Raw genomic sequence first — 65,368 nt, 5'->3', positions numbered from 1 at the left:
CAACGTATCAAGAACTTTTTTCGTAAATCAGCTGGATCAAAAATAAGCTCACTTTTAGAAGCCACTAGGACTATGACACTCCTACGTAGGCCCTCAATTCATTTGAACAAGTCCTTGACTGGATTGAAAGTCGCTTTTTATGAAAACGCACAAGAATAACTTTTGAGCTCGAAATTTGACAACGTATTTAGTACTTTTTTCTCAAACCACCTAGACCAACAATTAGCCCTCCAGTAGAACCTACTAGGACTAAGACACTCCTACATAGACCCTCAACTCATTTGAACAAGTCCTCGGCTATATTGAAAATCACTTTTTATGAAAACGCACAAGAATAAATTTTGAGCTCGAAATTTGACAACGTATTAAGTACTTTTTCCTCAGACCACCTAGATCAACAATTAGCCCTCCAGTAGAACCCACTAGGACTATGACACTCCTACGTAGGCCCTCAATTCATTTGAACAAGTCCTTGCTTAGATTGAAAGTCGCTTTTTATGAAACTGCACAAATCAATTTTTTGAGCCCGAAATTTGACAACGTATCAAGAACTTTTTTCGTAAATCAGCTGGATCAAAAATAAGCTCACTTTTAGAAGCCACTAGGACTATGACACTCCTACGTAGGCCCTCAATTCATTTGAACAAGTCCTTGACTGGATTGAAAGTCGCTTTTTATGAAAACGCACAAGAATAACTTTTGAGCTCGAAATTTGACAACGTATTAAGTACTTTTTTTTCAAACCACCTAGACCAACAATTAGCCCTCCAGTAGAACCTACTAGGACTAAGACACTCCTACATAGACCCTCAACTCACTTGAACAAGTCCTCGGCTATATTGAAAATCACTTTTTATGAAAACGCACAAGAATAAATTTTGAGCTCGAAATTTGACAACGTATTAAGTACTTTTTCCTCAGACAACCAAGATCAACAATTAGCCCTCCAGTAGAACCCACTAGGACTATGACACTCCTACGTAGGCCCTCAATTCATTTGAACAAGTCCTTGCTTAGATTGAAAGTCGCTTTTTATGAAACTGCACAAATCAATTTTTTGAGCCCGAAATTTGACAACGTATCAAGAACTTTTTTCGTAAATCAGCTGGATCAAAAATAAGCTCACTTTTAGAAGCCACTAGGACTATGACACTCCTACGTAGGCCCTCAATTCATTTGAACAAGTCCTTGACTGGATTGAAAGTCGCTTTTTATGAAAACGCACAAGAATAACTTTTGAGCTCGAAATTTGACAACGTATTAAGTACTTTTTTTTCAAACCACCTAGACCAACAATTAGCCCTCCAGTAGAACCTACTAGGACTAAGACACTCCTACATAGACCCTCAACTCACTTGAACAAGTCCTCGGCTATATTGAAAATCACTTTTTATGAAAACGCACAAGAATAAATTTTGAGCTCGAAATTTGACAACGTATTAAGTACTTTTTCCTCAGACAACCTAGATCAACAATTAGCCCTCCAGTAGAACCCACTAGGACTATGACACTCCTACGTAGGCCCTCAATTCATTTGAACAAGTCCTTGCTTAGATTGAAAGTCGCTTTTTATGAAACTGCACAAATCAATTTTTTGAGCCCGAAATTTGACAACGTATCAAGAACTTTTTTCGTAAATCAGCTGGATCAAAAATAAGCTCACTTTTAGAAGCCACTAGGACTATGACACTCCTACGTAGGCCCTCAATTCATTTGAACAAGTCCTTGACTGGATTGAAAGTCGCTTTTTATGAAAACGCACAAGAATAACTTTTGAGCTCGAAATTTGACAACGTATTAAGTACTTTTTTTTCAAACCACCTAGACCAACAATTAGCCCGGGTGCACGGCAACCATTGTTTACTACGGTAATCTATATTTGAAACCGTTATAAAGCATTGTTAACACATCTGTGATGAATTTAGCTATTCAATTGACTTTTTGTGAAAAGCTGCAGTTTTTTTGCTTTTTTAGAGGATAACAAATGATACAAAGCAAAAAGATCGACTCGATAAAAGATTCATGACAACAAATTACCAAAAGACAAGTTAATTGACGCTTAGAAAGTTCAATCAGTTGGTAAAACTTGATTGTCAGTAGTATTGAACAGATCAAAAAAATGCTTTGTACAAAATATTTCTTTTGATCGACACAGTTCCGCAGTATGTGTGCATCATTGTGTACATTGACGCCCCACAAATTGGCATGGAATTTTTTTTTTCAGAAATTTAGTTTGCGATGAGTTGAAATTCTTACATCAACTAACATTTTTGACGGCACCAGATGGAATTGATCCACATTACCCCAAAAAGCAAAAATCTGCAGCTTTTTTGTGCGGATTGTGATGATGTCACATCTGTTTGTCTGGTAAGCATATTAAGAAAAATAGTCTCTACGGTGAGCAACAATGTTGGTTTTTGTGTTTACAGGCTGTCTAGCTGGCAAAATAAAAATTCTTTGTATGGTTGGTTGAAATACAACTGGAAATCCTATTTGTACTACCACAACAAAAAGTCGGTATATTTCTTTTATTTTGAAGTCACCCATTTGTGTCTAGGGTAGAAAACACAGACTTTTTTGGATGCTTTAACCAAAAAAGATGAAACGCTTATCTGGTAAGGGTCTTGTAAGTGTCTTACAAGATAACCGTTGCAATCTTGCCTCTTAGCAGATAACCGTTATTTGCAAGACTCTTACAAGATCTTACCAGATAACCGTTTTTCGCAAGAATCTTGCAAGATCTTAGCAGATAACCGTCCCAGTTCGTCTAGGGTGTGTTATAGATGCAAACTCATGTTTGCGAGACACGGGATCTCCGGTGTACCAATTTGAGTGCAGTGAAGACTCCAGAATTGAGTTCAGACGGCCTGCGTGCCTGTACGGGATAGTAAAGCCAAAAGCAACCAAAGTGCCGAACATGGGCAACGGTGAATTTGAAGGATGCCGAGGGGAGGAAGTTTTTCTCAACATTACCGATTTGAAGCCTCAAATTAACCATTTTATCGGAAAGCCTTGATCTTGAAGGGAGCTCTATATCTAACGGCCATAATCAATGTAGAGATACATTATAACTACCATTCTATTAATAATTAATTTACAGATGTGCTTGACTTTAATATCCGTGGATTTTGCCGTTAAACATATGTTGTGTGGTGCTAGGAAAATTGGCCGACAAGGAAAAAATGGGAAATTTAGCCGACAGTTTTATCATAATTGGTCGTAAAAGTCTCATTGGTCCATAAATCAGTAGTTCGGTTGTGATAGATTCATATCAAGTCCCACGGGCCGCTGAGGCATGGCCATGGCCCGCGAGGCATGGCCAGATGCGGTTAAATGGCCACGGCATGGCCACGGATAAACCTTCGTTACACTTGTTGATGAAAAAACTGCGGTATATTTGTCCGCTTACGAAATAGTGTTTTAAATTGGCCAATCACAGCTCCAGAATAAGTTTTATTGCTCATTTCACTTAAATTGTCGGTTAAATTTCTCATTTTTTGATTGTCGGCTAAACGCCCTGTCGGCCAATATGGCGGCCACCATGTGTGTTTGTTATTGGACAGTTGAGTTATTGGGTACTTTTTTCGTGCACATCTGGAAATTGAGTTCTCTTGACTAGTGCTTTTTGACGTTCGTTTTTAATGCTTTCCCTCTGTAGCCTTCGGCTTCGTTGCAACCCCTTATTAACTCGATGCGTCAAAAGGCAGTTGTTCTAAACTTATTAACCCGGAAATTTGTGGGCTATTTAACCTCATGTTTGTACGTATGATTATAACGAGAGCATTGGTGCAGAATGCCTGTATTTCAATTTCGAGCTGAAATTTCATGGTAAAATGAAGTAATCAGCAAGTAGTGAGTTAATTGATATGTCTGTGTAGTGATGATACAGCGTAGTTCCTCAATAATTTGTGTTTCTTGTACTATTCCCTAGACGAACTGGGACGGTTATCTGCTAAGATCTTGCAAGATTCTTGCGAAAAACGGTTATCTGGTAAGATCTTGTAAGAGTCTTGCAAATAACGGTTATCTGCTAAGAGGCAAGATTGCAACGGTTATCTTGTAAGAGGCTTACAAGACCCTTACCAGATAAGCGTTTCATCTTTTTTGGTTAAAGCATCCAAAAAAGTCTGTGTTTTCCACCCTAGACACAAATGGACGACTTCAAAATAAAAGAAATATACCGACTTTTTGTTTTGGTAGTACAAATAGGATTTCCAGTTGTATTTCAACCAACCATACAAAGAATTTTTATTTTGCCAGCTAGACAGCCTGTAAACACAAAAACCAACATTGTTGCTCACCGTAGAGACTATTTTTCTTTATGAAAATGTACAAATCAATTTTTTGAGCCCGAAATTTGACAACGTATTAAGTACTTTTTTCGTAAATCAGCTGGATCAAAAAAAAGCTCGCTTTCAGAACCCACTAGGACTATGACACTCCTACGCAGGCCCTCAATTCATTTGAACAAGTCCTTGACTAGATTGAAAGTCGCTTTTTATGAAAACGCACAAGAATAACTTTTGAGCTCGAAATTTGACAACGTATTTAGTACTTTTTTCTCAAACCACCTAGACCAACAATTAGCCCTCCAGTAGAACCTACTAGGACTAAGACACTCCTACATAGACCCTCAACTCATTTGAACAAGTCCTCGGCTATATTGAAAATCACTTTTTATGAAAACGCACAAGAATAAATTTTGAGCTCGAAATTTGACAACGTATTAAGTACTTTTTCCTCAGACCACCTAGATCAACAATTAGCCCTCCAGTAGAACCCACTAGAACTATGACACTCCTACGTAGGCCCTCAATTCATTTGAACAAGTCCTTGCTTAGATTGAAAGTCGCTTTTTATGAAACTGCACAAATCAATTTTTTGAGCCCGAAATTTGACAACGTATCAAGAACTTTTTTCGTAAATCAGCTGGATCAAAAATAAGCTCACTTTTAGAAGCCACTAGGACTATGACACTCCTACGTAGGCCCTCAATTCATTTGAACAAGTCCTTGACTGGATTGAAAGTCGCTTTTTATGAAAACGCACAAGAATAACTTTTGAGCTCGAAATTTGACAACGTATTAAGTACTTTTTTTTCAAACCACCTAGACCAACAATTAGCCCTCCAGTAGAACCTACTAGGACTAAGACACTCCTACATAGACCCTCAACTCACTTGAACAAGTCCTCGGCTATATTGAAAATCACTTTTTATGAAAACGCACAAGAATAAATTTTGAGCTCGAAATTTGACAACGTATTAAGTACTTTTTCCTCAGACAACCTAGATCAACAATTAGCCCTCCAGTAGAACCCACTAGGACTATGACACTCCTACGTAGGCCCTCAATTCATTTGAACAAGTCCTTGCTTAGATTGAAAGTCGCTTTTTATGAAACTGCACAAATCAATTTTTTGAGCCCGAAATTTGACAACGTATCAAGAACTTTTTTCGTAAATCAGCTGGATCAAAAATAAGCTCACTTTTAGAAGCCACTAGGACTATGACACTCCTACGTAGGCCCTCAATTCATTTGAACAAGTCCTTGACTGGATTGAAAGTCGCTTTTTATGAAAACGCACAAGAATAACTTTTGAGCTCGAAATTTGACAACGTATTTAGTACTTTTTTCTCAAACCACCTAGACCAACAATTAGCCCTCCAGTAGAACCTACTAGGACTAAGACACTCCTACATAGACCCTCAACTCATTTGAACAAGTCCTCGGCTATATTGAAAATCACTTTTTATGAAAACGCACAAGAATAAATTTTGAGCTCGAAATTTGACAACGTATTAAGTACTTTTTCCTCAGACCACCTAGATCAACAATTAGCCCTCCAGTAGAACCCACTAGGACTATGACACTCCTACGTAGGCCCTCAATTCATTTGAACAAGTCCTTGCTTAGATTGAAAGTCGCTTTTTATGAAACTGCACAAATCAATTTTTTGAGCCCGAAATTTGACAACGTATCAAGAACTTTTTTCGTAAATCAGCTGGATCAAAAATAAGCTCACTTTTAGAAGCCACTAGGACTATGACACTCCTACGTAGGCCCTCAATTCATTTGAACAAGTCCTTGACTGGATTGAAAGTCGCTTTTTATGAAAACGCACAAGAATAACTTTTGAGCTCGAAATTTGACAACGTATTAAGTACTTTTTTTTCAAACCACCTAGACCAACAATTAGCCCTCCAGTAGAACCTACTAGGACTAAGACACTCCTACATAGACCCTCAACTCACTTGAACAAGTCCTCGGCTATATTGAAAATCACTTTTTATGAAAACGCACAAGAATAAATTTTGAGCTCGAAATTTGACAACGTATTAAGTACTTTTTCCTCAGACAACCTAGATCAACAATTAGCCCTCCAGTAGAACCCACTAGGACTATGACACTCCTACGTAGGCCCTCAATTCATTTGAACAAGTCCTTGCTTAGATTGAAAGTCGCTTTTTATGAAACTGCACAAATCAATTTTTTGAGCCCGAAATTTGACAACGTATCAAGAACTTTTTTCGTAAATCAGCTGGATCAAAAATAAGCTCACTTTTAGAAGCCACTAGGACTATGACACTCCTACGTAGGCCCTCAATTCATTTGAACAAGTCCTTGACTGGATTGAAAGTCGCTTTTTATGAAAACGCACAAGAATAACTTTTGAGCTCGAAATTTGACAACGTATTTAGTACTTTTTTCTCAAACCACCTAGACCAACAATTAGCCCTCCAGTAGAACCTACTAGGACTAAGACACTCCTACATAGACCCTCAACTCATTTGAACAAGTCCTCGGCTATATTGAAAATCACTTTTTATGAAAACGCACAAGAATAAATTTTGAGCTCGAAATTTGACAACGTATTAAGTACTTTTTCCTCAGACCACCTAGATCAACAATTAGCCCTCCAGTAGAACCCACTAGGACTATGACACTCCTACGTAGGCCCTCAATTCATTTGAACAAGTCCTTGCTTAGATTGAAAGTCGCTTTTTATGAAACTGCACAAATCAATTTTTTGAGCCCGAAATTTGACAACGTATCAAGAACTTTTTTCGTAAATCAGCTGGATCAAAAATAAGCTCACTTTTAGAAGCCACTAGGACTATGACACTCCTACGTAGGCCCTCAATTCATTTGAACAAGTCCTTGACTGGATTGAAAGTCGCTTTTTATGAAAACGCACAAGAATAACTTTTGAGCTCGAAATTTGACAACGTATTAAGTACTTTTTTTTCAAACCACCTAGACCAACAATTAGCCCTCCAGTAGAACCTACTAGGACTAAGACACTCCTACATAGACCCTCAACTCACTTGAACAAGTCCTCGGCTATATTGAAAATCACTTTTTATGAAAACGCACAAGAGTAAATTTTGAGCTCGAAATTTGACAACGTATTAAGTACTTTTTCCTCAGACAACCTAGATCAACAATTAGCCCTCCAGTAGAACCCACTAGGACTATGACACTCCTACGTAGGCCCTCAATTCATTTGAACAAGTCCTTGCTTAGATTGAAAGTCGCTTTTTATGAAACTGCACAAATCAATTTTTTGAGCCCGAAATTTGACAACGTATCAAGAACTTTTTTCGTAAATCAGCTGGATCAAAAATAAGCTCACTTTTAGAAGCCACTAGGACTATGACACTCCTACGTAGGCCCTCAATTCATTTGAACAAGTCCTTGACTGGATTGAAAGTCGCTTTTTATGAAAACGCACAAGAATAACTTTTGAGCTCGAAATTTGACAACGTATTAAGTACTTTTTTTTCAAACCACCTAGACCAACAATTAGCCCTCCAGTAGAACCTACTAGGACTAAGACACTCCTACATAGGCCCTCAACTCACTTGAACAAGTCCTCGGCTATATTGAAAATCACTTTTTATGAAAACGCACAAGAATAAATTTTGAGCTCGAAATTTGACAACGTATTAAGTACTTTTTCCTCAGACAACCTAGATCAACAATTAGCCCTCCAGTAGAACCCACTAGGACTATGACACTCCTACGTAGGCCCTCAATTCATTTGAACAAGTCCTTGCTTAGATTGAAAGTCGCTTTTTATGAAACTGCACAAATCAATTTTTTGAGCCCGAAATTTGACAACGTATCAAGAACTTTTTTCGTAAATCAGCTGGATCAAAAATAAGCTCACTTTTAGAAGCCACTAGGACTATGACACTCCTACGTAGGCCCTCAATTCATTTGAACAAGTCCTTGACTGGATTGAAAGTCGCTTTTTATGAAAACGCACAAGAATAACTTTTGAGCTCGAAATTTGACAACGTATTAAGTACTTTTTTTTCAAACCACCTAGACCAACAATTAGCCCGGGTGCACGGCAACCATTGTTTACTACGGTAATCTATATTTGAAACCGTTATAAAGCATTGTTAACACATCTGTGATGAATTTAGCTATTCAATTGACTTTTTGTGAAAAGCTGCAGTTTTTTTGCTTTTTTAGAGGATAACAAATGATACAAAGCAAAAAGATCGACTCGATAAAAGATTCATGACAACAAATTACCAAAGGACAAGTTAATTGACGCTTAGAAAGTTCAATCAGTTGGTAAAACTTGATTGTCAGTAGTATTGAACAGATCAAAAAAATGCTTTGTACAAAATATTTCTTTTGATCGACACAGTTCCGCAGTATGTGTGCATCATTGTGTACATTGACGCCCCACAAATTGGCATGGAATTTTTTTTTCAGAAATTTAGTTTGTGATGAGTTGAAATTCTTACATCAACTAACATTTTTGACGGCACCAGATGGAATTGATCCACATTACCCCAAAAAGCAAAAATCTGCAGCTTTTTTGTGCGGATTGTGATGATGTCACATCTGTTTGTCTGGTAAGCATATTAAGAAAAATAGTCTCTACGGTGAGCAACAATGTTGGTTTTTGTGTTTACAGGCTGTCTAGCTGGCAAAATAAAAATTCTTTGTATGGTTGGTTGAAATACAACTGGAAATCCTATTTGTACTACCACAACAAAAAGTCGGTATATTTCTTTTATTTTGAAGTCACCCATTTGTGTCTAGGGTGGAAAACACAGACTTTTTTGGATGCTTTAACCAAAAAAGATGAAACGCTTATCTGGTAAGGGTCTTGTAAGTGTCTTACAAGATAACCGTTGCAATCTTGCCTCTTAGCAGATAACCGTTATTTGCAAGACTCTTACAAGATCTTACCAGATAACCGTTTTTCGCAAGAATCTTGCAAGATCTTAGCAGATAACCGTCCCAGTTCGTCTAGGGTGTGTTATAGATGCAAACTCATGTTTGCGAGACACGGGATCTCCGGTGTACCAATTTGAGTGCAGTGAAGACTCCAGAATTGAGTTCAGACGGCCTGCGTGCCTGTACGGGATAGTAAAGCCAAAAGCAACCAAAGTGCCGAACATGGGCAACGGTGAATTTGAAGGATGCCGAGGGGAGGAAGTTTTTCTCAACATTACCGATTTGAAGCCTCAAATTAACCATTTTATCGGAAAGCCTTGATCTTGAAGGGAGCTCTATATCTAACGGCCATAATCAATGTAGAGATACATTATAACTACCATTCTATTAATAATTAATTTACAGATGTGCTTGACTTTAATATCCGTGGATTTTGCCGTTAAACATATGTTGTGTGGTGCTAGGAAAATTGGCCGACAAGGAAAAAATGGGAAATTTAGCCGACAGTTTTATCATAATTGGTCGTAAAAGTCTCATTGGTCCATAAATCAGTAGTTCGGTTGTGATAGATTCATATCAAGTCCCACGGGCCGCTGAGGCATGGCCATGGCCCGCGAGGCATGGCCAGATGCGGTTAAATGGCCACGGCATGGCCACGGATAAACCTTCGTTACACTTGTTGATGAAAAAACTGCGGTATATTTGTCCGCTTACGAAATAGTGTTTTAAATTGGCCAATCACAGCTCCAGAATAAGTTTTATTGCTCATTTCACTTAAATTGTCGGTTAAATTTCTCATTTTTTGGTTGTCGGCTAAACGCCCTGTCGGCCAATATGGCGGCCACCATGTGTGTTTGTTATTGGACAGTTGAGTTATTGGGTACTTTTTTCGTGCACATCTGGAAATTGAGTTCTCTTGACTAGTGCTTTTTGACGTTCGTTTTTAATGCTTTCCCTCTGTAGCCTTCGGCTTCGTTGCAACCCCTTATTAACTCGATGCGTCAAAAGGCAGTTGTTCTAAACTTATTAACCCGGAAATATGTGGGCTATTTAACCTCATGTTTGTACGTATGATTATAACGAGAGCATTGGTGCAGAATGCCTGTATTTCAATTTCGAGCTGAAATTTCATGGTAAAATGAAGTAATCAGCAAGTAGTGAGTTAATTGATTTAATCAGCAAGTGAGTTAATCAGCAAGTAGTCAGCAAGTGGTAAGCAACTAAAAATTTTTAGTTGCTTGAATCAATTAATTCATTTTGACCCTATTTTCAGAGCCCACAATACATTCTAGATAGTACTGAATTTCGTTCATCTTCGGTCTGGACACACTTGCTTCCGTCTGGGACCTCAACCTGGGAAGCCAAGTTCCAATTCGCATTCTGGTGAGCAAATTTAAAATCTTGGGTTGAAACAAAGAGATCGTTACTGTGGTTCCAGTACAAAGAACTGACGTCCCATAAAAACCAGCGCTATGATGCGCTGAAAACTGTCTGTCTGACTGGATTCAAAAGAGCCGAAAGCAGAAAATTGCCTTTAATTATTCTAAATTGTTAGTTAATTTCCATGAAGAGTACATGCTTTTAAATTGGCAAGTAAATTCAATTATCCATAAACGGAACAAATCAACGTTCAATAAGTCAACGTGTTCGTAAATTAACATTGAGCAACGTCTTAGTATCATAAAGTAACATAAAATCATTGGTACGATCATGACAATAAAAGAGATTTAGACGGTAAAGTTTTTGACGCTCTTTTACCAGGTTTTTGTCTGATTTCATTGACATCAAAATCGGTTCATAATCAATCGACAATCTTCTACAAATACTAAAACTATTAAGCCGACAGCCACTTCCTACCTAATCGGTACCTATTGTGGCTACGTTTACTTTACATTAGGTTAAACGATTTTTTACTGACATTTCTACGTATATTAGACGCAATTGTATACGCATTTTAAATCCTTGAATCTGATTGGTTTATATTCTTGCTTGCTTTTTTACTTAGTAACATCTTCCGGCGCATATAAAAATGTTCGGAGAATGGGTACCATTTTTGCTAGCGGTCCGAACCTGTCCGAACCGTTACGGAATAGAGTGATTCCAGCAGTAGAGTAGTAACCCCTCTAGTTAGTCTGTACAATTAAAGAAAACCAAATCGCCGGTCAGGCAGTTTACGTGTTGCTCGGCAGGCGTGTGCCACTCCGAACGTCGATTCAGTGCTAGGACGTACTCGTTGATCCCATGTAACGAAAAAGCGTTAGCGTAAGACTCTGCGCGGTCGTACCGCCAAAGGTGACCGAACTCATCAAAGCAAATGACGGAGGGGATACTACTTGCTTTACTTGCAAGGAGAAGGTTACTAGGTGAAAGGCGCCCAGGTACGACGTGTCGGCGCCTACGGGCATCTACGGATGTGAATTAAGTGCGTGTTCTTCTAGACAAAAAGTAGTACTTAAACTGCATCTGTGAGGCGACGTGTTCAATTGATGCTGTAAGTTACACGCTTGAAATTACTTACTGGTTTCTCTCAGATACCACCTTGGTGTGGCGCAGTGGAAGGGTTGAATCTCCTTTTAAGACCTTTTTGGTCGAGTTCAGCAGCATTTTTGTTAGCTTTCCACGTTTCCATATTCTCTCAGATCCTTTTCCGAACTAATGAAATCAGTTTAACATGTTCGTAAATCAACATTAAGCAACGTTTTAGTATCATAAACTAACGTGTAATCATTGGTACGATCATGGCAACAAGAGAGATTTAGACAGCAAATTTTTTTAATACTCTTTTACCGGTTCGTTGTCTGATTTTATTGACATCAGAATCGGTTCATAATCGATCGACAATCTTCTCGAAAACCTGAAACTATTAAGCCGAAAGCCACTTTAATCGGTACCTATTGTGGCTATATTTACTTGAAATTAGGTTAAACAAACTTTTTTTGACATATCTACCTATATTAGACTCGATTTTATACTCATTTTAAATAATTAAATCCGACTGGTTAATATTCTTGATTGCTTTTTTGCACTAAATAACACCTGGGAAACACATATAGCAGTTTGAAAAAATCGAATTGCTTTCGGAATTTTATCTTCATTTATGCATTTGATATTTGCTTAATGAAAAAGTTTATAATGTCACCAAAATTTGTTACGAATTTTTTCAAAGACTATGCATTGTTTTGCAATCCTATCAGAATCATGCAAGATAACTTTTTGGTTTTCCACAAGGGCTGTTAATTAATTTTTGTTTAGCTGTTTTAGATTGACCTTTATCTATTATGCTCCTGTTATTTACTGATCAATTGCCATAGCTTACTAGTTGTAACGAACTGTCTTTGTAACTGACCCTTCATTAATAAGCGCTCATGTTTAACTTGAATAAATATCACACACACCTTGATATAAATCACACACTAAGATCAAAAAGATCAAGGATTCGTAACCTACAGGTGATCAAAATCTCAATTGCTAGCAGAGCTCATTAATTTCGTTTTGAACAATAGTAATGCCCGCACAAAATATGATAAAGATCCTTTTATGGAAAGCTTTAATTGATTTCTCTTGCCTCAGTTCCGTTTCTGTGCTAATTGAAAATTCACCGAAAATTGTTAGTAGTTTTTCCAGCAAAAGATTGACAAATATTATTAATGGTCGTCCGGCTTTGGATCGTAAGTTTTTGGTGAGGACACGTCATATTGGAGCAACAGCTGCACATTGTGGTGGGGTCATTTTGGATCAATACTGGGTTCTCACTGCTGCCAAATGCGTCAAAGGGTCTCGTATCACCATAACACTCGCGACTCAAACGAAGAATATGAGAAATTAATTCCTCTCTGTTTTTGATTCATATGAGGACATAGTACGTATGTTACTTTCCTCAGCTAGAAGTCACTGAGAAGTTCTGGCATTTCTCGAGTACAGCGTAGCCAGACTTTTTAGGTGACTTATGCAGAGTCATATTTAACTATGCTAAAACCACGCAAATATGTTTGAACAGAACATCGTCTGCAATTTAACACAAGCACTATAACAAAATGTATGTTTACTATCACTAAGCTTTGGAAAACGGAACAGATCAGGGAAAACTTTAAAATCCCTTGTCGAACTCGAACTACCAACGACAATTATTGCTCATTTTTTTGCAACAAGAGCGCTGAATAATGCTGAAAAGCGGCGAAGGTAGCAAAAGCTATTAATGATTTAGAATCACATCAAAATCATTACTTTTCCTGCAATTTTTCAGAAATAATTCAGCTGTTTTCAACCGCAATTCTTAAGCGAACTTTCAATTGTCCTCACAATCTTTCAACACAAAGAATATCTCAAAAATTTTTCAACGCTGATTTTGCACTTCAACTACTTTTTAACGTTAAATCAGCTTTTTACCAGCAAGTTATTTATTGCAAATTCAGCACTTTCCCTATGAACACTGTTCACAATTTCTCACAATTTTTCAAAGCTAATTACTTCATCACTTGCAACTGCGTTTACGGCGGTAGTGTTTGAGAAAGGGCTCAATTATCTCTGAAAACTCAAGAGAAGCGAAAAATAACACTAAAAAAGTGCAATTCCGAATTAGCACTCACGCGGTTGGGACAATCGCTGAAATAGCATTTTCGGCAAAGCTTCAACAAGATTTTGACAAGTTCCGAATCCTAACTTTGGAATTTCTCAGAACCCTTCTTTCGTTCCTTCTTTTCTCTTTCGGTTCACACATGCATCAAGAGCGCTGAAAAGTGGTCTAAAGCGCTGATAGTAGCAGAAGGTACTAAGTCATTAATATCACCTCAAAATCGTCGCTTTTCCTGCGATCTTTCTGGCAGTCAAACTTTTTCCGCCAGTTTTTATTTGAATATTCAACGGTTCTATCACAATCTTTCAACGCTTAATAATTACATGAAAATTTTAACGTTAGTTCAGCACTTCAACAACTAAAACGTTAAATCAGCATTTTTACCAGAAAGTTATAAATTGCAATTTCAGTATTTTCCCTTTGAACACTTAAATACTTCGCAAAACTTTTCAAAGCTCACTAATATATCACTTGCAACTACGTTTGCAGCACTAGGGTTTGAAAAAGTGCTCAATTATCTCAGAAAACATACGAGAAGTAACAATTGACACTAAAAGATAACGCGAAATAGCAGTGACACAACTTCAAGACAAGCGCTGAAATAGCGTTTTTTGGAAAACTGAATTAGCACAGACTAATTGTTGGGTTCCGAATGCAATTGTGCATCTTGAGCATAGAAACCTAAGGGCAAAAAATGTGTTTGGGGTTCAGCAATAGCGCATCATTTTGTATAAGGACCAATACTGACAATTTCAACAAGCGTTTTGTAGACCTAGTGAGTAAACCATTACACCACCTGGTCTTAAGTTTTCTAATTTTGGGATTTCCTCTAAGTTTTCACTCATTCTGTCTTTCTCCTCGCGGTTTCACTTCTGTAGCGAACTTTGTGGAAAAAATGTAAAGTTTAATGACAAATTGACGCGAGATTATCGTCTCTCTCAATCTCCTAACAAATAACCGACGAAACAAAAGAAGTGGAATTTCGAATTGAAGGCAAGCAATAAATATTGTGGCAAAGAACTAGCTACGTCAGCGTTAAAAATATAATTTAGCTTTGCTGAACTGATGCTAAAATTTTTGTGAAAAATGTCAACGAGAGTTGAAAAAAAATAAAAATTGATCAAAATATATTTATTTTTTTTTTTTGCTGTAGTACCGCCTAATCTATTTTTGTTTCGTTTGTTTTTGTGTAATTGTTTGTCAATTGGTTTTGTGTTGCTTTAAAGTCTAGTTTCTTGAAATCAAGAAAAAATTCCCACAAAGTAATCAGCAATATTTGTTGACGGAATTATTTGCAATTACTTTTTTTAAAGAAAGATTTGATTCAGATTCGAGTTTAATTGACAAAAAGATCTGAATTTTAAAGATAATTTTTTGATGGCTATTATTTAAATGCAAGAAAAGCTTTGCTTTCAGTTCACGGAAGTGGATTGAATTTGTATTCAATGTTTAAATAAATTTTTGGAGTTTGTGCCAAGAGCTGGTTCGACTTTTTCTCTGTCATTATTGAGCTAAAATTGAGTTAAAAATATTCAAAATTAATGTCCAGTTAATTTCAAAAGTAATTAATATAAATTTTGAGAAAAGTTATCCAATACCCTCAATATCACTGCACTTCTCTTTTTAGTTATTGATCTTCAATTTCAAAAAACTGATGCACTTGAGGGGATTGGCAAAACTTAAACAATACACAAAGGAATTGGTTTTTGCATCGTATATATGACGTATAATGAAATTCAAATTTGTCTATTATTTTCCCCTCATTCATCGTGCATAAAAATTTTAACATAGGACAGCATATCACAAATTTATATTTTCTTTGAATGACCCGTAAGCGAGAAATAACTATGCTTAATGGCATCTATGATGTTTAAATACAAAAGAACCGAAAAATCTGACCTCTTCCCTACAAAAGTTTACACAAAACATCTTTGAGAAAAGAATTTTGGTCAGCATAATTTTCAATTTACTTTCTAAACAGTTTTATAATGAACTCCATTTATATAATCCTGGCATTTTTATCAAGCTAATGTTTGATTTCAGACAATATTTCATCGAAAGAACAATTGGTTCAGAAAAAAAAATATTTCTGCACAAAAAAAATTAGATGTTTTTGCTAATGTAACATAATAAGAACTTTTTACAGAACGAACGAGAAATAGGGGAACAGTTTATATACATTTGCTTTCGTGGCATAGATTTGTAAAGAAGCAAACATGAGTTAAGATAAATATTTTTATCGTTTTTACGGCAGTTGTTTTTGTGTCTACTTCAATTTTAAACTTTTTTTATAATTTTTTTCTTGAAAGGTTCTTGGAAGATTAAGTTTATTGAGGAGCGCTCGTAATGCTAGGTTAACAGTAGTTTTAAAATTGCCAATAGTTGCAACCTGTAGTACAATGAAAGAAAACAACGAACTTTGCATAAAGTGCTCAAAAATAGACAGGACTGATTTATCTTACGCTGCAGAAAAACAAACAAAAATTGCTCAAAGAAGACCTCAAACACAGCTGTAAGTGTTCTATCTTATGTCTCATGCAATACTCTTGCAGAAATTTTGTCGGTCAAAAATTGGATGTCAAAAAACAAAAAGAAAAAACAAAAACTTGTTTTTTCCACACATTTAATACACAATTTCCGCAATTTTCAGGTATATATCCCAAATTTGCAACCTCTGTCGTGCACTGTTTCCACGCATTCCTAACATAAATTTTTTACGAACTCCATATTTAACTTATGGAATTTACAAACTTGCATCGCTCCGCTTATATAGTTTCCTTACTTTTGCGACAACAATACAGGTTTTTGACCGAGTTTGGGTTTCGTAGTTGTCTCTTGATGTAGATAATATGTCAACAGCTGGTGAAGTTCTGTATATTTATACACAAATTGCTTAATTCTTTAGTTTTCTATGGTTTGAAAAGTTGAGCTTACGTAAGAATTGCGCTGAAACGGTGACCATATTTTATAAGATTTGTGCGGAATATATGTAAAAAATAAGCAGAAACCTATATTATCGAAATATGGAAGACATGTAAGGAACGTGTTGGAAATGTTTTTAACACTTACACAGAAACTATTTAAGAAAATACCTTTTGCGCTGCCCTGGTCGAGGCGTCATCGCCCTTCAACGCAAAATTATGAAAGTTGAGCGGTGAATGCGGAGAAGTTTGTAAGATAAGCGATGAATGCGGTGACTTTATATAATGAGGCAGTGAATGCGGCGAAAAAATTGCCTGGTAGCGGCGAAGTTACATAATTTAGCCGTTGAATTTAGTGGTGAAATTACAAAAATTCACCGCTTAAAACGCTTAAAATTTTGTTAGATAAGCAGTGAAGATAAGGAGAAACATGCAATTTTAAGCCGAAAACTTTTTGAATTTGTGAAGAACAGCGCATTAAAGGCGATGAAATCATGTAAGAAAAGCAGTGAATTTTTGTTAGATCAAAGCTGGGAAGTGGTGATTTTTTGTCCTATCAACGCATAAAATTGTAAAAATATGTAATATAAACGGTGAAAAATTTGTTTACCGCAAATTTCGCATACAATTTTGCGGTAAAATGCGGTGAATGCGCTGAAATTTTGTAAATTCGCAAGAAGATTAGGCGGTGAAATTACAAAAATTTACAACATTTCACCGGCAAATTATATAATTTTAACGCTAGGGTAAGCGGTGATCTAACAAAAACTCAAAAAATTTCAACGCAAAATTATGTATAAAATTTTCAGTGAATGAAACAAATTTTCACCGTTTATCTTGAATATTTTCTGATTATCCATCCAACCGGGTGATTCTCGAGTGTTGAAACTATGTAAAGATTGTGTTGAGACGGTGCTCAGATTTTGAAGCTTTTTATGAAATTTGTATAATTTATGAAAAAAATTGTAAGTACACGGAACTGAATGCACAGAACACAATCAGCGCTTCTCATAAAAATGTATTATTATGCGCCAACCAAATATTTTACTTGAATTCTTCCAAAAATCTGTTATCCATATTTAGACAAAAATTTGATTTAATTGGTCTCTGAGTCGCGAGTCCAAAAGGGCTTCCTGTTAGTAATGAATTTTTTTTATAAAACTGATTTACAAAAAAAAATTGTTCCAATGACCCCTCTATTATCTACCCCATCATCGTACTATCAAAAAGTATCGGTGTATTGCCCAATGAGAGTCGTTCTATTTATTGACAGTGAAAACTTTTGAGCACTCTGGCGAGATACAAATTCAAGCCATTCTGATTTTCTTATTGTTCACGTTACGGTCTGCCAACAATACGAGGCCAATGACCAAAAATTGAGAAATATATAACCCACATCCCATATTACACCCATAGCAATGTTCACAAGAGCAACTAAGTCATGAAATTTGGTCTCGAGTAATTGCTAAAAAGTTACATGTTCGAAATGATTTCGTTACCACAAAACGCGAAATTTTTTGGAGTTCCCCATTGCAGAACATTGGCCATTTGTTTTTTTTTACTAATTCATCTGCATTTGTCAGTGGAAGAATATTTTGCCTAGAACGTTTAATGAAAATTTTTCAGGTCTATCATGATGAAAGCATAATTTTTTTCTTGATAAACGTTAAAATTAAATGTCTGTCTTTCAAGATCTTACTTACACGATAAAAAATTCTGCCTCAGAAAAAGGTTTTTTTTATCCTTTTGAGGATTGAGGAGGTTGAAGTTAACAGCAAATTTGTTACTTCAAATTGAAGTTGTTGCTAATATATGCTATCATTTAAAACAGCTAAAAGACTAAAAGAATTTGGTCGAAATGAAGCTTTCAATTGCAAAATGGTCTTAATAAGTCAAACGTTTCAGATCTTAGGACTCCAATAGGTTGCTCAAGTTGGTTTGCACTGGCAATGCAATTCAGTAAATTCACCATGCTACTGTTAAGAAGTATACTTTTCAAACATAGTTTATAGAACATTTTCTCTAGATTTTTTTTCTGGATTAAGAAGAAAATTAGCAGTTCTCCAATTAGCCATACCATTATTCACGAGAACAATTAAGTCTTTGAATTGGGTCTCAAATAAATGCAAACAAGTTCCAGCGATAAACACTTACAAAAGTAACCTTTTTTTAAAAACAATATAGAAGCAATCTATTTCCACATTTAGCGTAAAAATATTGTGTCGTAAAAGTGGTTACCAAAAACAAAAAATGTTGACGAAATGTCATTGTTCCAAAAAAGCAAAATCTGTTCAAATCTGACCTTTCAAAATAGGCTGTCATCAACACATCATGAACCTTTCATTAGAGAACCTGCACTATTATGGATATTCGCCCGAAACAGGCCTTCAATGGTTAGGAAAAGAATTGACAAATCAAAAGAAATTAAAGACAAGCAGTCAAAATTCAACACACAATACAAGAAAAAAACTATGAACTGATTTATTCATTTTACACGCTTGTAATATCCATTAATAAATCAAATAAGCAAAATGATTTTCTAAGTAAACTTAAGGCGGTCAATGCGACATTCTGACGCCCAACGAAAAAGACAAGGGATCTAAAATTTTCTTCGCAAAGATTTTTTTTCTTGTAGAAAAGGGTAGAGGAGGAAAAATTAGAATAAACCCACCCCATCGAACAATTGGGAGTACACCCATTCCATCACGAGACGAGCTTCATATATTTCACTGGGACTTAAATTTTTCATCTTTGCGATTTACTTTTCCCTGGTTTTTCGCCAGTTTCATTACTCAATCCTTTCTCGTGACCTGAGAATTTTTCACTGTATGACTAAAATTTATTGACAAATTTTCGCTGATTCAATGATATTTCCTTCTTGCGTTTTCGTGTCACTCTAACCATGCGCTTTCATCCCCTCTCCCGAGTTTACAAAACGAGCCTAGCGTCACGTTTTTTAATCAGCATTTTCTTTGCTTGTTGTCCGGAAAAACAATGACCTTATTCTGACCTATATGTTTTTTCCATTTGATATATAGACTGAGTCGGTTTCTCTGATCTTATCATGTAGGTTATTGATTAGAGGTATCAGGAAGATTGCAGGTAGGTTCCAGGTGGGTGTATGGTAGGTTTTTAGGTATTCAGCTAGGTTTTCAGGTAGGTTTCCCTGACGGTAACAGGTAGTTTTCAGTGGCCTCCGGTATGTGATTGAATAGGTATCAAGTAGGTTGCGGGTAGGTCCAGGTAGGTATTTGGTTGGTTTTAGGTCTCAGCTAGGTTTTTTCAGGTAGCTTGTCAATTTGGTCTCTGGTTAGGCTTCAGGTAGGCAACTAGTAGGTCTTAGGCAATCAGCTAGGTTTACCAGGTAGGTATTGCAGTTTCTAACAGACTAGCCAACATAGTTGCATAAGGCTTCGAGGAATGAAGCTGTCTTTGTTAGACTGGCGAAATTCAATAGTTTTTAATAGAACTGGAAAGTCCACAGTAAGTAACAAACAAACAACGATCTCCTCAAATACGCAGACACAGTACTACTTAAATTTGGTGTACGAAAGCGAAGTCGAGTCATGAATTAAATTTATTACATCCGACATTGGCTGCGGCGAGGACTCGGAAACAGCCAAGGAAAATCTCGTGGAAATCAAGGAAATTCAAGAGAGTTACGACATTAAAATTCAAGATTTTTTACGGAAAGCACCATTGACATTTGCAGAAAATGTATGCACTCATTTGAGCAAACTCAAATTCAAGATACTGAAGACTACTTCCGCGTATCGACAATACTAAATAAAAATGCCTAAAAAAAACCGCAAAGCAGCCAAACAAATGACATCCCAATGGTAACTTTACTTTTGACAACAGCAGAAATCAAACTAATACTGAACAATTTTAATAGATCAACATTTTCGTAGCACCCACTTAACACGGCTCTTACTGTGAATCACTCCCTAAAAATGCTGCACCCAGTAGCTTAACGAAAGATTCCAACCAATTTTGCCGCCAGCAAATTCGTCTGAACAATTCACCGTCACATCTGCTGACGTATCAAGTGCCAGCACCATTAGCAACACCTTGTCTGGAGTTGCCTTGTTGGTTTCAACAGTACTTCAGTGACATTTCATGGCGCACTTTTTTCACTCCATGCTACTCATCAGGTGGCCCAAACTTCTTCTTTGAATCCGCCACTCAAAAATTCGCAATCGTCCTTTACACAGCCAACAGTTGGTATGGTGCCACAGGCTCCGACTTCAATGTCTACTTGTTTTCAAAAATCGCTTCCCAAGCAACAGGCAACAAAATTTGTTAGAGATCCATTAAATTGGTTAAAGTGGTTCAGTGTACATCAAGCGAAGCAACAATTGACCGTTCTCCATTGTCCTTACTAGAAAAATTGATTCATTTGCAATGGCTTCTGATTGGAGAAGCAAAAGCCTTGGTTGACGGCAACGGCTGCAATGGCAGTTGATACGCACCTGTTTTAGCACGTCTGGAAGAACAATTCGATATTGGAAACAGACAGTTATACGCAGTTCTCTGCTTTCTTTTTGTCCCTTTAGACACATTCCAGCAATTTGGATTCAACCATGACATACATTTCACGACAAATGTCAATCAAATCTTTTATAAGCTCTCAACAACAGTCCGCTTGGATTGGAATAAGCACGTCTTGGAAGGAAGTTTACCTCAGCCATCTCTCAAATAGCTTTTGGAGTAGTTTTAAGTTACGCAAAGGCTTGCAGAGATCTACCCACTTCTTCTGCATCAACTCAACCTCAAAGCTCTCTTTCAAATACTTCTAGCAACCTTTGGAAGCAATTGAATAAGCAAAGCCAATTCAATCGTCCGTCCATCAGATCACATCAGGATCAACGCAAAAAACTTGTCAAATAGCTTTCAACCAACTCTGCGAAAAGTGTCATTTGTCCAAACAACGGTAGCTGTCAGTATTTATTTCAATGTTTTCATTTCCAAGACCTGTCTCCACTCGATAGACAAGAATACTTGAGAAAATTGAAGCTGTGTTTCAACTGTTTTGGTAGCCACCATGTACAACAATGCACTTCAACAAAAGTTCTTCGCTCTGCAGAATGCGGCAAAAAGCATCGCACAATGCTCCATGAAAGCTTCACTGCAGTAAACCAAGCAATAACACCTTTTTCAACAGTTAAATCGGTTCAATTGCATGACACTGGTCAAAATGCTTTCCCACCAGTTCAACTGTCTAACGGAGAGAAAACGTTCGAGACATATGCTTATCTCGACAACGAAAGTTGTGAAAGCCTCCTCCTTCAATCCGCAGCTGTGAATCTGGGTATTGATATGAAAACTTTTGGCAAGTTTCCTATTGGTGGCTACCTCACAGCAGAAGAAGTAGACTGTTTTCCAGTGTCTTTGATAATTAAACTTTATCAGTCTAATAAATCACCATTCCTTATAAAGGAAGTCTTAGCAGTTCTCGATTTGAATTTGAAATCTGTTAACAGTAGTGGGCTGAACAACCTTGGCGAAAAAATTGAACATCTCAATCACATTTCGTTCCTTAATGTTGATGGTAATAAAGTTACAATAATCATCGGCATCGACAATCTGGAACTGATGCATTGCAGTAAGGTAATTAAAGGACCGAAAAACACGCCCTGGGTTGTAGAAACTCCTGTAGGATAGTCATGTAAAGGTAAAACTAGCGTCACAGCAGAGAAACAGAATCCAATGTTCAAAACAAAAATCAGCTCTGAACCCCATCTAGCCAAATGACTCTTTAAGAAAGTAAAATAGTGAATCAAAAATGAGAACTACGGATTAGCTTCATCAAAAAGGGCTCTGTCTAAAAATGATGAAAAGGCTCTACAAATCCTTGAGTGGACAACAAGATTTTTGGATGGTCTCTACAAAATCAGCCATCTATGAAAGGAAAACGCCAAGTTACCTAACAACCGATGGCTAGCAGAAAAACAGTTCAATCAATTAAACAAAAAAGCTCTGATTAAAACCAGACTTACAAAGTAAGTTCGAAGAGACGCTCCATGCTACTCATCAGGTGGCCCAAACTTCTTCTTTGAATCCGCCACTCAAAAATTCGCAATCGTCCTTTACACAGCCAACAGTTGGTATGGTGCCACAGGCTCCGACTTCAATGTCTACTTGTTTTCAAAAATCGCTTCCCAAGAAACAGGCAACAAAATTTGTTAGAGATCCATTAAATTGGTTAAAGTGGTTCAGTGTATATCAAGCGAAGCAACAATTGACCGTTCTCCATTGTCCTTACTAGAAAAATTGATTCATTTGCAATGGCTTCTGATTGGAGAAGCAAAAGCCTTGGTTGACGGCAACGGCTGCAATGGCAGTTGATACGCACCTGTTTTAGCACGTCTGGAAGAACAATTCGATATTGGAAACAGACAGTTATACGCAGTTCTCTGCTTTCTTTTTGTCCCTTTAGACACATTCCAGCAATTTGGATTCAACCATGACATACATTTCACGACAAATGTCAATCAAATCTTTTATAAGCTCTCAACAACAGTCCGCTTGGATTGGAATAAGCACGTCTTGGAAGGAAGTTTACCTCAGCCAGCTCTCAAATAGCTTTTGGAGTAGTTTTAAGTTACCCAAAGGCTTGCAGTGATCTACCCACTTCTTCTGCATCAACTCAACCTCAAAGCTCTCTTTCAAATACTTCTAGCAACCTTTGGAAGCAATTGAATAAGCAAAGCCAATTCAATCGTCCGTCCATCAGATCACATCAGGATCAACGCAAAAAACTTGTCAAATAGCTTTCAACCAACTCTGCGAAAAGTGTCATTTGTCCAAACAACGGTAGCTGTCAGTATTTATTTCAATGTTTTCATTTCCAAGACCTGTCTCCACTCGATAGACAAGAATACTTGAGAAAATTGAAGCTGTGTTTCAACTGTTTTGGTAGCCACCATGTACAACAATGCACTTCAACAAAAGTTCTTCGCTCTGCAGAATGCGGCAAAAAGCATCGCACAATGCTCCATGAAAGCTTCACTGCAGTAAACCAAGCAATAACACCTTTTTCAACAGTTAAATCGGTTCAATTGCATGACACTGGTCAAAATGCTTTCCCACCAGTTCAACTGTCTAACGGAGAGAAAACGTTCGAGACATATGCTTATCTCGACAACGAAAGTTGTGAAAGCCTCCTCCTTCAATCCGCAGCTGTGAATCTGGGTATTGATATGAAAACTTTTGGCAAGTTTCCTATTGGTGGCTACCTCACAGCAGAAGAAGTAGACTGTTTTCCAGTGTCTTTGATAATTAAACTTTATCAGTCTAATAAATCACCATTCCTTATAAAGGAAGTCTTAGCAGTTCTCGATTTGAATTTGAAATCTGTTAACAGTAGTGGGCTGAACAACCTTGGCGAAAAAATTGAACATCTCAATCACATTTCGTTCCTTAATGTTGATGGTAATAAAGTTACAATAATCATCGGCATCGACAATCTGGAACTGATGCATTGCAGTAAGGTAATTAAAGGACCGAAAAACACGCCCTGGGTTGTAGAAACTCCTGTAGGATAGTCATGTAAAGGTAAAACTAGCGTCACAGCAGAGAAACAGAATCCAATGTTCAAAACAAAAATCAGCTCTGAACCCCATCTAGCCAAATGACTCTTTAAGAAAGTAAAATAGTGAATCAAAAATGAGAACTACGGATTAGCTTCATCAAAAAGGGCTCTGTCTAAAAATGATGAAAAGGCTCTACAAATCCTTGAGTGGACAACAAGATTTTTGGATGGTCACTACAAAATCAGCCATCTATGAAAGGAAAACGCCAAGTTACCTAACAACCGATGGCTAGCAGAAAAACAGTTCAATCAATTAAACAAAAAAGCTCTGATTAAAACCAGACTTACAAAGTAAGTTCGAAGAGACGCTCCAGAAATATAGTCAAATTGTTATGTTGTTAAAAATGATCCAGCTAGAGACAAAGAAACAGCGTGTATTTATCTTCCTCATTATCCCCTTTCAAATGGAAACAAAGTCAGAACAATCAGTCCAATGCAAGAGTCACCAATGCATCCATTGATTTTCAAGATTAGTCCTTGAATCCAAACTTCTTGAAGGGACCCGATTTGTTGAGTGGTCTTGTGGGAGTCATTTTAAGATTTCGACAGCAACAAGTGGCAATTTCAGCAGATATTGAGCAAATGTTTTTGCAAAATAAAATTGCTCCCTCAGATCGTGCGTTTCTCTTGTTTCTCTGGAATCACAATGAAAAAATCACAGAATAAGAACACACAAGTCATATCTTTGGCGGAACTCCTTCCCCATGCATAGCGTCTTTCGCTTTTTATCTTTCAGCGCGTGACGATTAGGACAAAATTCCTCAAATGTTACACTTCACTGAGCGTACTGTCTACATGAACAACATATGTATCTCAACAGCAAACGTTGAAAGTGCTGTAAACATTATTAACAGTACCAAAGAGTGTCTTTCACTCGGTGGCTTTAACCTCACAAAATGGAACTCCAATTCCGACGAGTTCTTGAAAAAACGTCGCAAGCGGAAATGATTTGAAACCCGATCTTCCATCATCTCAACCTCAAAAAAATTTGGGTTTACCATGGAACGCGAGAACTGACGAGTAAAAAACTGAAAAAAAAAATTTTCAAAAGGTTCACCGATGATCAATTCACAACACAGAGGAAACTTCTGAAGTTGGTCACTTCAGTTTTTGATCCCCTACGCGTAATAGCTCCTTTAACAGTCACGGTGAGGAAAATTTTGCAAATGGCTTGGAATCAACGTCTGCAATGGGACGCACCTCTAGACGTTCAGCGGTTCCCAATCTTTTGTTCAATTCAAAAACAAATTTCTATCTCACCAGAATATTAACATTCCACGTGCTCTCTTCAGTAGAAACACGAAAACTCAGCCAACAGCTCTTCACACGATCAGAGACGCTTCGGAGTGTGCTCGATCAGCAGTGTCTTATTTAAGAAGTGAGCACGTTGACAAAACTGCTGATGTAGTGTTCTTCAATGGCAAAACCTGAGTAGCTCCAATCAAGAGGATGATTATTCCAAACCTGGAGTTGTATGCGGCAGTGTTTGGCGCGCAATTAGCTTAGTTTATCAAAGAATATCAAGACCTGGAAATCGGAAATGACTTTTTTTTGCTCAGATAGTACAATAGTACTCGGTTGGTTGAGAACTCCCAAAAATCGGCGTTGCACTTTCTTTGCCAATAGACTAGCAAAGACTCTCAACGTCTCTTCATCTCTCAATTGGCAGTAGATCGCTTCATCTGATAATACCGCCTATGACGGCCCAAGAGGCTATGATTTTCGAAAGATGAAAGCAACTTCTAGTTGTTCGAGTGGATAATCATTTTTTTGCTCCGAGGAGAAGGAATGGCCTTGTCAAGATCTCTTGAATCATCATCCAATTGCATTCCCAATACAGCCACTGGAAGCCCATAAATGGTCAACTGAAAAGTTTGTAATAGATATTATACGTTTTAGCAGCTAGAATCGGTAGCTAAAAGTTACTGAGTACTGCTTCTTTTCCGAGACTTTTTCAAGAAGCGAAGCAAACATTTGGATCTCTCTCATCATATTTTTGCGTACAAGAGTCTTATCCGGGTATCCCAGATTAAAAACTTTGCAGAAGAAATATCTGTCCAAAACAAAGGAAGGGAAATATAAGCATCAAGTCGCTTGAAAAACCTTTGTCGGTACGTTGACAACAATGAACAGCTCCGCGCCAAAAGTGTTGTCCAGGCAATGGTATTAGAAACTGCCCGACATCTAATCATTCTGGGTGGTCTAAACCCAATAGTTAATCTGCTCATCAAGACTTTTCACATTAAAAAACTCATTCAGGAGTTTAACAAACACGCCGCCTCCTTATGCAATCCTAACTGATTTTAAAATGCCGAGCTGACGTTAGGCAGACAGTTCGCCAATGCATTCCTAGTCGGCGAATTTTAAAGGATATCCGTCAACATCAAATATCTGATTTACCATGCGAGCGGTTACCAAGTGCGGACCACTTTGTCTTTGCGACGACAGGACTCGACTTCATAGGTCCCCTCCCGGTATCTCCATTAGGCAGACACGCTACAGGGTAAGTACTTCTGTTCATCTGCTTGGTGGTAAGAGCAGTCCATTTGGAGATAGCAGAAAATCAATCTACAGAAGCAACAACGAATTGCATCCGCAGATTTGTTATTCACCGCGGAAACCCAAGAAAATTTCTTTTCGACATCGGGAAGTCTTTTTTCAGCTCTTGAAGACCCAGAACATCAAAAGAACTTGCCTCAAAACTCCATATTTTTGATATTGAAATTGAATGGAGGTTTAATCCTCCTCTTGCACAACAATTTGGTAGTAGTTGGGAAAGGTTAATTCAAGTGTTCAAATTGTCAATTTACAAGGTCATTGCATCAAGAACACTAACATTGTCTTCTACCTTCAATTGCGAAACAGAATCTAACATGAACTCTCCTCCCCTCACAGTTACCCTGAGTGACATTAGTGATCCTAATTACCCCTAACACCCAATCAGTTGTTTGGGCAGACCCACTGTTAATTTTCCACCTGGTGTTTTTTTTCCCAGAGAAAGAATACAATCTAGGCCAAACGTTTTTGGAACAGTTTTCTTAGAGAATATCTCCCAAACTAGCTGAATCTTTGCAAATGGACTAAAAGTTATCCCAATTTAAAAGTAGACGATCTTTGGTGGGTTTTAGAGGATTTCACTTCTCGATGTCTTTGGCCTCCGGCCAAAGTCAAAGAACTATATCCTGGTTCGGACCAATTTGTCAGATCCGTTAAATTAAAAACAGCATTCGGTGAAAAAGTTCGCACTGTTGTTAAGTTGAGCAGAGTTCTAGCTGACTAATTTTTATCATTGTTTTGAACACTAATTCACAAGGTTCGCCTCTTTGTAAGTTCTGGTATCAGGAAAAGAACAATTTTACAATGACAATTTTTTACTCAAAATCTGTTTTTCTGCGCGTGTAGAAAAATTGCTACACTCCCCTCAGAACGTTCGGATAGCTATATTTTGACCTCTTCCGCGGACAGGCTGTTTTTGCAAAATTGTTACCATATTCTTTTGCGTTTATGGGTTTATTGCCCTTTAATAACCGCTTTTTATCACGCACTCCTTTCCATCTTCACGAAAACGTTCATTGAAATCCGTAAACTTCTCTAGGTTGATTTTTTCTTGAGTCAGTTATTCGTTTATTTCGAATTTTATTTCTTTGTTACCAAGTTTGTATTTTCAACCAAGTATCGTCTTCACTTTTATGGACTTACTTTACTATTCTTTGCAATCCTGCAAAGGGGGCCGGCTATGTCATTAAAACATCATTGATGCTCATTTCATTAAAGAACGTCCATGCACTATTATGGATCTTCGCCCGAAAGAACAAGACTTTTAATGGTTAAGAGAAGAAGTGACAAATCAAAAGGAATCGAAGAAAAGCAGTCGAAATTCAACACACAAAACTAGAAAAAAATGAGAACTGATTTATTTATCTGGAACGCTTGTATCATCCATTATTAATTCAAATGAGCAAAATGGTTTTCTGAGTAGGCTTAAGGTGGTCAATGTGAAATAGGCCTCGTATTGTTGACAACATCGTATTGTTTTTAAATCTTAAATTAATTGTAGGGTGAGAGTTTTTGCTAATATTGCAAACGATTTCCTTTGATTTCATGGAAAAAGTAAACTGATGTTCCAATCTTGAAATACATCAGTTTTTTTTATGCAATGAGTGGTCTGATCAGCTCCTATGATCTTACTAATTTCGGATAAGTATTTCACAAGATTTTATACGGTAGTAAATCGGAGAGAGTGAATTGAAACAATGAAACTTCTGGAATTGTTGGGGCAACATGTGGTTAGATCTGCTTCTGTCTTATGAGAGGTCACTTATTAGGTCTGGGATGGCCAGATAAATAACGCCGCACGAAAACTGACCAAATTATTGCAGTATTTATTTTGACTTAATTGTTTGCGTCTTTCCTATCATAGCCCGCACATTAGGGGTCAACTTGGAGCCCAGCCCCTCAATTACCATAAAATATGACAAAATGGGCAGGAATTTTATGGTGGCTATGATTGGAAAGACCCTAACATTTTTTGAATGATGTTAAATTCAAACTGATAATGCAGGGGACAAACAAACTGATGAAAAAGGTTCATAACTAGTCTTGTTTATTTTTGTGTATATTTACGAGTAGTAAAATAGTGCGTTTCAGTGAGTCTTCTGTACGTGGAGGTAATGAGTTTTCCACCTGAGAACACAGTCAGATTTGCACCATATTTCATCAAGGATATTCTCTACACTGAACAGTAAGCAAATCTGATGTAATGGTTGCTTGACTATGCTTGAAGTCACTGCGACCTTCTGGCGTTTCTCGACAACGGCGGAACGGTTTGACATAATTAGTCAGAATTTGAAAATGACTTCTACAGTAAAACGTATACATTTATGCTTAAAACGCGAAACGCACACGTTTTAAAATTATAAAGGTTATGCAACGGTAGTGCCCAGGAATCTTATGTGCGTGCAAAACATTTCAATCAAAATTATAAGGATTATGTATGATATATTATAAGAATATAATTGAAGCTATCAAAAAATTCAGAAGCACAGGTTTTCCTTCCCAGGTCGAGGTGGCCAGACCGAAGTGACCCCTGATCAGACGAGTTTCGAGCGCACACATGTTCCCGGTGCGCTCGAATTACATGGTCTGGAAAAGGCTTCGAGCGCACTTTTGTCTGGACAATGGTCTGGAACTTGCCTGATCAGAGGCCACTTTGTTCTGGGACAGTCTGATCAGAGGCAGTTTCAAGCGCACACTAGTCTGATCAGAGGCCGATTCGAGCGCACACTAGTCTGACCAGAGACCAATTCGAGCGAAATTTTTTTCAATTTTTTTTCTTACTGACTTTGGTTGACTCGGGTGAGAGACAACAATAAAACAACATTCTGATCGGAACTTCATCTGAGAACCTGATGGGTTTGATCAGAACCAAGGGGTCCAGCTGATAACAAATGCCGGTCCCCTCAAGAAAAGATTTTGAATCGAAGTAGATCAAGACGTTTTTATGCAGAGCTGTCTAAGTTCATTTTTTCAGTTAAAAGCATAAAAAATGGCATACTCAGTAATTTTTTTGATCATTTTTTTTCGATTTACTTTCATTAACAATACTTTCAGGATTGGTTTTTTTTGTTAGTTGAATATAAGATTGATAACATGATAGATGAAATGAATATATTATAACGATATTGAGAGATTTGTTCATGTTCAAAATCATTCTCTGATCAGAGGTGATTTCGAGCGCACTTTAGTCTGGGACAATATTTCGAGCGCACTTTAGTCTGGACAATGGTCTGGAACTCGTCTGGACAATGGTCTGGAACTTGTCTGATCAGGGGTCACTTCGGTCTGGAACTCGTCTGATCAGAGGCGGCTTCGAGCGCACTTCGAGCGCACAATGATCTTCGAGCGCATACTCGTCTGATCAGAGGTCACTTCGGTCTGGGACGGTCTGATCAGAAGTCCCACTTGTCTGGGACGGTCTGATCAGAGGTGATTTCGAGCGCGACCTCAACCTGGGTTGTAAGGCACTGCTTTCCTGATGTCATGAAACTTTTATCAAAAACAGATATCTAAGACTTTTATCTAAGATAATGGAGTTTGATTGCAAAATGTTTAGTTTTACTCTGGCGAGAAGTTTGCTTACTTAGTGCGATACAGGCTTGATTATCAACAAACAAATTAGATCTGCTTGGTACAGGATGGTCGAGTTCAGCTATAACACCCTTCAAGTGTATAATTTCTTGGAAGTTGAAACACATGCGTAAACTTCAGTCTCCGCTGAAGATGTAGCAACTCTATTTTGGGTTTTACTTGCCCAACTAATAGAGCCAGAATTATTGTACATTTTAAAACAAAAACCCGTCGTGCTTTTACGGTTGTCAATGTTCCCAACACCGTCAGCGTTGCCATTAGAAGCCAAAATATCATCCGCTGATGTCGCTTTCCTGAAAAATAGATATAGATCTTTTGTATCATTTATTTATCTTAGTACATATTTAGCAGCAATCCAATGTTCCATTCTTGGCATTTCAGGAAAGGAATCTGAAGCATGCGCCGCCTGTGAAAAATCTGGTCGTGTTGATAGTGCTATAAAATTAGGGCTCCTAAAAAGACTACGTTAAGTTGTATTGTCAATATCAGGTTTATCAGTCTCTTCAAATTTGGTGAGGTTTTTTTTTGCGAGAAGTTTTGATACGTTATTGCAGTCGCTCACTCCAAAACTTTACAGAAGGTTATCAATAAATTTTTCCTGACTAACTTCAACTATCCCACCGGAAAACGCAATTTCCATTCCCAAAAACTATTTGAGATGAGAGGTTTCAATAATAATGAAATTCTTTGATATCTTCCCCTTGAACCACTCGTAAAATTCTGTCTACGGACAATAGAAAAAAAACACCTATCCCAACGCAAATCATTGCCCAACTCTTATTCCGTTTTTCGATGAACAAACAAAGATCATGTTTACATGCTTCATAGCCTATGGTTTCCAAATGGCGTTTAAAAGTAAAGAACCAATTTTCTCGTGACATTTTTAAACCGTAAATGCTTTTGATCAATTTACAAACAAATGGGTTACTATCTGGATCAAGTTTATCAAAACCTTCAAGTTGAAGCATGTTTACCTTATCCCCAATTGATGCCATCAAGCAGGCTGTCTTGATGTCCATTTGTTTGAAAATACCACTTAAATTTGCCATTATTTGAAGTATGATACGTATGGTACTCAGTCTAGTAGGTGGTTAGTATGTGTCTTTGTAGTCAATACGTTGTTGTTGTCTATAATCTTTTGCCACTTATGGTTTTCAAAGCACGAATTATAATTTTGATCCTTTGCAAATCGTCAGTTATCATTTTTCCAGGCTTCATTAGTGTTTCGAGGCAGTTCAGCATAACATTTCAAGACTTTTTCCACTTCTGCAGAAAACTCATAATTGTTATTCCGGCAGATTTTTAAGTCAAGTCTATTTACGAAGAAATGGTATTTGACTGTCTACTGTCACCTCGTTCGGGATTGCAACAGGTTCCTTGCAACTATCTGTTTTATAATTATCACCGAAATTAAAATTTGCTAATGAGGGACCTTCCTGAATATGATCGTTTTTAGCTTTACAAAACGTCACATCTTCGTGGAATTTCACATAGCGACTATTTGAACTTGCTTGTTAGTCTAAAATTATTATAATAAACGTTTTGCTGTTGTTTGAAACCCCCAGAAGAACTCCTTTCCGAGCACTATGATCAAGATTTCTCCAAAATTGTTTTTCCATAAAGCTAAATGCCTAATAGCCAAAAAATCTTTACAAAGCAAACTTTCGGTTTGGAACCATACATTCTAAATGTGTTTTTCGTAATGTGTTTTTCCAATACCTGAGCGAATACAACAGTTTTTGAGTTGTAAAGCGTAATTCCTTGCAGAGGTCCATTATTCTTTTCCCAATCCTGCGTTATCCAGCAAATATCTTGTTATACTGGTAATAGTCACCCATTTCCTCTCTACTTTGCCATTTTCCTCTGGCGTAAAAGTTCTGAATTTTCAAGTATGACCTTTTTTTCATGGCGGAACCTGCAATATTGACTACAATGCAACTTTTTTGCGGCTTCACTTACAAGTGTCTGAGGTGTACTTAAGTCAGCCCCAAAACTGTTGAAAATACTCGAGGTATTCGCAACGAGTTTTCATAAATTAAATTTTTCCATATCTGGAAAAACTGTCAAACATGAAAGTGCATATCTATGATTGTCAACTGGTGTTACTTGTCCTAAAATATCAACATGAACAATATCAAGCGCAATGTTTCTTCTGTCAACGCTATCTTTTGCATCTGGTTTACGTCTTGCTTTGTTTAGTTCACAAGTGTCGCACTTCAAAACAATGCTGTCATTTTTGTCAAATTGCATCCCATCAACATGGTCTTGCAGTTTTATCAAGTCCTGAAAAATAATGAGACCTAATGTGCCAAGCCAAAATTTCAAATTTGACGAAGCTAAACATTGTTTTTTTTTGGATGAATATCGAAAATTTTCATCTTTCTCTTGAGTCTCATGATTAATAAAATTACCTTGCCATCGGAATAGGTTGTTCTCTTGCATCAATGGAAAAACCGTGCCATCTCTCGTGACTGTCTGATAGTTGTCTCCAAATTCCACTTTGTTACAGAAATTTTTGATTTGCTCACTCAAGTTAATTTCTTCGCGTAGTCGGGAAAAAAACAGCTTCTGACAAGGTGAATTTTGCTCTCTGTCCATTATCCCACACACATAATATTCAGCCTTACATTTTCGTTTGATTTCGGATTCAGAATTGTTTGCACAGCCAACAGAACACGAAACAATTTCCTATAATGTAGCAAACAGTTCGCGATGTCTCAAAATGTAATTTGTTCATCCTGAAACAATTATCATATCAACTCTATTCGTAGTTAACACATTATTGTCACTACCTGCAAAAAAGCAAAAACCTTTATCTTAATTTCATTTCGCGAAGTAAATTCGCTGATTCATTGATACTGGTACCAGTTTGAAACTTGCAGCTTTCGCTGAGTTCATGGTGGTTCATTTTGCAAAAAGAACATACTTTTTCTTTGTTTTGGTTTGCGCAGTCCTTTCATAGGTGACCTAAACAACCATAAATATGATATTTCATTTTTCTGTTGTTAGAGTCTTTTGCAAAACAAAACGCTTCCTTGGACACATTTTCCCACAAAAATAAAATTTCAATTTCGGTTTCTTTCTATTATTGCCAAAGAAAGTGGACACCGGACGTTCAATGTTGCTACGTTGTCTTTTATCGTATAAAATTCACAAAATCTTTTTTAAAACTGTCCAGACTTTGCTCATCCTTACTGAATTTGCTTGTTATGCACCTTATTTGCAAATTATCAAAACCATGTCTGAAAACAATCTTTTCAGAATAATAGAAATAAACATGGGCTCACTGACATGTTCGTCAATTTCTCTTAAAATATTCTGCATTACTTCAGCCGGTGTGATTTAATCAATGACTCTTTCATTTGCTATCATTTTCAAATTAGTCATCTTTTCAATCAATTCCTGTAGGCGAGGCCGTTCACAACTTTTATTTTTTATCTTACAATACGGCCAAAGCCTTTGGACCATCCTCTTTGTAAGGTCTGAAAGACATTGCAGAAAGTTTGTTAGGTAATTTTATGATCTCAAACCAAACACGCTTCTTTAACTCAGAATATTTTCCCTCAAGCTTGATGTTTATTTCTACGTTTAGCTTCCTCGGAAGCGTAAGGTTTCAATTTTTTTTCTTTAAACTCAGTTTCATCACATTGCCCTGTTAAAACTCTCAAAATTACATTTGCTTTAAATTGATCCTTAAAATAAACAAAGTTCTCCTCTTTTTGAGAGAAATAAACAATTTTCCTTCTACAGGACTGATCACAAATTTTTATGTATCGCATTTTGCAAAGAAACTTTCAATGTTATGTTAATGTTTCAAATGACTATTGCAATTGTTAAAACAAACATGCCAAAAAAACAAACTTCATTTGCATATTCTACATCAAAGTCAATAATCAGAAAATTTGAAATTGTTGGATTAACAGGTGTTTTTCTCTCTGTTAAAAATCCCCTTAAAATGTGTGGGTTTTAGCCGGTAAAGGCAAACACTACATTCATTTTAAAACTAATTGCTCTCTAATAAAAATCTGTTAGATTAATACCAAATCAGTCAATTTTAAACAAAAACTTGCTGTATGCATATTCCAAGAGTTGCTTGTATCCGGGATGAATAGTTAAAGATTATTACACTGACAATTGTTTGTTTTTGTTAAAAAGGTTGTCAATTTGTGAAAAACAAATTGCAATTGCTGTTGATTTGATATAAGATTTGTATTGTTTTTGGTCAAATATCTAATCGTTGTTTTTTTTGGTTCAAAAACTGGTCAGTTAAAAAAGTCTGTCACAAAAAGTCATTGACATATATCTTCAAACCAACTAATATCTTCGATACCTTCAATTCGCAGTCTACACTGCAGAAGACGATGTTGGCAGAATAGCTCTTAGTAAAAGTTTGCATAATATCTGACCAAAAACACTGCTGAATTTTTCTTCAGGTTCAAAAAATTGCGCAGGCAAAAGATCAAAAATTTGGGTTAACTTTTTCCATTTTTGATAATAAACTTGAATGATGTACTTTTGAATGACTTCTGACATTCCAATAAAAACAGGCTAAAAAATAGACGAAAATCAACGGAAGTCATTTTCTGGAAGACCAGTTTTGTCATAGAGCTTTAAAGAAGAAAACCATGACATCCAATCCTGTGTTCTGGGATATTTAAAGAAAAGTGACTCAAAAACTACTTTTTAAGTTAATTTTTGCAAAACACGTGCCAGTTCACTAAGCTTTTATCTCTCACCCGTAAACGAGTGAGAGATAAATAAGAAGAATCCTTTCTCAGCGGTTTTAAATTGAGCATCGAAATGAAAAGCTGACGAAAGAGAAGAATTCAAAAACTCACAAAATTGCATTAAAAAACAAGAAAAAACCCATTAAAAACTCCCTTTTCAGAGAAAAACTGGTATAAAAACATTAAAACCACTAGCAGTGTACCAAAAATTTGCAATCCGAAAAAAGGTTTTATCAGAGAGCAATTGAAATAAGTCTTTATTGCAAAAAATGGAGAAAGTGAGTAAAATGAAAAAAGCTTGAAAATTGAAATATTCTCAGTTAATTGAAACAAGAGCTAACAATCACTAAAAAACTACTAAAACCTCAAAAAAACAGTGTTTCCGAAGAATTTTTTGTGATAGATGAAAACTGCTGATAATGCAGAGCTGAAAAAAGATTCATTCGATGAAAATTAAAATGCGGGTTAGGTTTAAAAGGTCCTGAAAAAGTGAAATCAGCGATAACTTAATATGAACTTGTCCTTCGCAATTTCTGTTGATCTGACCATCAAAAACGCAACGTGGTTCATCGACCCATGTTTTTTTCGCAGGTGTGGAAATAAGTTACAATAAGTGAATTTAGTTCGTATTTGCCTCAAAATTACTATTTACCACGGATAAAGTATTTAATTGCCGTAATGAATGAAAACTTTACTGGTGATTAATTTCAGAAGTGTTGCTATCGATAGTAGTTGTTGATTAGGAGAACAATGAGCGGTTTTGAAATTAGCCATAGCACTATTAGAAGAAAAATTAAGTCTTCTATTTGGGTCTCAATTAGTTACAAAGAAAATTAGGTCAACTAAGTTTGAGCCTAACATGCTCGAATTGGTTTCTTTTACACAAAGCTCAAAATTTAATGAAATTTGCCATTTTGTATACTGGTTATTTAATAATTTTTAAATTGACGAGAAATTGTGAAATAGACGACTTTGGCCGTCTGACGGGTATGTAAATAATGAGTAGTTAGCCATTTAGTGAGGTCCATTGCCAGGCCAGTCCCTCAGAACCTGATTTCACTTCAGAAACGAAGCTCAACATAAGATACTTTAAACTTTTAGTAATCTTCTACTGAAAGCCAAGCCTAAACCAGTTTTCTTTTTTAGTTCAAAGTAATGTACCAATGGTTTGAGAATCGACTGTGCGGGTTCGCTTTCCGAACTTATAGTTTTACAAAAGAAAGGTAAGTAAGTTGCAAGTAAATGCACCTGCAGATAGAATTCAAAGATCACTACTTTCATTATGAAACAAATTGCTATTTTTTAAGAAAACTGTTCGATTACTGTCAAATTTATCAATACTAAACAAAAACTTGCAGTATGAATATTCCAAGAGTTGGTTGTATCCGGGATAAATAGTTAAAGAATATTACTCTGACAATTGTTTGTTTATAGTAAAAAGGTTGTCAATATGAGAAAAAAATTGCTGTGGACGTATTATCAAACCTGTATTGTCTTCGTTTGAATATCTAATCGCTGTTTCTTTTTTTTCTAAAAAAGTCAGTTAATAAAAAATCTGTCACAAAAAATGATTGACATGTATATTCAAACCTACTAATATCTTCGATACTTTCAATTCGCAGTTTACACTGCAGAAGACAATGTTGGCAGAATAGCTTTTTATAAAAGTTTCCAGATAATCTGACAAAAAATTGCTGATTTTTTTCTTCAGGTTCAAAAAACGCGCAGGCAATTGATCAAAAATTTGCATTTATTTTTTCCCCATTTTTTGATGATGAGTCTTAAGGATTTTAATTTCCCAGGCCCATAAACTATCAGGGTTATGCATCAGTAGGGCCCAGGAATCCTATGCGCGTGCAAAACATTTCAATCAAAATTAAAATGGTTATGTATAGTGTAATATCAGAAAAAAATTGAGGCAATCAAAAAATTCAGACGCACATGTTTTCCTTGTAAGTCGCTGACTTTCTGATATCATGAAACGGGTTGACTCTTCGCGGCCTATTGTTGAAATTGTGTGAACTTATATCAAAAACAAACGGATGTGTTTTTGTTGTACTTTTGACATGACTTTTGAATGACTTCTGTACTCTTGAATGATGTACTTTTGAATGACTACTGACATTCGAATAAAAACAGGCTAAACAAAAGACGAAAGTCAACGGAACTCATTTTCTGGAATACAAGTTTTGATATACCTCTTTAAAGAAGAAAACAATCCTTGTGTTTTTGGATATTTTAAGAAAAATGACTCAAAAACTACTTTCGGGGGTAATTTTTTCAAGAAACGTGCAAGTTCACTAACCTTTTCCCATAACCGACTGAAAGATAATTAAGAAGAATCCTTTCTCAGCTGTTTTAAAATGAGCATTGAATTGAAAAGGCTGACGAAAGAGAAGTATCCTAAAATTTACAAAATAACATTAAAAAACAAGAAAACACCCATTGAAAAAACTCCCATTTCAGAAAAAAAGTGGTATAAAAACATTAAAACCAATGGCAGTGTACCAAAAACTTGTAACCCGAAAGAGGGTTTTATTAGAGAGCAATTCAAGCATGTCTTTAATGCAGAAAATGGACAAAGTGAGTAAAATGAAAAAAGCTGCTAAATTCAAATAGTCTCGTTTTAATTGAAACAAGAGCTAACAATCACTAACAATTTACTATTCATACGATGAAAATTAAATTGCGGGTTAGATTTAGAGGGTCCCGAAAAAGTGAAATCAGCGATAACCTATTATGAATTTGTCCTTTACAATTTGTGGTGATCTGACCATCAAAAACGCAACGTGTTTTATCGACCCATGTTTTTTTTCACAGGTGTGGAAATTAGTTACAATAAGTGAATTTAGTATTTATTTGCCTCAAAATTACTCTTTTACCACGGATAAAGTGTTTAATTGCCGTAGTGAATGAAAACCTAACTCATGATTAATTTCCGAAGTAATGCTGTCGATACTAATTGTTGGTTAGGAGAACAATGAGCGGTTTCGCAATTACCCCTAGCACTCAATATTCACAAACAAAATCCAGTCTTTTATTTGGGTCTCAATTATTTACAAAAAAATTTGGGCAACAAATTTTGAGCCTAACATGCTCGAATTAGTTTCCTTTACACAAAACTCAAAAATTATTGAAATTTGCCATTTCGGACATTGGTCATTAAAAATTTTTAAATTGACGAGAAACTGTGAATAAAAAGCTTTTGGCCGTCTGACGGGTATGTAACTAATGAGTAGTTAGCCCTTTAGTGAGGTCCCTGACCGGGCCAGTCCCCCAGAACCTGATTTCAGTTAGATACGGAGTTCAACATAAAGTACTTTAAACGTTTAGTAATCTTCTACTGAGAAACCAAGCCTGAAACAATTTTCTTTATTTTTTACTTCAAAGTAATATACCACTGGTTGAGAATCGACTTTGCGGGTTCGCTATTCCGAACATATATTTTTATAAAGACAGGTAAGTATTTTGCAAGTGCTGATACAATGCACCTGCAGATAGAATGCGTAGATCGCATAATTACTGAAAGCATACCATAATGGCTTTTTTATTTGTGGGGGTGTTTAATGAGAAGAATGCACATTATAACTCTGTTTCAGTCCTGACACAGCTAACAAAACAGAGAATGTTGTTGCTCTGCTGCGCTTAAGACAAGCAATTACAGGTAATTAAATAAATTTGTATAGTTGTCTGTATTTGCAACTCAAAAAAGAGAAAAGAGGGCAGCATGACTAGTTTTTAAGATGATCAAGTTCCACACTTTTAAAATTCTTTCTCCATTTATCAGTTGAAAACAAAAATTGGAATAATAAAATATTAATCAATTAGAATCATATGTGCAATGCATTTATGGTCCCTCATTTCTAATTTTTGAGCCATTGAACACTCGCTGCTACTTTCTTGAGTTTGGTCATACCGATTATGCGGTGAGTAAGGTTCTGAACAAATATTATATTCAATGCTTCTTTTTTTATCAAGAAATAGGGGAATTTCATTTGGTGTCATTTTATGCTTCGATTATATAATCCCACACAATTGTGAAGTGAAGTATCGAAACATTTATTATAAGACGCAGCAATTGGGTAATTGGCTACACCTTCAAACCTACATTAGATTAGTCAGAAAGGCAGAAAAAAATTAGAGTGAGACTGACAAAGATACGCAAAACTCACAAATGAAAGATGAACATCACGAAATTCAGCAACGGAATGAGTTAACCTATTCGTTCTTGTAATCTCATTTTTATAAGAAAACCCGTTTAACAATGGTTTTCTTAAAGTTGACGACCGCATTTGATCGAGGATAATTTTAAAGAGGGCTTGGAAAAACACAATATTTGCACGATTATAGAAACGCATCTGCAAAGCAGATATAGGGCACAGTCATAAACTAACTTCTTGCAGCCTTCAAACTACCACACGCCGGATTTGTTTGTTTATGCTCCAGACATTTTTCTGCAATTGGCCCACAAGAATTTCAATGAAATAACTTTGGAATAGTGGAAAAAAATCACCACTTAACCTTGTTTCAAAATCACATGTGCAAGCTTTGGAATGACAGATCCCTGCAGTGCCAGATTCTACAATGCAAAGTTTATGTATAAACAGGGCTAGATTGCAAACTTGCAAGTTCATGTTTTAAGCAAGTTTAGGTTACAATAGCAACAACAACTTTAAAATCTGGCACTGTAGAATTTGGCAGTACAGAGATCTGGCATTTTGCACGCGTGTGCTTCAATAGCTCAACAGTCCAATAACTCCATTATGCAATACCACGTACATTCACATTGACTGATATAGAAGTAATGTTTATACTCTAAAAAAAATTTATCTAGAATTTAATTAGAGCTTTGTCTCTGCGAGCAGATGTGGGGCGCTATCTACGGATATGCGAGAGAGCGGATCGGCAAGGGGACTTAATAGGGGTGACTGGGATGGGGTCTATTTCCAGAACTGAGAAACTGTACCCTTCATTGATCCAGGAGGCACTATTCACTGTCAATTTTCTTCAGAAGGGATTCGTTCCGGTTATAGATCCACTTCAATTTTGCAGTCAGCGCGACATTTGCACCGATAAGATAGAAGGTATGAAAAAAAAACTGATATTTTACATTGAAGCCCCACTCAAGTACATATTGCCACTAACGCCGATAATTTAGGGCATTTACATAGAATCTCATTTTGTGTAAAAAAGTACAGGATCATAGTAATTTCGTGGACCAGTCACATTTTTAATGAAATCAGTATCAACAGAAACGATTATGTAAAACACACGTCCATACAGTTCTCCGGCAACTTCTTATGAAGCTTTGACAAACAAATTTTTATTTGATGAAAAAAAGATACAGAAAATATTCATTATGATGCACTTACTTGAATGGCTTTTGGATTCATATAGTTATCGAATTATAACTAATCATCCTTTATTTTGTGATAACTATCACTATAAACTGCCCATCTCAGTAATTAATTAGTTATTTGCATATTAAGACCGTTGACCGTTTCAATTGGTTTTGAACGCATTTTGAAACACTTATTGTAACCAAGTGAATCTTCTTCATGCCAAAGTTTTTGTTTAACTGGTTTTTCATTTTTTTCAAGAATAATTAATCTATCGATCGCTTCAGTAATTTGATATTTTGTCTTGAGAAGAGGGATAACTGGTAAAGGCCGAGGGCATTAAGTACCTGTACAACTTTTGTTGAGCTCTAAGCGAATGATCGATTGAAATTTATTGAACTTTAAGAATCTGAGTCCTTGACTGTCGTTCGAGAAAAACTCCTTCTACAGTTTTATGATAAAAAAGATATTTGAAGCTTTGTGAAATTGATTCATGTTGTGGCACTTGAGATGCCAGCTTGTTGTAGCGCACTTGGTGGATTGAACCTCCACTTGATGCCTTTAGTGTGTATCTCGTTAGGCAATTTTTAAAACATTCCAATTTTCAAAACTCTCGGGAATATCGTTTTTGGCTTCAAGAACTTTGGCATGAAATTTTATATTTATTCCATTAAACCATAGAAGGCGCACTGCAGCAGGAGTCAAGCCGCTTTACTCTCATTATACAGGAACTAGTTTCCATGAACAGAATGGCTAGAAGATTGGTGGCACACGTACAAAGACAAGTGATGATTAATCAACACTTCTTCAGAACTGTCTGAGTAATGGTATAATAAAATATGACAAAGTTTTCAACCTTGTTGATTGTGAATGGAGGAGACCAGTAATCCAGTTTCTCTTTTGAGAGGCACGCCACACCCGGTTGAGTAGTTACAGCAGGGAACTTTCTGAACAAGACACAGCTTGACTTGATGTAACGTATTCAGCTTTAAAATGGATAACAATCTGGTATTATCAAGCTTTGGCAAGCAATGTTCAGATGACGATTTTTTAGGCGAGTAAGCATCAGAAGGAGTATAACAGATTTTTGACGTGTGTGTAACACAATTAGATGTTTCATGTTTAAGATGTCGCTTCATACGACCGGACGATCAAATGAAGCCATAAGATCCAGTGAACGGTATGAACGGAGCAAGAAACCATTCAGCTTGAGGGTTTTGTTGTCAAAGTGATCCCTGATTTTGATGTTGGAAGACTCCCTGAAAAAGATGATCTAGATAATAAGGACTTAACTAAGACCCACGGGATTCTTTAAGCCATCGATGGCAGCAATATTAAGCTGGCAAGCATATCGTAGGTGAAGAGGAAATGTTTTTGCTAAGAACTGGTTTTGTCAAATTTTCTTCTGTTTTGAACTGCAAAGATTATGCATGATGTTTCCTGTTCATTAATGGGCATAGTTCGGGATGCAATTAAAGATGAGGTGAGGTTATCATTGCCATTTTTGAAATCAACCCAGAGTTTGATATTATCAGAAACGTCAGTGTTTGGCATGAATGGGAGTTGGTCAGTGGTCAAGGAGATCAGACATCTCACCCAATTGCTAATTTGAAGATTTTTACCGGATAACTGCGCGTGCCTGCATCTGCTGTGTTTTTAAAAGTGACGATGTGGTTCCATTAATCAACTTTGGTTCAATCCAGTATCAAAAATACTTGGTTGGTAATGAAATTAGGTTTTATTTATTAGAATCTTTTCACTGCATGGCAATGGTACTATCTGTCCACGTGAACACATTTCCACCGTAACGGCCAAACGCGAAATCAGTCTCCTTTTTCTTATTCAAGCTTGAAGCAAGCAGCTTGACCTGAAGTTCCAATATAGGAAGGGCCACCATCTACTTATGTGCAACTTAAGTAGATGGTGACCATTTACTGAGTGCAGACTAAAAGGACACCGTGTACTTAAGTGCACACCAAAAGGTCCGAAGACTTTAGATACAACACAATGTACAGGTGTTGCCTTTACCTTTTCTTGAGGATGCCCCTGATACCCCTGCTCACAAGGGGTTCCCTGTCGTGATCTCGCTTATAGCCGAGAATATGAGAGAAAGCTTCTCGAGATAGACTACCTTCAATTCATTCCTTTGACAGACTGGGTTGTTATTAGGGGTCTCAACTAGGTAATCGTCCACAAAAAAATTTCAAGAACGACTTTCGAGGCTTCCAGTTGCCTTCTGATAGTTTTTCGGGTGACACAACAGGAAATTACTCCAACCAGTGGACGAAATTAAACAAACTGTTTTCATGAATGACCTCAATGTTTCTGAAGCAATATAAAACAGTTTGCTGGTAGAACTAGTAGCCGCAGGTACAATTCCTGAAGTACCTTAATGTCAATCACGTCTGTTTCTGCGTTCAATTTTTTAACGCAAAGACTGATTTTGAAAAGGCTTCCAAGCTTGTTTGATATGCGGTGTTACAGTCAGATCAACCAATATAGTGTCAATAGTCTTCTCGATATATATGTATATATATATATATATATATATATATATATATATATATATATATATATATATATATATATATATATATATATATATATATATATCCTTGACTGTTGTGTTCAACGCTGTACCGAGCAAAGCAGTTCCTTTTGCAAACTTACTGGATATCCAAATGTTACTGCAAGCAGTATCGCACAATATTAAAGCCGTGGTATCTTTAAACCTAACTAGAAAACCTAACCAAAAAACTTAACAACTAACAACAATTTAGTTAACTGAAGGAGGCCTTTTACATTAGCAAAGCAGAAAATTGTTGTGTTCGGTTGCCCGGTAGAAGGTTTCTATGATTTTGACTTTTAAGTTGCTGTTACTGTTGTTCGTTGACGTTTGTTGTGGGAGCTGTTGCAACCCTCCTAATTGATTTTTGAGAACGTTATGAAGCAGACCGTGCAAACATCAAAAAGTTATGTCCAAAAAATCCGAAAAAGTTCAACTCAAAGCCACTAACTTAGCTGGCAACAGGTCTTATTTTTTTTAAAAAAATTAGGATAAAATAAAGTTAAAAATAGGGCAATCGATTTAGTGTATTATTAGGTTGAATGAAAAGTAGGTTTTCCAAGCTTTTTTTCACTCATTTTGCAATCATTTTACGCATTTCTGAATGCTCGATTCTGATTGGCTAACCTTTTTTGCGTTATGGCTTGTATATATATTTTTAAAAATGGCGCAAAATAACTTTCTCGCTGCAATATACTATTTCTCAGAAATGGCGAATGCTTATTTACTCGATAACAGCTATACCGCTTAAACGTTTCCAATAGCTATCTCCATTTTTCAATTGCGAATTGAACGGTCATATTCGCTAAAACTTAAATGTCAAATTTAACATCTTATTGTTCCTCGACGAATTTGCTATCAACCTTTGCTTATCATATAATTGATTTGTTGCAATTATATTTTTGGCTAAAATTTATTGGTATTAATAACTAAACTGTGGCTAGCATAAATATTAAAGTTTTTGATTTTAAAGAATTGTAAAAAAAGTGCATTCGCAAGCAAATGTAAATTTCAATAACCTGCGGATTTGTAAAAAAAAAGTGCATTCGCAAGCAAATGTAAATTTCAATAACCTGCGGATTTGTAAAAAAAAAGTGCATTCGCAAGCAAATGTAAATTTCAATAACCTGCGGATTTGTAAAAAAAAAGTGCATTCGCAAGCAAATGTAAATTTCAATAACCTGCGGATTTGTAAAAAAAAAGTGCATTCGCAAGCAAATGTAAATTTCAATAACCTGCGGATTTGTAAAAAAAAGTGCATTCGCAAGCAAATGTAAATTTCAATAACCTGCGGATTTGTAAAAAAAAAGTGCATTCGCAAGCAAATGTAAATTTCAATAACCTGCGGATTTGTAAAAAAAAGTGCATTCGCAAGCAAATGTAAATTTCAATAACCTGCGGATTTGTAAAAAAAAAGTGCATTCGCAAGCAAATGTAAATTTCAATAACCTGCGGATTTGTAAAAAAAAAGTGCATTCGCAAGCAAATGTAAATTTCAATAACCTGCGGATTTGTAAAAAAAAGTGCATTCGCAAGCAAATGTAAATTTCAATAACCTGCGGATTTGTAAAAAAAAAGTGCATTCGCAAGCAAATGTAAATTTCAATAACCTGCGGATTTGTAAAAAAAAAGTGCATTCGCAAGCAAATGTAAATTTCAATAACCTGCGGATTTGTAAAAAAAAAGTGCATTCGCAAGCAAATGTAAATTTCAATAACCTGCGGATTTGTAAAAAAAAAGTGCATTCGCAAGCAAATGTAAATTTCAATAACCTGCGGATTTGTAAAAAAAAAGTGCATTCGCAAGCAAATGTAAATTTCAATAACCTGCGGATTTGTAAAAAAAAAGTGCATTCGCAAGCAAATGTAAATTTCAATAACCTGCGGATTTGTAAAAAAAAGTGCATTCGCAAGCAAATGTAAATTTCAATAACCTGCGGATATGATAACGCGCCTATGATACAATAAGTATCAGGGTTCAATTTCCTTTCCAGAACATTAATCAGGTCTTTAGTCCTGTCTTTGATTATCGATTGAAAGGACCTAAGAGTAGTGGCATTTTCGGACGAGACGGATTTGAAACAATCGTTGCTGTTTGTTCCTTGTTGTGGTTGTTGTTGGCGTACTGACCCGAGAGCGTCCACACTAACATTTGTTTCAATGGTACTTTTTGCTCTGTTGTGTCGATGTAAAACATGACACTTTCGTAGACAAGATCAACATTCTTGAGAAACAATAATTGATGTCAAAAAGAGGTGAAGACACTCTCTCTAAAGTGCTGAAAAAAACTGAAAAAAGAATTGTAAACGATGCGCCAAAAGATGTGAAGACTCTCATTGGAATTCAACTGCGTAACCCGTTGCCTATTTTGTTGCCGTATAGTAAATTGTCCAAAACAAGACGTCAAATTAGAGAAAAGCATAACATTTATCATAAGATGCGTGGGTCTGTAACCAACTAAAAAAGTTGGGCAATTTCAAAACAGTGTTTACTCCGGAACTTTTCCTTCGGACAAACTTAGGAAAACGATCAAAAGATCGGGAAAAAATAATCAAGGCGACCATCGAAACTTCATTAGAAACTGCATAAGCTCACAAAATTTGTATTATGCGTTAAAAAAATAAAGGCATATGTACGCGTAACTCAGGTTTTTGTTCAATTGTCTTTATTTTAATACTGCTTTTATAGCTGATACCTTAGGGTATATTAAATTTATACAAAAGTTTTTTAAAGGAATTGCTATTTTTTAAAGATAAACTCTTTTTCCATACGAAAACAGCTGTATATATTTTAATTATTCTCAACTGGATGAAAATCAGAAATTGTTAGGAAAATAAATAGGATATGTTCAAATTAGCTATGTTTACAATGAGTATATGAGAGAAAAGCAATATTACTGTTTTTCAGTAGCGTCGCCAAACATGAGCTCTCTTGTACCGAAAACAAAAGTTTTGCCACAGTTTACAAAAAGGTAGAAACTTAAGCTAAAAATTTTACAATGCTACAATCAAAATGTTTTAATTGTTGATTATTTCGATAATTATCTATTCTAAGTTGCGCATCAGTATTGATGAGTTCTTTGTTTTATAAACAATGAGCTTCAAATAAATAAAACATATACCACAGAAAATTTTTAATAAGAAATTGTTCTCAAGTATGTATATAAAGCAATTAGTTGATAGAACTAGTTTACATACACACTTGAAAAGAAATCAAAAAGCTTTTACGCCTAGCCGCGGGATGCCTTTGGGAAGCAGTGTAATTTTGCTCGAGGAATTAACAACAAAAAGTAGAGTTATATACCACAACGATGCTATGCCTAACTTATAAAAGACAATTAATGAGTTAATCAACAATTAGCCCCTTTCTGTTTGTTCAATGTTTCAATTTATGCTTTCTATTAATATACGAAAAAAGATTAAACCGAAATATCTCCATCATGTGTGCTTCTGTTTCAATTTACGGCGTCATTACTGCCAAATTTTTAACGGTTCGACAAAGAAGAAACAGCAAGTGTTTTTTTGTTGAAAAACTTGTGGTTAAGTTGTTCACATTGCTCGGCAACTTGATGACAAGCTTGAAATTTACTTATACTAACATTGTTGTGAAAGGCTTCCAATTGATATTTTATTTAACCTCCAACGGAGCTTAAATTAGCTATTGTGGCTTAGTTTGTCTTCATGTTATTATTTTTTGAAAAACCTTACTTGACTGTTTTAAAGTTTTCACTTCATTTCCTTGTTTCGAGGTTGACAAGATCTAACCACTATAAACACATGTCTGTATCCATACCGAGAACCCGATTCAGGACCGGATGAATATTTTGCAGCAGTTTGTAGATTTTTGCAGAGAAGTGGTTAGCTTCCAAAATCTGACAGAAAAATGATAATCTTGGAAGAATCTTCTGTGAACTATTTAATCAGGCGCACGTTTGCTCCGGTTGAGCTGCATTTCAATTGTTTGATGATAATATCTGAACGGTTCATTTCATTTTTCAAAATAATTTGTAGTACAGTTGCTTTATTGATTGGAGAAAAAACAATTGAAAAACACAAAACAATGCTTGATAATTGATAAGTGCAGTTTACGTGTTTATATAGCGCATAGATCACACTGCATGTTTTTCATTTTCGAAATTGTTTTCTGTTTAATTTTTAACCAACCACCTGCAGGCGAATTTATTCTGGCTCTTAAGAAACAAATTGTTAATCATCGCCCCTTTTTTCCTTACTCCATCTTGTGATTTAAATTTGAAAAGTTGCGCAATTAGCGTTATGATGCAGTGCACTTATTTAATGGGATAAACGGATTACATAACAAAATTGCGTGGTAATTTTTTATCTTTTAGGAATCTGATGAAGTTGTTAGTTAGATTGTGGGAATCTGACTGATAAAATTTTACCTTTCAGGAATCTAGCCGAAAAATGGTTATCTTATAGGGATCTGGCATAAAGAAGATTAGATGCCAGATTCTTGGTAGGAATCTGGAAGAAATTTCTGCCAGATGTATCGCCTCGTAAGAATCTGCCGGAATCATCCCGACTTCTATAAGATAACCACCCACTCTCTATTAGGGAATTTATCAAACTTCGCGATCAAGCCAGTTGTATAGCATTTTCGAGAAAGTGGTAACAACCGTGTGGTTATGCTGTCAATCAACTCATCTTTCGATTACTACTAACGATAATAATTTTCATTTTTTAAATCACAGAGTGCAGTGGCTCATCAACTCACATTGACTTGTTTACTGCTGTCTAGGAAAATTACCCAACTTTGAAGCTGTTTAGACCACTACATTTTCCGCCACTATTTTGTCGCCACTTGTCATTTAGCAACACTGGCGAGGATAAAGTGAACAGAAAAATCTATCTTATCCCTAAGAAAGGTTTCTTTTGCCATTGTTTCAAGTTTTTGTATAATTTATATTGTGTTATTTGATGTAGCAGCACTAGATTTTGGTGGCAACAAATTTTATTACCGCATGTCGAATAGAAAGTTTGCCAAAAAGTGTTTTTAGTGTAGTTTTCCTCTAGTGAGCTTAATGCCCACAGTCAACTCAGACTACGACGACGACGGGTATAAAAAGTCATCAAAATTATTATGATTTGTAATGAACTCCTTTGGATTATCATTTTTGAATTTTCATATTGTTATACTGAATATTTTTTAAAAAATTTTCAATGATTTCTACTGAATCATAGAAACTATATTTAGGCATTAAACATGTTTTCAATCTTCTTTTTTCACTCGTTATGACTATGTCCGATCCACAATTGATGATATGATAGCGGTTGATTGGCTTTTCAGACGCCAACTCGTGTCTGGGTGATGGGGGATCCCCAGTGTACCAATTCGAGTGTATTGAGGAGAACGGGGTGCAAGTGAGGAGACCCAAGTGTCTCTATGGGATTGTGAAGCCAACTGCAGTTGCACTTAAGGACCAATCAGGAGAATACTTAGGATGCAATGGGGAGGAAATATTCCTCAATGTGACGGATATGCTGCCTCAAATTACACAACTCATTACAACACATATTGCTGTCTGATCATTTGTAATATACCAGTTTCCCGTATTACTCCCATATTTTTCAGCAAATTATTTCAACTGGCCAGGAATTTCAAATTGATCAGAATAGATGATCCAGCTTACCTTTTTCTCTCCTCCTGCATGGGTCCCGAAAAGCTAATTTCAAAATGTGGTCCAAGATTCAATACAGACAAAATCGAATTGAATTCTCTTTTGGCTAGCCAAAAGATTTTGGCAATCCTAGGCCAAAGCTCTTTTAATTTCGAGTACTTTGTGGCAGACTAAACAAACTTTGTCAACGTACCTAGGTCTAGACCGAATAGAAGTTATGCATGCTCTGCGGTCGACAGAAATTGCGCAAAAGAAATTCAAATTGTCAGAGTAAAAATACAACATTAGCTGCTTATTTAACTTCATCAGGTTTATTTCATCTAATTTGAGCAGAATAAAAACTCAGTATTTTAAGCGGCTGAGCACAAATGGAGGCAACTTGCTGCTGTAAAGGAAACTACAATTGAACCTTATTTGAACTTATTGAACTTATTTTTTAAACCAATTCGTCCGCGCTAAGGCGGTTTGTTGTAAGGCCCATTTTGCGGCAAATATAGGCCCGATGGCCTCGTTACGGCCAGACACTATTTTTGCGATATTTTGAACTGAAAACTATGACCCCCTTGTTTTTTAGGAGGAAAAATTAGATTTAGCAGGGACAGTAAATATTCAATCTAAAATACTATTTTCTCCTGTAACATACAGGGTTTCTATCATTATGCACTTCACAGATGGCAATCAATAAAAGCTCTGACTGGAGGATTTTGACCTCGTTTAAAAGACAACTACCACATCCCACTAGAACAAACGTGCTCGTAAAGCCCACATTGGCAACGAATGTTTAGGACAGTTCAAGGAAAATTATAGAACCAGATGAAAACGAACATAAAATTCATGCCAATTATGAATGTGAAGAAGAATTTTAAGATTGAAGAAACCCATATAACATGTTTTAAAAAAGTCATGACTCCGCAGAGGTATTACCCAAAATTTCTCCCTTAGTCAAAATCGCTCAAAAAAATAGATACATAAAATGAACAAAAATTAGGAGACAAGCTTTGTATCTTATTTTTCGCAAAATAGAAGCCGCCATTTTTTTGAAATGTGAAATTCTGTAAAACAGTAAAATAGGCGAAAAGTCTTGTAGCACGTTTTCGCTCATTCTGGGTACCTACTTTTTGCATCAAATGTATCTCTAATCTGCAATTGAGCCTAAATAAACGTGCGTTTTTGAGCCTGCAGACGTGACTTTTAAAACATTATTATTGAGCATGAAAAAAATTTGAAGCTTTATTAATTGAGAATCCAAACGTTATTTAAAGCTTTTAAAGTGATTTAAAGATAGAATTAATGACATGACAAAAATATTTTTGTTTTGAACTGTGGTTGTTGTTGTCGTTGTTTGGTGGATGGAGACCCATGGAGATGCAGTTTGCTGTAGTGAGGGAGACCTCAGAGGATACAAACTTTTCACACAGTCGTCATGACTACTACTTAGACAGTTCGTCATGACTACTACTCACAGGACTACTAAAACTGAGTGTTCAGACTACTCACAGGCCTTCTCATATGTAACATAAAACCTTTTCTTTTCCACTACCATTGCTGCAGATACACCACCACGACGGAATCTTTAGAACATCACAAAGGAAAAGACAACTCATGGGCAAAGAAAGAATTATTTAAAACGCGATTTATATTTTAATAGTATCGTATCAACTGAAACTTCCAACTTAATGTTTACATTGAATTATTATTGTTTAAAAACTGCTTTTGATAGATGGCATAACTAATATCTTAATTTCTTCATCTGAGATTAATATTTTTGGGAAATTTTTATGAAAAGAGAGCAGAATTGAGGGATTTTCCAGAAAAAATGAAAGTATTTTTGAGTCTTTAAAAAACGCAAAAAAAACTAACAGATACCAATAAACCTGTAAATAAGCGCAACAAAATTTTGATTAAAAAATTAAAAGACATCTATAACAGTCGAAGAAAGAGTTAGAAATCTGTAAACCAGTGAATAAACAAAAAATACGCTTAATTGATTTAATCCAATTAATGAATGCAATTAGGAATCACTCATCAGAATAAAATTTGCAAAAACAAGAAACAGTAATCAATTTACGTGTGTTTTTATCTTATCGAAATCTCGCTCTGTCCGATTTTAATCAGTTATGGACGAACTAAAAGAACTTGCTACAAGAAAAACCATCGTTTTATAGGTCGAATCATTAACGAAATTGACGAACAATATCAGTTACTGATAATTGTTCCAGTATCCTAAATTGAACCTGCAGATTTAGGAAAATAAGGTATTCGTTAAATTTTTATAAAATAATATCAAAATAATGATAAATGAACAAATAAACGTCTGAAAAACAGTCAATTGGTACAATATGCTTTTTTTAAAACTTGTAACCCACTTTTATTCACTTAATTAGTGTCAATAAATAAAGCTTTAAGCGACTATTTAAAATTATTTAAAATTCAATTTAATTTTAGTACTATTTTATCAAATAAAACTTCCCTTTTAATGTTTATACTGAACTGTTAATGTTTATAAACTGCCTTTGATAGATGGCATAAAAGAATATGTTAAAATCTTCTTCTGAGTTAGATCTGTTTATAAAGAGAGAGAGAGAGAGAGAGCAGCTTGGAGCGATTTTTCATAAAATTTGAAAGTTTTTCTAAATCTGTAAAAAAGACGCAAAAAACTAATAGACACCTACAAATCTCTAAATAGGCGCAACAAAAAATTGAGTCGAAAACTAATAGACACCTGTAAACTGCTATAAAGACGCAAAAGGTAGTCGCGGAATGGAGAGATTTTCCAGATAGACAAAAAATTGAATAATGCTAATTTAATTACTTCATTTAAGGAATGCAATTGAGAATCACTCATGAGAATAAATTTAGCAAAAAAACAGTAATCAATTTACATGTGGTTTTTTCTCATCGAAATTGCCCTCTGTCCGATCTTATTTTGTTATGGTCGAACAAGAGGAGCTAAGAACTTGCTAGAAAAAGAAAAACCTTCGACGAAGAAGGTTAATACAAGCGTCGGATTACTGATACAATCTATCCGATATAAAGAGCATGTGGCACGTTTCCACGCTGAGAGAAGAAATTTTACGTGAAAGTAATTGAAAAAGCTAGGTATAAATTTTGAGTTCCTAGCCTTTGGAAATTTACCCGTAAGTTCTTTTTCTGGGATCTGTAGCGTGAGCTTTTAGTTTTTTCTCCGTAGATTGTCTCACACTATGGTCGGATCTGAGCCTGGCATAAATTGCCTAATCATTTGATCTCTTTCTTTCCTCGTACTTTGCGAGGTCGCCGTTCCTAATGTGAATTTTGACTTGGCCTGGTTAACATTTTTATGGTTCTAGCAGTCAATTCAATGGGTAAACCCGGCAGTAACCCTTGAAATGATACTCCTGGGTGTGTTTTGGCTCTATTTTGTTGGGTCAACTTTTTGGAGATTGCAGTTTGTGCAGATTCTTTCGCTCTCTGGTTTGGTTGGATCTTGTCATTCAAGTATAGACAGTGGCTGTCCGGTTGAGGTTCCTCATTATGACTAATTGTCGCGTCTTTGATCAGGCTCGCTTTTCTCCAAGTGCGATCTCATCATTTCTGTAGTAAAAGTTTTTCCACTTTTCACCTGGTACCGGTTGCTAACTGTTAACCGTCTTCGAATCTGAACAACAAGTTGTAGCAATATCACAATCCTGTCCTCAAATTTCATGTGAAGTGGCTAACATTTTAAGAGCCATTTTATGAGAACTTCTAAAAGGCGCATAAATTGGAGATAAATTTCAATTAGTTGTTTGATATATTCCACTCATTGAGCGTGTTTTTAGTTAATATTCACGTTTTTCATTACATTAAGTTTTTGTTTTTTAAACGGAACAACCAACATTTGATGGTATGGATCAAGCATTCACCTAGATCTATTTCCCGACTGTCCTTTACGTGTGCTTCAATTATATTAACATTTTGAGTCTTACAAGAGTTTTGGAGCTTGTTGCTGATTAAACTTATTAGTTGATCAATTTTTATAAATCTTGGTGCCCAGTGGTTATTGATATATGTCTCAATGAAACCGATAACTTAGGCACTGGTGGTCCGCGTATAGACTTCTGCATTAAGAGGTCTACATAACCTATTTAACGCAATCAATATTTACATTTCCTCATTTTAAATATCGAGTACTGGTCCAGTGAACTGCAGTTTAATTTCATCCTTTGCTTGATGACATTTAATGAGTAGTTTGAGTTTGCATTTAGGGATAAACTTCTTTAAGCTCTTTTCCAAAGAACTTTAAGGACTACATTCAGCAGCTTTAGTAAGTACGTCCTTTTTCATCTAAGGACATCGTCCCTTTGCTTGGAATTCCACCATCCCCAACTCCAGAGGTGAGCCAAGTGAATTGATCTGTCTTTAGAGTATCGCGATCCAAACGACCACGCACATGCCTTCATGTCTGAGCTGCAAATCGCACCAATGGGAGTGTCAATATTTGGACAGCTGCTTAAACCGCTCCTCGTTTTTTGCAATCATAGAGTCTCTAATCGTCTCCTTCGTTGCTGCATCTCTTTGTCGCTGAGCTCATTGTAGGAAAGAAGTCTTCATTGAATATATAATCTGGTCTTCAGAGATCTTATAAAGCCTCTCTCCATAGTTGGGATTTTGTAGTTTCTATTTTTCGACAAATGTGACGTCTAATTGCTCCCGAATAAAATGCCTGGATCAGAAGAAACTCTGATCTTTGGGGGATCGAAATTCCGGCAGCTTGAGCTTGGAATATTTACATACTTGATATATTGAGAAGTACGTTTGAATTAACTGCTTTGAATTAGTTTCGAGTATTGTAGTTGACAGTGTCTGAATTGATTTCTTTTTGGCTAAGAAGAGTAATAGCGTTAAGTGAGTAGAACAGTGAAGTGAAATTATTTTTAGAAGTCTACAACACATTGCAAGGCAAGTTAACATTGCGCAAGAGTTTGGAAGAAAACAGTATTGAATTTTGCATCTGTTCGGTCTGCAATGCTAAAGATTTGTTCAACACGCTTCTCGGTTTTCCTGTATGGATGGATCACCCAAATATCTCTCTGTCGGTTCAAGTTAGCAACAAATGAATTGCGTTGTTTTTGTCATGTTGTCTACTAACTGAATTTGGTATGGTTTTAGCCTATGATAGTATAAATTCTTTGTCGTAGCAAGATAATAGCTCTCGGTCAAGTAGGATGCAGAAAAATGTATTGGAATAATCCCAAGTTTGATCCTACAATATTTTGCACGTTTAATTCAAAGGACATTAGACAAGCAATCGAACAACTATTTCGGGTTGGATAAAACTTAATAGCTCTTTTTGTTTGTAAGACTTAATAATAACGCGTGGTTATAACAGTCAATTTTTTCCATTCAAGCAGTTTTCGAATTACTCCACACATGAGTCCACGACTAAAAATCCAACTCAAATACAATTAAATCTGTTCCTACTGATTCACGTGTCCTGATGCCCTCAAAAAATGTCCAGCAGGTGCTTGTTTGCTGTTCAGGAACGCATAATGGAACTTAAGTCATCGAACTTGACCTTTATGATTAGTTGATTATCAAAATGGGTAATATCTAATTTTAAGCTATCAAATTGCAGTTGATGTTATTCTGTCAATTTATATTTTTTGCCTTTTTCAAATAATGTTATATCCGGGAAACATAGTTTCGTTGAGTTCTGAAAAATTTAATGACGTGATTGATGGAACCCATGCAGGAGCCAGCTTGATGGAAATTATATGGTGTCTGGAGATGCAATATTGCCCAAGTTTATGTGAGCAATGGCTAAATTCTGGAATTTGAAACATAACCACCTGGCAAGAATATGTCACTATGCCGCCAATTCTATAAATTGAGCAGAGTCCACGTTTGCGAGCACGAGTGGCGACATTTTGTCACCACTTCTCGCGTGGTAGAAATATGCTCATCCAATGCAAATAGATAGGAAATAACCGATCGTGGATATCAGTGGCGATACTCTCAATTTTGAGTAAATTTGCAATGGTTTACCTCACTGTCACTTGTCCGCGAAAGCCTATAACGCCCAATCTTAAAAGATGAGGGCAGTGGACAACTTTAGCAAGAAAATCTGCTTGCTCAAAATGTAGGATTGGCGACGTAATGTTTTTAATTTGGCTCATAGACACTTAAACGGAGTCTTCGGTAGCATCATTCTCAAAGTTCTGTCGATCGGTAACATGAAACAGGCGGACAAATCTTTCCAATGTTCTTTTGTTGTTCATGGCGTAATAATAATTATATTATCTGAAAAAAAATGTTCAATGTCTTGAGACGAGAGGCTGCAACACATTGCTCATTGATATTCAGCTGTCAAGTCCGATCAACCCTAGAATCCAGTTTTGAAACTGTATGTCCGAGTACAATCATTTCGTACTATTTTATAGTTACATACTTCAGCAGTTTCTAGTTTCAGTTTGAGTAAGTGAAATCAAACATACCAGGATCAGGCCTGTCTTTTACTTGATTTCGCGACGGCTTTTTAAATGTTTTCCTTTAATTCTTCAATGTTCGGCTATTGGTAATTATTTTTGTGAATAGTTTTGCTCAAAACCTTTGAGTTATCTTTTAGTTTGCTAGAATGATGCTATTTCACCGTGATTAAGATTGATGAAATAAAAGTTTAATTTATTAGATTCTAACAAAAGGACGATTTTGGCTCTCAAGGACTTTACATTAGACTTGAAAACCTTCTTCTAAAATCAACTTTGACTAGACAAACGTTTACTGGAAAACCAATTGTTAACATACTCTTATTATCTTTTGTCTGCTGAATCAAGCGCAATCTAATTTTTGGTAAACCGTCTCTACCAAGCAGTGGTTTATGATCACTTTAACACTATTACTTTGCTGAATGCTTTTTTCCTTCGAGTTAACTCTACAGTGCAATACTTGAGCATAGAATTCTGTGGGGCTCGATAGCAAATATTTTAGACTCTGCCTTTATTGACGATTCTATCTAACAAATTCGCATGTGGATAGGGCTTTGCTTGCCATTGACTCATGTGTAACAGTTGATAGACTACCCAGATTTTCCAAAAAAATCTCTGCTGATAACTCCAAAAGTTAATTTTAATCTTTTCAGCAGTACTTACAGGTGATCACGTATATATCTCCCCGGCTTTATGAGGATCAGATATCATAGTTTTAAAATTCTTCAAACTGTGAACTATTGCGTGTCCCATAAAGTTGAAATAAGCGAACGTTTCAAAAACCTTAGGTTAGAGTTCAAAGGTGAAAGTTCAAATTTAAAACATGAAGAAAAAATTGATGAATGAAAACTTAATGGAGAAAACGTTGACATTCAAATGAGCACATTGAGGCTCAATTGCATGTTTTTGGCGTTTTTTGAACGTTCGCTTATTTCAATTTTATGGGACAGATTATAGAAAACGAATTTGACTGAAACTCAGCCACTCGCTGATTCGAATACTCAGCGTACTGTTTTGGACATGGTCTTGTACTTCTTTTCCGTTCTTTAAACCGATCTAGCTAAAAACAATTGCAAATTGGTTTTTTATTTTCTGCATGATTGACTAATTGCCGGCCAATAAGGATTATGAACCTTACCAATTGGGATTCATATTTTTGTCAACTTGTTCCGGATTCTTGTTTGCTCTTCAAGAAGGGTTTCTAAAACTTGAGCTAAGGCATTACACTTGATCTCTATGTTTAGTTGAGGATCAAAATGAGCGTTTTCTAATAATTTAGCCATATCTGTTCTGATGCTGTCTAAATGCAACTGATGTTGCCTTGTCAATTCACGCTTGAGGCCTTCATTAAATAGCTTAGTTGTGTCAGTTTTGGGTCAAATGTAGTGAAGTGACGGACGGAACTCATGAAAAGTGATTATATATATATATATATATATATATATATATATATATATATATATATATATATATATATATAATGTATAATTTTACAATTACGCACACACGCACGCACGCACGCACACACACACACACACACACACACACACACACAAACACTAAGACGTGTTCTGAGCTTACCTTTTAATAGGATACTTCTAGAACTGTCATATGGTCGTCTCAAGAATAGTAATAGACTTAAGGCTTACCTGACTAATTAAAGTTCTATGACTCTAGTCTGTTACTCTTCGATGGGAGTACTAGTGGATAGAGCACGGGCCCCAATGCTGCTATCTAGACTTGGTCTTAAATATATTTCACGAGAGGAGTAGAGAGAGATTCATATACTTTATTGTTATATCAGGTCTGACTCTGAAGGAACCAACTAAAGAGTGAAAGGAAAGGTTTTATCATATCTCTAAAAGGGAAAATAATAAATATAATTTTATCCAATCAGAAAAGAGTATTTGAGTTTTAATAAATAATTTATTCTTTTTTGAGTAAATAGTTTTTTCAAGTTTTATTTCTGGATGTCAATCAAGATTGACTCCATCTTTCCGGGTTGGTGAGTTTTTGAAAGTTTTGTATCCTGTAGAGTTTGCTCTTCTACTTTTCTTTTCTAGTAGAATAATTTGTTGTTGTAGGTAGATTCGTATTCGCATGCAGGGTTGTAGTCGTTGGGTCGTTGTAGGCAGGTCAGCTACTCAAAGACATTCTTTGAAGATCAACAACCACTAACGTATCAATTCCATGAACCATCAGAGTTCCAATGGTTCCCACAAGCGGCGGCTGCCGATGATCCAGTGGTGTGTTGCTGTTCTGTCCTTGTAGTTGTGTAGTGACTTACCTGACTTACCCGAAGTTTCTTAGTTTAAATTGTTAGGGGTGAGTTGTGAATTAAATCGAAAAATATTATAGTGTTACTTGGTAGATGTGTAGGTGAGATTAGGTATTTATTAACAAGTCTATCATGAATGGTTCTCAAGTTTCTTGTTAACTATACATTCAATTATTTTTGTAACACTTTTTACATGTATACATGTGTCCCTTCCGGTGGGAAAAGGAAAAGCTCTGCTTTATTCATGTTAAATTCGTTCACAATTTTTCTTGGTGAATCAACTGTTAGATGTGAGTATGTGAAAATCCAATGTCCCTTAATTAATTGTACAACAGTTTTACCTTCTAAATTATTGTTACAAACACCTGATTCTTATGAGGTTAAATTTTGTTATGTAACGTGATCGGCAAGTATCGTGTACATTTGTTTACAGTTCTCGGCTACAATCAGTAGAGGTGAAAGACTCGAGAATTTTCACAGGTGTTTCACTTTTCATTGTGAGATGTTAATTTTCTATATGGAGGGGAATCAGTGTTCTCAAACACTGGGTGACATTTATTTCTTTCCTTTTAAAGGTTAACTACTAGAAGTTTTTGTTCACTTTTTGAACAGTGGGATGGAAGGAGAAAATGTGTACCTCGAAGCTGGTCGGTTCATTTCTGTTTTACATCAGAAATGGTTTACTATCTACTTCCATGAGTATTGGCTGTTACTCACGATAGTGTGTTCTAACATTGTATTGTGAAATTTTCGAATTGAGGTCAACGTTGCAAATTTTTGCGTTGCTATATCTTTCCGTTTATGTCTTTACTAGTTAGTTCACTCATAAACTGTTTTTGTGATAACGCTTTATAGGTGTATTATGAATAGTAATACCATATTAGTCGAAATCGGATCGTTAAAATTCATCCAGGTGCATGTTTCGTGGTAATACGTGTCTTTACATTTTGGCATGTATGAAATTCTTAACTTATTTAATTGCATGTTTAATTACATGTGGGTGTCATTTGAGTCGTTTAATTACATACAGTACAGTTGTCATTACATATATTGCATTGAAATTGTTGAGGTAATTTATTCCAGAATTGTGTTCCGTTTTAGTGCTTAAAAGGAATAATAATGTGGGGTAATAGAATATATTCACACTAATCTATAATTCAGGTGGTTTATTATTTCCTAATCTATATCCCTGAGTTGTTTGTCTCAAGTGCAGTTGAAATTGTTGGTCCAAGGTGTATTGGTATTTTGTAGTGCGGTGGCACTTCTTGTAGTGCGGTGGCACATCGTGTAGTGCGGTGGCACTTCATTATTATTTAAAACAGGTGAAGCAGTCAAGCTTTTATTAAGCTATGGAATTATTACAAACTATGGGATTAAACTATGGAATGATGACAAACTAATTAATGTTTAGGACAGAATAGTGAGTGACATTTACTGATAACTTTATCAAGACATTATAAAAGGTGAAAAGATAAAAAAAAGATGTGATACAAAAGTGAAACAGTTTAAATCAGAGATACAAAAGTGAAACATATTAATGAATGGAAGGCGGAACAGTTTAATGTTTATAGGTCGGTGCGCTGAGATAGATTGATGAGATAGTTTAAATCATCTTTGTTTGTTGCGGGTATTTAGGCAGCTGTTTGAGTTCTTCAAACTCTTTGACGAACTCTTTGTTTTGCGATAGAAAATATGCTGGCGCATGGTGCAGTAGGTTCGGGATTTTGTGTGGTACCGTTGCTTTGACAGCTTTTTGTACTTCTATTTCCTGATCCGTCGGTCGTCGGGATCCTATATATTCTATGAACTTCTTTACTGGTTTCGCTTGAACGCTTCTATAAATGTGATTTGTATGGTAGTTCTCTGCTGGTTCAAGCACTTCAATTGGTACTATAAGAGGTCTTTCGGGGTTCTCGATGGGTTGGAAATTATAATATTTTTTCACGGGGTCAAAATTTCTCAAGGTGCCTTTCATGTATTTATCCTTAATAATATATGCAAATTTCATGTAATAAGGTGAAGTCATTTGGTCGTTTACATATATAAAATTTTCATGTGGGAGGTTGTCTCGTAGGTAAGCATAATAAACTATTATATGTATTAGCTTTGTTTCATGTACTTTAAAATTATTACATTGTACATCTTTGGGGGTGGGGTGTAGAAAATTAAAACTTAAATGGAACATTTCATGAGTATATGCTTTAAATGCGTTTACATCCTGTGAAGCTTTTGCAGTTACATGATCCGTGGAGGGGTGACGGGGTAAGGTGAATTTATAATTATAACGATATAGAAAGTTCTCCGTCAGACTGTAAAACTGCTTCAGTTGGGGGTATCGTTGGTGATGAACGACGTCTCTCCCCATATTTCGTGTGCTGGTTTTGATTGTTTTCACTGTTTCGCAGGGAATTGGTGGGCTGAATTCGGGAATGCGATGCTGCTGTGAGTGGAATTCCTCAATACGAAAATGGTGTAGTTTTTTTCGTATTGGATATTTGACCAGTTAAGGAAGGATAGGAGCGGGTTATACTGCTCGTTATCTGGGTCCGCGTACAGTCGGGGATCATCATTTTTGAACCATATGGTCTCGCTGACGCGTGTGCTAGGTGAGTGCTCGTAGGGGCTGATATGGAAAAAACTTTTAGGGTTAGTACTTCGTGGTGGGACTGCGTGTGGAAATCTCAGGTTATTCAGGCGAGTGTTTGAGATCTCTCCCCGTTGAACTAGGTTATAATGCTTAAAGATGGGGTTTACATGATGGGGTTATAATGCTTAATGATGGGGTGTCGTGCCGTTTAGTTCTGTGGGTGGTTCTGGCATTGGTTCTGGCATTGGTGCAGGCATGGGAGGATTGAAAGTGGCTGGAGGCTGGTATACTGGATATTGGCTGTCAGTATTATACGGGTTAGTGAAATAAACTTGTTGCGTTGTTGGTGTTGCTATAGGTGATGCATGTATTTGATTATACTGATAGGAAAAGTTTGCTATGGGTTGGTGGTTGGGGTGATAATTGACTTGTTGTTGGTGGGTTTGTTTTGCTGGTGCAGCGATCTGTTTCCTCTTCTCCGAGAGTGAGTTATACCGTTCTTGTCCGTAGGTGTTATCAACGTGGTTAACAAGACTCTTCAGTTTCTGTTCCTGCCCGGATGGTGGTCGCTCAGACGGAGGTCGCTCAGACGGTCTCGGTGACTGTGGTCTTGTGCTGGTTTGTACTGCAGTATCCATCGTAGTGGATTCGACAACTGTTGCAGCTGAGCTCGGACTTGGTGCTCCTGAGCTTATTTCTCCCTCTTCCACGGAGTAGTTTAGTGGAGAGTCTGGTTGGAATTCGCACTCTGATGACATACTAAAACAAATCTAGATAAAGTTGTTGTAGATATTATAATCATTTTAATAAATCTTTTTAAATATGAGGTTATACCTACAGGTTATTGTATTAGTAGTAGGTGATTACTATAGGTTTGTGATGCTACATATTACAAGTATTACTACATATTAACAACGCTGGTGATATATATTAGTGATGCTAACGATGTGATATTTCTGAATGGGTGCATGTGTGAATAAACTTTCATAATCAGTTAGGTGAATAATCAGTGAAGTGAATAAGTATTAGGGTGAATAATCAGTTAGAACAGATTATAGAAAGGAAAGAATAGGAAGTAGAAAGGTTATACACTGAAAGGTTATACTCAGTAGAGATGGAGTATAGGTTAAAAATGACAGCGAAGAGAATCATCTTAATGAGTCAAGTGATATGGTTGGAATTGTTTAATTTATTAATACCGTATTAAATTTCATAATTAGTGATGGATTGTGAGTCTGAATAGGTGACTTCATTAGTGTGAGATCTACCTTCCTCATCCAACATATCCATGGTTATATTCAATGGATTTACATTTTCATTGACTTTTAAATGTTGCAAATCCAATGGTGGTGGGTTTTGGATTTCAAGTAATTTAACAGAAGGAATTAAATGCTTTGGTGTTTCGTCTTTTTGAGCAGTTTCGTAATTTTGTCTTTTATCGAATAACTCAGGTGCACTTGGAGTTTGATATGGCGTTGGTGTTATTAATGGAGGTGGTGGTAATAGTGGAGGTATTTTTGGTAATGGTTGATCTCGGATTGATCCTTTGTCGTGTATTGTTGCTAATAGTTCTTTCTGTAAAAGTTCGAGGCTTGATTTTGGCGTTGGAATACTGGGTTTATTTTTGTGATTAGTATTCTTAAATTGTATGCCTTTCTTTGATCGTCTAATTGTTGCGTTATACTGTTTGTAGTTAGTATCAACATATATATCCTTGTCATCATCGATCACAAATGGTGATTCAATTATCTGAATATCTGATTTAGTCCTTGTTTGGTGTTTCATTGTGTCTTTTAGTTTGTTCTTTTCTGTGTTATTATTCTATGTTTCGTGGCTATTATTATCATCATCTGACGAATTATCTGAATCTTGTGCTTCGGCAATCAATTGTGTTAGTGTGTGTGAAAATGTTCAAAATATTCCGGATAAAAGAATTCGTGTAAGACTTACTTGTTTACCAATAGCTTTGTGAATTGCAAAGGCGTTGTAAAAATTAATTATTACATTAAATATAATTAGTAAAAAGTTTCCCATGGCATAGAGAATGGCTATTTTTTCGAGTATATACAATGGCCAACCAAATACGGTTTTGATTTGGTGTTTTAGCCCTTTGCCATCGAATTTTTCTTTCCATTTGATGGTGGGCTGGTCTATCTGGAAATTATAACCGTTAATTTTAAGATCTTTTAACCATTTGAGTGAATTTTCATAACGTTTATAGGCGTCTAAAAGTCCTAATTGGTCTATTTCTAGTAATTTTTGTCCATTAGCTGAGGTAGCTTCATGCAGTGGCTCGGATCTGTCTCGGAAATACTCTCGTAACAAATCTCGTTCTCGTTCTTTTATCAGTTGTTCTTTACTAAATATTCCGTTTTCAATTAAACTAGCTCTACTAAAAAGATTATCAACTCTAATTTCTTCAAGTGAAATTGTATGAAGAATCGTTTCAACTTTTATTGGAAAAGGTGTTAGTCTATATCGTACTGTTCCTTTTATATCAATGGAGATGAGTTGATCAAAATTATTATGTGAACAAGGGACTTTTTTAGCCCAGGCGTATGTCTTTCGTGTCAGTTGGTGTACGTATTGTACAACTCCCTTATACAGTATGGGTATTTTATCGTAACAGGTTTTATCATCTGGTACCCATCGTTGTGAGACCTTTTTGGCGCATCTGTACATTTTCTTGACATTTTTACCTTCTTCCTGTACAAATATTGAACGATCTCCTGTTAGTATGTAACCTAGTAGTGGTGTGTCTTTATGTACTTGTATAAGTGCCAGTTGTCTAATGTTTCTGGTTTGTTCGCATAGTTTTGAGTAAAATTCAATGGCTTGTAGACTAAGTTGTGAATAGATTTTTTTACTCATATACAAGTCCATTTGCATTTCTTGGTGTGTTATTTCAATGACAAAACCATAGTAGCAGTAATTGTTGTGGTTTTTGGTTTTATTAGGTTGTTGCGAAATATCTGTATTATTAATTTTTATAAATTTTTTATTATCAAAGGTGTTAATATCTGTATCGTATGGCTTTCCTGTGTTCATTTCAAAGCCATGTTCATAAATTATGAAGAGGTCTTCATATTCGGTTGGGTATAGGTGTTTTGTGGATCCGCAGTAAAATTCTGGTTTACTATTAACTTCAAATCTGGTTGCTATTTGGGTGTTACTGTTAGGAGCTGTTTTGTTCTTGTTTCGTTCATTCAATTTTTGAACTAAGGCCCAGTCGGTGTTTGTTTCTGTCCAATATTTTTCTTTGTATTTTACCATGTATGCATCAAAGCTTAACATTTCAAAGATCTGACAATGTATTTCAGGTTCCCAAACGATTGTTGATTTAGTTAGGGCTGTTGGGTGGCAGTATCCTTTTTCTACATTCATTCGTTTCTAGGTTAAGTGTTAGTGATACTTCGCTTTACGATAAAGTCCAATCAAGAAAATCGAGTCGACTTTGGACTTTTCGTCCTCCTTTGCAATTGGATTGTCTATTTTTAGATGCTGTTGGTATCCAGGATTCGTCTGTGTAATCATATTCTAATCTACCGTACTGTGGTGTTAACGGGTTGATGTATGATAATCTGATTTCTCCTTGTGCTTTTTCTATTCGGTTTTGTAAACTTGGATTATTCAATTAACTAAAAGTTATGTTATAATTTTTAGGTAGATATTTAGTATTTTTGAGGATGCTAATCCGTGCGAGTTCTTTTCTGACCTCATCAGGGTCCAATATCTTTGATCGTTGGGCATCCGAGTTATATTAATTTTGACGACTTGCTCGGATGTAGTCGGTGTGCTGTGAACACCAATGAACAGTTTCTTTTATTGTTCCCTCAACTGCGAAAGCTTTGATTTCTATTGCTTTTGCTCTAGAGAGTAGTTGTACTCCAGTTTTTTCCATTTCGAGATCCATAGGTATAAATGTGCAGGTGCTAATTTAATTAAGTTCATAGTATTTAACATTGCTGACTTCAATAATTTCACAGTCGTAATGTTCGAGAAATATGTCTTGTGGTCCTGTTGGTGGTCCAGTTGAGATCGTGTTATTACTTGGTTTTAAATTTTTATCGATTATTCTTCGTGAGCGTTTGTGTATTTTGTTATCGTTTGTTTCACTTGTGAATATTGTTATTGCTGGTTGAGGAATATTGTGATTTTTACTATATGGTTCTATTATCACTCCGTTAAGACTTGTCTGTATTTGATGTATTCCAGTTACTTTCTGTTTTGATATTGGAAATTCTAGGTTTTTTGGTATTTGAGGGTGTATTTCGATTTGTGCTTTTCCCAGTTGCTGTATATTATTTTCGATGTCCATGTTTCTGCTAATGAATGGTGAATCTATTTGAGTTGGAGGTGTTGGTTTTCCCCAGTTATGAAACCAATAGTCTGCTCGTAAATCCCACAGATCTTCATAATCTGATTCGGTGATATTTATAGTATTCGTGAAGTAAGTATTATTTGTTTTATGTTTAATTCGATCTTGTATGTTTTTGACGTCTTTTACACGAAGTTTAATTGGCCCTATACCATATTCAAAGTGTACTGGTAATAGGAATAGAAATAGAAATAGAAAGATGAAAAGTATTATGTGTAGTATCACTAGTTGAATCGACATGTGTACGTTAGTCCTGTATGTGGATTATAAAATGATGCAAAACCAAGTGTTTGCTGTGTATACCTATCAAATTTGTATATGAATTCAGTGGAAATAAATGGTGGAGGTGTTTTACGAGTAGTAATTGATGGAGATAATGCGTGAAAAGGATGGTTAAAAATGGTGTTATATCTAACTGTTGATTGAAAGTGGAGTTTTAAACTTGGTGTTGAAAGTACGTTAATTGCGTTTTGTCTCTGTCGTGTGGTGAGGTTCAGAGTGTGTTCGAGTCTGTCTCTGGCCCAATTAGTAAAGGTGTTTCCTAGACTTGTTGGTCCGCATAGAACTGGTGCTGGTGTAAATGACGTGTGATCTATTAGAAATCTTTGTGTATATTCACGAGTTCTGCTTCTCGTTTGTGGGTTTTGGTTATGTATTGCTGGTAGTATAGGTCCTCTTGGTCCTCAATAATTTTCAGGTAGTCTTATTTCTGGTTCAAAGTTTATACTGGATACAATAGGTGAATGTTCTGATACTATCGATGATTCTATTTGGGAGTATGTATTAGATACGTTTTAATCGAAATATGTGTTTTGTGTTGAAAGGGTTAAGCTTATTCTTGGTGTTCTTTGTGAACTCGAGATTGAATCTCGTGATGATGCTGACCAAAATGAGCTTTGGGGTGCGATTGCTTGATGTTGTCTAAGGTGTTGTTGCGCAAAGTTAAAATCTTGTACTTGTTGTCTTGTTGGT

At 36.0% G+C, this 65,368-nt stretch overlaps 1 protein-coding gene across 1 annotated transcript; it reads left to right on the top strand.

Annotated features, from left to right (window-relative positions):
* The first annotated feature begins 10,507 nt into the window (after positions 1 to 10,507).
* LOC142355777 (uncharacterized) lies at positions 10,508 to 48,706 on the top strand. The gene is made up of 5 exons (XM_075407835.1): positions 10,508 to 10,586; positions 28,939 to 29,032; positions 38,765 to 38,829; positions 40,031 to 40,249; positions 48,377 to 48,706. Exons 2-5 carry the CDS (start codon positions 28,962 to 28,964, stop codon positions 48,613 to 48,615), a joined length of 594 nt encoding a protein of 197 aa, XP_075263950.1. The 5' UTR covers positions 10,508 to 10,586; positions 28,939 to 28,961; the 3' UTR covers positions 48,616 to 48,706.
* The last annotated feature ends 16,662 nt before the right edge of the window (positions 48,707 to 65,368 follow it).

Source organism: Convolutriloba macropyga, unplaced genomic scaffold, assembly GCF_964194025.1.
Source record: "Convolutriloba macropyga unplaced genomic scaffold, txConMacr16.3 SCAFFOLD_321, whole genome shotgun sequence".
NCBI lineage: Eukaryota > Metazoa > Xenacoelomorpha > Acoela > Convolutidae > Convolutriloba > Convolutriloba macropyga.
This window is presented reverse-complemented; position numbering and strand designations above follow the sequence as displayed.

Coding starts and splice junctions, on each gene's coding strand:
- LOC142355777 (XM_075407835.1), top strand. CDS start 28,962: ATGAGTTTTCCACCTGAGAACACAGTCAGATTTGCACCATATTTCATC. Junction 29,033..38,764: donor GATATTCTCTACACTGAACA/GTAAGCAAATCT, acceptor ACTCTGTTTCAG/TCCTGACACAGCTAACAAAA. Junction 38,830..40,030: donor CTTAAGACAAGCAATTACAG/GTAATTAAATAA, acceptor CTCTGCGAGCAG/ATGTGGGGCGCTATCTACGG.